Source organism: Musa acuminata, chromosome BXJ2-10, assembly GCF_036884655.1.
Source record: "Musa acuminata AAA Group cultivar baxijiao chromosome BXJ2-10, Cavendish_Baxijiao_AAA, whole genome shotgun sequence".
Classification (NCBI taxonomy): Eukaryota; Viridiplantae; Streptophyta; class Magnoliopsida; order Zingiberales; family Musaceae; genus Musa; species Musa acuminata.
Window position 1 is genome coordinate 24,072,602 of NC_088347.1, and position 69,142 is coordinate 24,141,743.

The 69,142-nt window shown below is 38.5% G+C and overlaps 9 protein-coding genes and 1 long non-coding RNA gene across 18 annotated transcripts in view; 3 read left to right on the forward strand and 7 right to left on the reverse strand.

The window, feature by feature from the left end:
• Window positions 1-8,453: 8,453 nt before the first annotated feature.
• Window positions 8,454-9,308, reverse strand: LOC135625656 (uncharacterized). The gene is made up of 2 exons (XR_010492157.1): window positions 9,135-9,308; window positions 8,454-8,870 (listed from the first exon to the last, which is right to left on the reverse strand). It is a non-coding gene; the product is annotated as an uncharacterized LOC135625656 (long non-coding RNA).
• Window positions 9,309-14,198: 4,890 nt separating this feature from the next.
• On the forward strand, window positions 14,199-17,188 carry LOC135624568 (glucosamine inositolphosphorylceramide transferase 1-like). The gene is made up of 4 exons (XM_065128314.1): window positions 14,199-14,680; window positions 14,783-14,905; window positions 15,156-15,323; window positions 15,425-17,188. The coding sequence occupies exons 1-4, from the start codon at window positions 14,459-14,461 to the stop codon at window positions 17,114-17,116; spliced, it is 2,205 nt and encodes a 734-aa protein (XP_064984386.1). The 5' UTR covers window positions 14,199-14,458; the 3' UTR covers window positions 17,117-17,188.
• A 1,149-nt stretch (window positions 17,189-18,337) lies between these two features.
• LOC135624569 (uncharacterized protein C6C3.02c-like) lies at window positions 18,338-21,150 on the reverse strand. 2 transcript variants are annotated; one of them, XM_065128315.1, is made up of 5 exons: window positions 20,969-21,150; window positions 19,676-19,743; window positions 19,144-19,218; window positions 18,865-19,040; window positions 18,338-18,654 (listed from the first exon to the last, which is right to left on the reverse strand). In XM_065128315.1, the coding sequence occupies exons 1-5, from the start codon at window positions 21,142-21,144 to the stop codon at window positions 18,556-18,558; spliced, it is 594 nt and encodes a 197-aa protein (XP_064984387.1). In that variant the 5' UTR covers window positions 21,145-21,150; the 3' UTR covers window positions 18,338-18,555. The 2 variants fall into 2 exon arrangements, with proteins under 2 accessions (XP_064984387.1, XP_064984388.1); XM_065128316.1 differs by having other exon boundaries at window positions 19,676-19,717; window positions 20,969-21,085.
• A 905-nt stretch (window positions 21,151-22,055) lies between these two features.
• LOC135624570 (pentatricopeptide repeat-containing protein At1g59720, chloroplastic/mitochondrial-like) lies at window positions 22,056-23,881 on the reverse strand. The gene has a single exon (XM_065128318.1). It carries the CDS (start codon window positions 23,802-23,804, stop codon window positions 22,161-22,163), a length of 1,644 nt encoding a protein of 547 aa, XP_064984390.1. The 5' UTR covers window positions 23,805-23,881; the 3' UTR covers window positions 22,056-22,160.
• Window positions 23,882-24,498: 617 nt separating this feature from the next.
• LOC135624571 (FAD synthetase, chloroplastic-like) lies at window positions 24,499-29,981 on the reverse strand. The gene is made up of 5 exons (XM_065128319.1): window positions 29,704-29,981; window positions 28,508-28,680; window positions 27,530-27,665; window positions 25,434-25,609; window positions 24,499-25,352 (listed from the first exon to the last, which is right to left on the reverse strand). The coding sequence occupies exons 1-5, from the start codon at window positions 29,871-29,873 to the stop codon at window positions 24,856-24,858; spliced, it is 1,152 nt and encodes a 383-aa protein (XP_064984391.1). The 5' UTR covers window positions 29,874-29,981; the 3' UTR covers window positions 24,499-24,855.
• An 835-nt stretch (window positions 29,982-30,816) lies between these two features.
• Window positions 30,817-47,375, reverse strand: LOC135582491 (phosphatidate cytidylyltransferase 1-like). Of its 5 annotated transcripts, none has more exons than XM_065128322.1 (13): window positions 45,825-47,375; window positions 45,433-45,474; window positions 40,593-40,693; window positions 39,910-40,163; window positions 39,613-39,764; window positions 38,338-38,479; window positions 37,497-37,653; window positions 34,326-34,373; window positions 34,152-34,238; window positions 33,410-33,538; window positions 33,275-33,331; window positions 31,504-31,587; window positions 30,817-31,427 (listed from the first exon to the last, which is right to left on the reverse strand). In XM_065128322.1, exons 3-13 carry the CDS (start codon window positions 40,662-40,664, stop codon window positions 31,338-31,340), a joined length of 1,272 nt encoding a protein of 423 aa, XP_064984394.1. In that variant the 5' UTR covers window positions 40,665-40,693; window positions 45,433-45,474; window positions 45,825-47,375; the 3' UTR covers window positions 30,817-31,337. The 5 variants fall into 5 exon arrangements, with proteins under 5 accessions (XP_064984394.1, XP_064984397.1, XP_064984395.1 ...); XM_065128325.1 differs by lacking the exons at window positions 45,433-45,474; window positions 45,825-47,375 and adding exons at window positions 43,851-43,945; window positions 44,045-44,485 and having other exon boundaries at window positions 39,910-40,177; XM_065128323.1 differs by lacking the exons at window positions 45,433-45,474; window positions 45,825-47,375 and adding exons at window positions 43,851-43,945; window positions 44,045-44,482 and having other exon boundaries at window positions 31,504-31,603.
• Window positions 47,376-47,526: 151 nt separating this feature from the next.
• LOC104000354 (uncharacterized) lies at window positions 47,527-49,859 on the reverse strand. Of its 2 annotated transcripts, none has more exons than XM_009422375.3 (3): window positions 49,728-49,859; window positions 48,169-49,429; window positions 47,527-47,815 (listed from the first exon to the last, which is right to left on the reverse strand). In XM_009422375.3, the coding sequence occupies exons 2-3, from the start codon at window positions 49,350-49,352 to the stop codon at window positions 47,701-47,703; spliced, it is 1,299 nt and encodes a 432-aa protein (XP_009420650.1). In that variant the 5' UTR covers window positions 49,353-49,429; window positions 49,728-49,859; the 3' UTR covers window positions 47,527-47,700. The 2 variants fall into 2 exon arrangements, with proteins under 2 accessions (XP_009420650.1, XP_009420651.1); XM_009422376.3 differs by having other exon boundaries at window positions 48,169-49,396; window positions 49,728-49,857.
• A 288-nt stretch (window positions 49,860-50,147) lies between these two features.
• Window positions 50,148-54,193, forward strand: LOC135625629 (5'-adenylylsulfate reductase-like 5). Its single transcript, XM_065130680.1, has 4 exons — window positions 50,148-50,455; window positions 52,650-52,825; window positions 52,931-53,055; window positions 53,455-54,193. The coding sequence occupies exons 1-4, from the start codon at window positions 50,282-50,284 to the stop codon at window positions 53,880-53,882; spliced, it is 903 nt and encodes a 300-aa protein (XP_064986752.1). The 5' UTR covers window positions 50,148-50,281; the 3' UTR covers window positions 53,883-54,193.
• Window positions 54,194-58,878: 4,685 nt separating this feature from the next.
• On the reverse strand, window positions 58,879-68,036 carry LOC135625128 (adenylyl-sulfate kinase 3-like). The gene is made up of 7 exons (XM_065129480.1): window positions 67,878-68,036; window positions 67,522-67,655; window positions 65,534-65,683; window positions 63,791-63,909; window positions 63,623-63,707; window positions 59,852-59,898; window positions 58,879-59,198 (listed from the first exon to the last, which is right to left on the reverse strand). Exons 2-7 carry the CDS (start codon window positions 67,643-67,645, stop codon window positions 59,100-59,102), a joined length of 624 nt encoding a protein of 207 aa, XP_064985552.1. The 5' UTR covers window positions 67,646-67,655; window positions 67,878-68,036; the 3' UTR covers window positions 58,879-59,099.
• Window positions 68,037-68,541: 505 nt separating this feature from the next.
• LOC104000351 (uncharacterized) overlaps window positions 68,542-69,142 on the forward strand; it is an 11,211-nt gene continuing 10,610 nt past the window's right edge. The window contains exon 1 of one of the 3 annotated variants that reach the window (XM_009422371.3): window positions 68,542-68,902. In XM_009422371.3, the coding sequence (XP_009420646.2) occupies window positions 68,760-68,902 (143 nt within the window). In that variant the 5' untranslated portion in view covers window positions 68,542-68,759. The remainder of the gene's footprint in view (window positions 68,903-69,142) is intronic. The other 2 variants (XM_065128326.1, XM_018818939.2) reach the window with 2 other exon arrangements.

Consider the following 69,142-nt stretch of genomic DNA (forward strand, 5'->3'; position numbering starts at 1 on the left):
ACATAAGCATTACATCCAACATCTTGTTTAGAAGTTTGTCCGTGACATTCTCCCCCACTTATCCCTTCGACGTCCTCGTCGAAGCCTATGTGAACACTGCAACTCTTCGCCTTTGTTGAGTCTTCAATCTTCCGCTCCAGCTGCAATGCGCCTCCTGGCTCCCAGCTGCTCTCCGCTGCTGTTTTTTGCGTAGTCGAATCTTTGATCCGTCATGCTGCTTCAACTCACCAATGACTCTGACTCTGGTGTGGGGTTGGCTGAGTTGTGTTGATCCTTGTCGATTCTTGCGGATCCACCAAATGAAGGAAAAGACCATCTTTACTGCGCCAGTCTCTCAAAATTTTCACATGCTGCTTGAACTGGGTGGATGCTTGTTGGAGCTTTAACGAGCATCGCCTCGCAAACTTCTAAAGTTTTTGGGTCCTTCCTCCAAAAAATATGCTCATTGACTCTTCTTTCAGTTAGTTGTCACATCCAAGTAGGTTCGCATCACTTCCGCTTTTGATTGGCATTTCATTGGGAAATGAAGCAGACAATCTACTCTCCGTAGCACTGATCACCGTTGGTGAGGATTTGACAACTATTGTCTTCCATTATCTTCGAAGGGTCTTTGAACTTGTGCAGAGCTCCTATGCTGGATAGATAAGAGAACTGGGGTACTCGGTTTCGCCCATTCTCTTAAGAGTTGAGAAGGCAAAGGTTACTTGACTTCGCCCGCCTCCTCGAGGTGGTACTTCATGCATCGAGCTGGTTACTGGTCTTCGCCTGCTCTTTGCTCACACTTCTGAAGCACTTGAAGTGTTTGCACTCCTTGCGTTGAGTTAGCTACTGTGATTCACCTTCTCAATGCCATCGAACTTATGGAATGCGGGAAGTTTTCACCCCAACTTGGAGTAATTCTCTGATAGATGAGGTCACCTCTGGGATTGTACCGTCTTCTCCATCAACCCTGTTGCCTACTCCACTGAGTAGCAAAGGTACAGCACCGCGTACTGCCTGCTTCGTTCCTTGGTCGTGCACTCTTGCATGACCCGAAGTCCTTCACTTACGGCTATCTTGACTTGTTCGGAAGTCCCGCCTCTGCGGTACCATGGCGCTGCCATGCCCATGGCCCTACTATCCATCGCCTCGCATCTGTATCCCTTTTCTGCATGATCAGTAGAAATGTCTCTGTGGCACTCCTCTGAGTCCACCTCCATTCTGACTGATACTTGATTTTGGGTAGCTAAGTCCCTCTGGACTCGTCGTTGCTTCCTCGCCCCTTTCGACCCCCTGCTTCAACACCACTGTGTTCTCCAAGCAGTCTGTTTGGTCAATGGAAAGACAGACTGCAACTCCCATGCATGGCCTCTGCCATCACGTTATAGAGTTTGCACCGATTCTGTTCTCCTTAGCTTCCTTGGTAGCAACGTTCGCTTACTCGACCTTGTCCTCTGACTTGTCGGGCTCCCTTAAGCGAATATGAGCTCTGGAGCAGTCCAACTCTCCAGCTGCTTCGATCATACCTCTGTATGATCAAGTCCCTCCCATGGAACTCACTGGTACTTGCATTCGAACTTTTCCCTTGGTGGAACATAGCCCCCATATGCTGATGACCAAGGCTTTCATCCGATGCAAAATTCGATGCACGCCCGAAAGACCCGCCTCTGCGGTACCATGGCCTTCACTCCTTGAATCCATAGCCCTTCTTACCGTCGTGTTGTTCACCGAAGTGGAGCTTCCAGTAGCTCCCGATCATACCTCCATATGATCTCATCCCTCACGGGACGCAGTCATGTGTATCGCATTGCCACGAACTGTTCCACCACGATCCGCTGCACCATGTCGCCTCCTGGTGACATCTCCAGTGCATTCTAATCCTTGTGGAATAAACTCGAATTGTGAACCCTCCATGTGTGACCTCTGCCAATACATCGTAGGGTCCCTTCCACCTTCGATTTTGTTCGCTCCTCTGGCAATCGACCTTCATCCACCCACTCCTGGGTCACACCTAGATGAAGCACCGCTCTAGGACAGTCCGTCGCCTAGTAGCTCTCGAAGTCCACCGACTTCACTGTAATATGTGCACCATTGTCTGGATCCTGGGCCTCTGCCCCTACCAGCACAATCTCCGCTGCGCACTGCTTCCTTCATAGCAACTCAAATGGCAACACTGTGGCATATTCTTCAAGAGTATCTGCCTCTGCGTCCTCTTGCCCCGTGCCAAGGCCCTTCTGAACCCAACTTCGCCTCCGCAAATTGAATCGCCTTAGTTCCTCCATCAAATGCTTCTCCGAGTTAAGGTGCATGTGCCGCGAAGCTCCCTTCGTCTTTGGCACCATGCAAGATGAGTCCGCTCCGTCAGAAAGAAGGACCCATGGAACAACATGATCCTACTCTTGCCTCTGCAAGAGTTCATGTCCTTGACCTCTGTCTAAGGAAAGCACTATGCCTCTGCTCCATGTTCTAACTTCTATGCTGGCTCCCTTCATGCGGCTTGGGTTCTTCGCCAAGTTACACCCAAGTTGCTCCACTCCTCGTTTTGCCATTGAATCGATGGTGGCCCTCGCGCCCACCATTCCACGGGTCAACCCTCCCTTGAGTTCGATCTCCACATCGACTCCAAGTGTGCCTTCATTTAAGTTGTTTTAGGTCGCTCCCCCACTTGATCTCGCAATGCATCCACCAATGCATTCTCTCGAGCGAGATCATGCGACGACTCCTCGCCACTTGCTCAATCCATCGAGCTTCGTGGAGTCGTTGTTTGTTGAGGTACTCCTCCTCAACATGTGAGGTCCATGTCACATGATTCTCCCTCTGGAGAGCCGAGACTTATCCCTCCTGGATAACTGTCCCGTTGGAGCAACATCTCTCTTCGTTTTGGAGACCACCATCCCCTTGGACTACTCCGAACTGTTGAACAAACTGTGCACTGTTCTGCCTCCTGCAAATGCACTTGCTAGATTGCGACTTCATGTCAATACAGCCCCCGCTGCACCCCTCAAGGCCTAGCAACATGCTGAACTCGTTGCACACTTCAGCCTCCGACGGACGTATCCTTCACATGCCGAAGAGAAAGTTTCAATGCTCCATGGCGCTGAGTTTCGGTCGCCTTGGGATGGCCACGAACATTCCATCGTCCGCATACAAGCCCATGCATGAGTACCAAATTCTTCGAGTTAGCAATTCCCCTCACCTCTGTGAGCTTTGCATAACTCTTTTGGTCGTTGAGCAACTCATTCCACCTTGCATGGTCTCATTCTTGCCAAGCGCCTCGCTTGCCTAGAGCACCATCAAGTATAGTTGTCAACGTTGAGCCGTAGCTCAAACTCAGCCATCCCAACCTTTGTGCGCTCCGCATTCTTCCAAGCTTGCCTGTTCTCGTGGTGCCTCTTGCGCGAAGGGTTGGCCATTCCTCTGAATGCCAATGTTAGATGCCCGCTCCTCTAAGCGACTCTTTTCCCTACATCTCCATGCCCGTTTTCCCTCAAACGGTCGCGCGTGTGCTGACTGCCCTCAACGCAGCCCCGCTAGGTCCCCCACGTTTGCATGTCAAGTGTTTCTATGAGTGCTTGTCCCGCTCTGATACCATATGACACGGACTTAGCTGGTTTTGCCTAAGTCGTGCGACACCCTTGCGCATCCGTCCGCAAAGGTCAGCCTCCCCGAAGCCTCCCATTGTCCCTTAGGACCAACAAAAGAGAGAACGGGTTAAAGAGAACGCCTCAATCGGGATCCACAAGCAAACATGTCCGAAAAACACTTCATAGACAATGCAAATTACAAAAAGACTTTACAAGCTCTGAACTGTGGCATAATAAAGGGTAAAATTGTCCATTACAGACCGAATAGCTCTCGCACGTGTCCACATGACACAACCTTTATTTACAAGCCTAAAGAGGCCACCAACCCAACTAAAATGAGACTTTGAAGCCTTCGGCCGCCCCTTTACATTTTGTACAAGGCATGAACATGCCAAAAGACACGGACACACATAAGCATTACATCCAACATCTTGTTTAGAAGTTTGTCCGTGACAATGTGGTGTCCTTTACAATGCAGCGACCAAGCAGCTTTCTATTTTCTGTTTTTTTAGACTTGTGATATAACAATTTAACGGTCGCTATTAAAGATGTAACCTATAAAAACATAGATAAATCCCTCAAGATATATATATAATTTATTAAAAAATAAAGATTAATATGGTACGTAACCAATAGCGAGTTGGGAAAAGCCTATGTGGTACTCGAGAGGAGTACAAATTCTTCTTCTCATTATTGACTCTTTCTCAACATGTTCATTTGAAACATCATCGTACATGATCATCTTATTCTTGTCCCGAAGAAGTATCGTCTATTATGGTGGGAAGAAATAAACCCAAATATATAGGGATTCGTAGAAGAGCTTTGCCCTTTGAATGTTCCAAAAGTAATACATGATTGATATTTGTGGTTAAATTTTTAAATCATATTTTTATAAAACATAAATTTTTAAGAAGATATTCACTGATTACAAGGTATAATTGATAAAAATGTTTAATCAACAACCAAAATTTGGCCCTAGGTATGGAGATATATATAAGAGAGAGAGAGAGAGAGAGAGAGAGAGAGAGAGAGAGAGAGAAGATAATTGATCAGGTGGTTTAGATTCCTATATCTACTAAATTTTATGTTGTATTACTTCACGGAGTTGATCTTAGAATATGTTAGGATACGTAGGTATTGATTGAATTAAGCTTTTGGCACAACGATACAGTATATATGTAAAAAAAAAAGGGGCATCAGAGTTGGTCTCCGATTTCAAGTTTGGATAGCGAATCATGCATATGCTTAACAGCAGATTTAGATTCAACATGGTTCCTCAAGGAATGCAACAACGTTTTGCAATGGTCCAAGAGTATCATGATCGATCACAAACTGAAGATGCTGGTTTATTAGCATTTCATCATCATATGCTGAGAAAGGTTAAGGAATACGTGGTTCGCTTCATCTCTTCGTTGTATTACTCATTTAGAAGCTTACTAATTATCCTAATTATTGCCGGATAAAAACCATGGATTTCATCATGAAAAGCACACCAAGTAATCGTAAGATATCAAAGTGGATTCGAAAACATTTCATTATTTATTCAAATCAACACCGGGAACACCGATTATGACAATCATGACAAGCGCCATATAGATATCGTTGCTTATTTATTACAACACCATTCGATAGGTAGGAACGCGAGCCAGTGCATACACTTAGGCAATGAGCAGCGGATTCCAATAGCTTCGATGGCTGCACCAGCTCGCCCAAAGAAGCCTAGAATCTTACTCCCCTTCTCAAAAGTAAGGGTGAAAGAACTGCAAATCTTGTTACCGACACTTATGGAGGCACCCTTGTTAGTATCAAGAGTAAGCAACATCAAAATTGCATGTCGCTGATAATTGGATAATGCACGAAAATATCCCGAGATAGAAGTGAAGCACCCGTCCTCCTTAAGGTTGATCTACAAAATCGATCAAGGATTTAATGAGAAACAAACAAGGGGAAAAAGAAAACTAATCGAAACACATCTAATATTGTCATATATTTTCAAGAGAAATTGGTTTGACTAACTAACGTATTGCTTCAAAACATTAATATGGTTGAACCACTTTATATGGTTGGACAAAGACCTGATGTTGATAAGCGTGTATATATACACGTAGATGTATAGATATACCTCCTCGGATGCGCCGGTGGTGGTTCCATGTTTGTCGGTGTGGGGATTACCGTTAAGAATGTAGGTAATCTCCAACCCCACAATGTTATATCCATAATAGATTTTTAAGTTTGGTAATGTGATAGAGATTGTTCCATATCCCACGCATCCCCTGCATTGCCAACCCGTGGCCACACCTTCACCATTCTCCCCTGGGTGCATCAGAATAAACACCACATGTCATCCATCCATCCATCCATCTATCCATCGTGTAGTATACGAGCAAGTGTCGTTGAAGAAGTCAGAAAAGGGATGGAATTTTGACGACTAACAACGCCACTCACCATATTAGCAGCAACTGATGGATACAGCAAGGAAGAATTGCACTCCCAACCACCACCGTCCTATAATCTCACGTAAACGAGAAACATGCATATTCCGTGCTCTTCCTTTTTTGTTATTGCATGCATGCATGCAGCGCAATTAACGGTTTGCTAGGAACGAGATGTGAGGACCACTATCTCCTTCCATTAGCTAGTAAATATAATAAACTTGAATACATTGGTCGGGTGATTCAGCCCAACAGCACCACTATCTCCATCCATTGGCCGAGACGACGAGCTTCATCTTCATCTTGTCCTTGTGGATAACGTCCAATTATAAGGAAACGTCGATTTGGTGGTCGGGCGCCTCGTCTCCATCCTTGGGATCAAAAGGACGAGCTCCAGTTTCCCCCAAGTCCTGTCTGCATACCGCTTACAGCCTCTAACTTTACTTCTTCCTCACTTCGCACCTGTCATGCCAAAGGCATGCCCATTATTATCACGAATGTGAGGTGTCATTACGAAAATTACCTTTCAAGAATAATCAATTAACTTCTATTATTTATTACTGACACCTGCGGTGTTATTTTGAACAGACAAACACTAATCGATAAAGAATTGTTTTTATACTCGAATTTCCAGGAATATGAATCTATTATTAAATGGCGAGGAGTCCGACCTCCTCGCTTAATGTTTTGGTTCGCTCAATTGTGAACCATATCATTTTATTTCTACCATCATTACTAAAGTTTATTTTTTTTATTTAAAAAAAAACATATTATGGACTCTAAAATAAAAAATCAATCCTAGCAGAAGCAAGTATTGAAATGGAGTATTAGATTACATATCTAGGTTACACGCTTATGTATATCAAATCTGACTTATTTTGAAGATGTTAGATGATGAAGCTATAAATATTTTGACTCTTTATAGCAAGATACTGAATCAAATCCCATCGTCGCCACTTCCATTTGCTAACAAAGAGAGGAAAAAAGAAACCATTGTGACAATGACCCTATAAATGAGAAAGTGTTCGCGCAAGAGTTATGGGTTCGAATATGAACGCGAGTTACATTAGCTTGTAGTGGCTCTAGAGAACTCAAAATGAGATCATATACGCTCACACTGCTCTGTTCCCTACTTTTCTTTCCCATAAAAATATGATGGCATGCATTTTTTATGGTTTTACCTCTAAGAATTTGAGAATTTCTTATTTGTATCCTCAATTATAAAATTGACCAATATGATTTTTTTTTAATTATGATTTAATTTGATCATGACTATATTTTGATTGTTTGATTAGATTTAGTTTAAATAAGATTGACGAGTCTAATTTAAGATTTTATATGGAATAAAAAACATAAATTATGAAATTCTTTGATGATGAAATCAATTGGTAAATTGTTTGATCTAATTTATATGTTGAGAAAAGTGGACAGTATTAACTACGATAGCAGTAAGACATAAAGCAAATGTTGTGTCGGAGTTAAATATCGAGATTTCGTTGGGAGTTCGAGAGTTCGTCGGAAGTCCGGACGTTCGTTGGAAGTTCTACCGAAATTGACCAAGAAGTCTAGGAGCTTGCCAAAGAAGCTCGTCAGAACTCGCCAAGAATATCATCGTAAAGTCTAGGAGCCTTTTGCGAGTTCGCTAGAACATTGCCGAGAAATCGTCGGAAGTTCACCGGAAGATCGTCTGAAGCTTGCCAGAAGAACAATTGATATATCGGACTAAGATTGCTTAGTTAATGTCTTAAATTATCGTAGTTAGACCTAAAGTTGAGTTAAGATTGGGAGATAATCCCACTAACTCAGTTAGGGACCAATTGGGCCCTTAACAGGGATGAACTGGGCCGGTTGAATAGCCCATTTATCACATTAAGTCACGATTAATGGTGGCACCGCTTGGGACTCGGTCTCCCAAGTGGTCTGGGCGGTGGTACCGTTGGCTGTTAATGATGTCAGGCGATGGTACCGCAAGAGCTCGGTCTTCGAACTATGTCAGGCTATCATACCACCCAGACTGAGCGGTGGTAACGTCTAGTGTCAGTCTGCAAGCGGTGGTACCGCCGGTACCCCGAAATCCGAGGATGAAAAACTTTTTGCTCCAATTTTGAAGTCATTTGGGCCTATAAATACCCCATCCTTTTTTGTTCGAAAGGACATGAAAGTGTGAACAAAATATTGAAGTCTTAGGGTTTGAAAATATTGTAAAAGTGCAAGAATCATGATCGATCAGAAACTAAAGATGCTATTTTGCTAGCGTTTCATCGTCAAATGCTGAGAAAGGTTAAGGAATACGTGGTTCACTTCCTCCCATCGTCATGTGCCAAGAGATCTTACGGAATACGTAGTTCACTTCATCTCTTCGTTGTATTACTCATTGAGAAGCTTACTAATTCTCCTAATTATTGCCAGATAAGAGCCACGGATTCCATCATGAAAAGCACGCCAAGTAATCGTAAGATATCAAAGTGGATTCGAAAACATTTCATTATTTATTCAAAGCAACACCGATTGAGAAGGATAACAACGATTATGACAATCATGGCAAGCACCATAAATTGTTATCGTTGCTTATTTATTACACCATTCGATAGATAGGAACACGAGCCAGTGCCAGTGCATACACTTAGTTTGGCAATGAGCAGTGAATTCCAATAGCGTCAATGGCTGTACCAGCTCGCCCAAAGAAGCCCAGAATCTTACCCCCATCCTCTAAGGTAAGGGCGAAAGAACTGCCAATCTTGTTGCCTGCACTTATGGGTGTACCCATGTTAGTCTCAAGAGTAAGCGACATCACAATTGCATGTCGCTGATAATTGGATAATGCATGAAAATATCCGGAGATAGAAGTGAAGTACTCGTCCTCCTTGAGGGTGATCTACAAAAAGGATCAAGGATTTGATGAGAAACAAACAACGGGAAAAACAAAACTAATTGAAACACATCTGATAGTGTAATATATTTTCAAGAGAAATTGGTTTGACTAACTAACGTGTTGCTTGAAAACATTGCTCTGGTTGAACCACTTTATATGGTTGGACAAAGACACGAAGTTGATAAGTGTGTGTATATATATATATATATATATATATATATATATATATATATATATATATATATATACATAGATGTATAGATATACCTCCTTGGAAGCGCCGGTGGTGATTCCACGTTTGTCGGTGTGGGAATTACCGTTAAGAATGTAGGTAGTTTCCAACCCCACAATGTTATCTCCATAATAGATTTTAAGTTTGGTAATGTGGTCGGCTTGTCCCATATCCCACACATCCCCTCCGTTGCCACCCCATGGCCCCACCTTCACCATTCTCCCCTGCGTGCATCAGAATAAACACCACATGTCATCCATCCATCTTTGTTGTCGTATATGAGCAAGTGTAGTTGAAGAAGTCAGAAAAGGGATGGAATTTTTAAGACTAACAACGCCACTCACCATATTAGCAGCAACTGAGAATAATGAATGGACGGACGCGCACACTCCCTTGGCGGCAGAAGATGCTATTGCAGGACTTGGTGCTGGGAGGAGCATTGGATGAGGGTTTTCATAGCCCACCATTCTAGTTTGGATAAGTATGAGCTAATGGATACAGCAGGGAAGAATTGCACTCCCAACCACCACCGTCCTAAAATCTCACGTAAACGAGAAACATGCATATTCCGTGCTCTTCCTTCTTTGTTATTGCATGCATGCATGCAGCGCAATTAACGGTTTGCTAGGAACGAGAAGTGAGGACCACGATCTCCTTCCATTAGCTAGTAAATATAATGAACATGAATACATTGGCCAGGTGGTTCAACCCCTCTATCTCCTTCCCTTGGCTGAGACGACGAGCTCCATCGTCATCTTGTCCTTGTGGATAACCTCCAATTACAAGGCAGGGTGGATTTGGTGGTCGGCCGCCCATCCTTGGGATCAGAAAGGACGAGCTGCTCCTGCCTGCCTAGTGTTTAGAGCCTCTAACTTCTTCATCTCGTACTTGTCATGACAAAGGCATGCCCATTATTATCGCGAATGTGAGGTGTGATTACGAAAATTATCTATCAATAATAATCAAATAACTTTGATTATGAACCAACAAACGTTAATCGATAAAGAATTGTTTTTATACTAGAATTTCCTAATACGAATCCTATTATTAAATGGTGAGCAGCCCCACCTCTTGACTTAATGTTGGTTTTTTTTTTTTGGAACTGCAGGGAAAAGGGGAAGAGAATAGCAGAGGAAACTAGGAGTATATTCAATCTGCAGTGCTTTTGATTGATCCATTTAATTTTAAAAAAATTGTACTAAAAGATAGAGTACAAAATTTTTAAAATAATGAAAAAAATTATCATATCCTAATAAATCTTTTCATCCTAATCTATCTATTTAAATATAATTTTTTATCTTTTATTTTATCTAATCCTAACTATTTGAATTAATCTTAACATAAATGTGAACCATATCATTTATTTCTATCATCATTACTGAAGTTTAATTTTTTCGGAAAAAATCATATTAGGACTCTAAAATAGAAATCAATCCTAGCAAAAGCAACTATCAAAATGGAGTATTAGATAATATATCTAGGTAACGAGAGTTACGCACTCATGCATTTCAAATCTAGCATTTTTTGAAGATGTTAGATGACGAACCTAGTAAATATTTTGACTCTTTATGGAAAATATACCGAATCAAATCTCATCGTTGCCACTTACATTTGTTTAGAAAAAGAAAACAAAAAAAAAAAACATTGTGACAATGATCATTCACAAAGTGTTCGCGCAAGAGTTCCAGGTTCGAACATGAACACGAGTTACAATAGCTTGTAGTGGCTCTAGAGAGCACAAAATGAGATCATCTATGCTCACACTACTCGTTCCCCTACTTTTCCTTTCCATAAAATTATGGCATCCATTTTGGCTAATGACAAGGTTCATAAACTTGATAGGTCTGTTCAACAGATAAGTTATATATAAATTCAATGGACAAAACCTTATTAAGAAAGGTTCAAACATAACCGTGATGGTTCCTTTATTGGAATATATGGTGGTTTAGGATATGTTTTGCATGATTTAGTCGCCATGTTACCTTTATTGGTGGTTGATAAATACATGATGAATAGGTTTGAAATGTTATATCAAAGTCTATGCACTATTTTCTCGGGTTAAAGGTGAAGGATAAGATGAAATTTTTATTTCATAAACAAAGTATATATACTCAAAAAATCCAACATGATTAATTGCAAAGCTATAGCTACTACATGTTTGGCAAATGCAAGATATTACAGAAGTTTAGTTGGAGGTTTGATCTATCTAACTCATACTGGACCATATATTACCTTCTATATTTGTATAGTATTTATGTTTATGCATAGCTCAAGCAAACATCATCTCGGAATTGTTAAAAGAATTTTGTGTTATATTGTTGGAACTATAAATTATGACATTTGGTATTATCATAATTTTAAATATAAATTATTTGGTTTCATAGTGATTGGACAAGAGCTTTGGATGATAAAAAGAGTACTTCAAGTAATATTTTTAGCCTCGGATCAAGAGTTATATTTTGGAGTTTAAAAAGGTAAACAACAACTATATTATCGATATCAGAAGTCGAATATGTAGCTGCAACATTAGCAGCTTGTTAAGCAATATGATTTAAAAGACTTCTTAAATATCTTCATTAAAAAAAAAAAAGCAACTAAAGTATTTTATAATAATAAAGTCACAATTATAATGATAAAGAATCAAACATTTCATGAAAGAAAGCATATAGAGATATGCTATCATTTCATATGAGATCTTATAGCAAGTGGAGACATAACAATGAAATTTTATAGCACAGATAAACAAGTTATAAATATTCTCTCCAAGTTACTGATAATTCAAAAACATATTTATTTTATGTCTCAGATCGTAGTATATAAATTTGAATCAAGGAAGAGTATTAAAAAATGATACATAGATATGGTTGTCATGTTCTATGTAATTATATCCATATTTTACCTAGATACCCATGATATAGAAGTTATGGGATAATTCTTACACCTCACTCAATATTGGGTAACATGATGGGATGAGATAGTTATCACTAGATCATTTAAATAAGATCATAGTTCATTAAGGAAAATAGTATACTTGAAAATATTTTATAGGTATTCTTAGTACCTCTTGTTTAATATGGATGACTAAGACACAAAACGTGTGTTCAATTAGGGATAGTGCAGTAAATACCAATTGCCTCGATGGCATCGATGGTTAAACTTTTACGTCCCAAAAAGCCTAGAATCTTACTCTCATTCTTTAGATTTAGGGAGAAATGACTACCAATTGCATTGCCGGTGCTCAAAAACCATATTGTTCGAGATAAGTAAGCCACCACAAATTGTGTCGAGGTGGAGCAAAGGCTTTTCAAATAGGATTGTCCCAAGAAGAAGACCGCTGCCATATAAGGGAGATATCGGACTGTGTCAAGTGAGATCCAACCACTCGAGTTATAATCCTCCCATGAACAAGGAAGAATTAATGCTCAAGAAAGAGCTAAAGATAAAAATATCAAATGAGAAGATCAAGTTTAAACATGTTTCCCAAGAGAAGATCGCACGCAGTTCCTATCACGATCGAACAGATAGCAACTCGATTTGAATGAATTAGTATACTTTGACTTGACTGCAGATGTGTCAAGAATTCGGGTTTGATTTACTTAAATTGTGATAGTATATTGTTTGACGATTTAGAGTGATAGTTCACTCATAACCATTTTGATGAACTATAAATCGATCAAAATTGTTTTGACGACTTGTGAAACTGTTTGTTTCGTTCCAATGCCATTTGGTGCAAACTTTTCAGTGCACTGAATAAACTTGAACCTAAAAATATATAGTCTTCCACATAATTCCAACATCTTAATTCCTGATCACTAAAGAAAGAAAACCCAACACACATTGAAGCGATTATTATTATTATTAGGAAAATATACTCACTGTGAAACTAGGAAATAGTGCATGATGCTCTTGTAGGGATACTTATATCGAATTACTTCTCTTGGATATTTATGTGAATTGTTATATTTTTATTAAATCTTGATACTTGTTTTCTTAACCTTTGGCATTTATTTTCTTTTTTAAATATGGTTAATTTGATCTGAATATATAGCATTGAGTAGGTAATATGGTGGTATTATGAAAAGAGACCTTAGTAGGTCCTCATATTAAAGCCCAAAAGGATGCAAAATATGGGCTGCAAGTGGGCCCAGTAAGCCTGCAAGTTTCAATCACTTAATTTATATTCTGCAAGTGTTTGGGAGGTAATCACATTATCACCTAATTTAGGAAGCTTCCATTTTCTTTTCTTTAATTTGTTTTGTCTTTCTTTAAAAGTGTTAGTTAATTTAACTAATAAAAACATTATTACAAAGCCTTGGGCACAAATAAATTATAAAATCATGTAATCATTATGGGCGAAGGTCATGATCGAAGCTAAGAAAAGTTATATACGTCATCTCATCATAAATAAAATTATGAAATCGTATATCAAAACTAGGGATATGGAATAATGGTTTATCAGCTTAGTCTTCTATCATTGCCACACTATCTGTTTCATTGTTTTGGCTCTAAGTGTCACATCGATCAAATGGAATTGAAGTATTAACTAATTAAGAACGACATGTTAGTTAAGCATTAATGATTTTTTATAGTCGTCAACATGTCAAACCAGCTTTTATCGATAATGATTTTGAGTAGTAGGAATTATGATTTCTACGAAGTTTACGGATCGTTGTGCTTAGAAAATGGCTGCATCATATCTTATGTGAGCTTCCTACTACATGTCTTTGTACCCCAACTATAATATGTGGCTTGCATACCGATCCCTCCACTATTTAATTGAGGGGGAAGTCAAAAGTAATCCAAGTGCTATTAGGATCCCTCTCTCATTATCCCCAAGAGAGTCTTCTTTTGATCTAACGATGCTGTTCTTAGCTTCTCTGATTTAAAATGCCGTGAAGTCGATGAATAATTCAAGTGCTTTCTTTGTAATGTTCATCGTCTTCAATTTTTTATTGATTTAATCCCGTATTAGAAGAATATATCTACTCATTCCCTTTTCGAAACATCGTCCGTGTGGTTGATCGGAAGCTTTGAGATTCGGGATGGCGGAATTTTTTTGGCCCCTGATGCTGTTCTAGAACACGGTGGTGGGCCCTTTTTTTTGTCCTCTTACGTTTCTTTTCCATCGCGGTCGCCGAGTCCACGAAGTACTGCGAAGAAATCACACGTCAAGAGAAGAAAAGTCAAACGAAGCAACTCTCCCGATGGTGGCGACTCCAACGACTCCACCACCACCACCACTCCATATGATGCGACTGGCTATGCGAAACTAGTCTACGAAGCAAATGACTCCGGCTTATCACTACTACCGGTAACGGCGACGGGGAGTAGAAAGGAGAAAACCACCAAGAAGAAGGAGATGAGTACGGGGCGGAGGTGGCGCTCCGACACCTTCCTCTTCGTCGCCTCCGCCGCCCTCCTCCTCGGCTCCACCGCCGCTCTCTTCGCCTGGCTCACCTTCTCCCCCTTCCCCAAACCCCTCCCCCCCTCCTCGCTCGGCTGCCTCCCCGACGGCGAGGGGTCCTGGTCCGTCGGCCTCTTCTACGGCCGCTCCCCCCTCTCCCTCGGACCCATCGAATCCGTAATTACATCATCTCTCTCCTTTGGGTTTGACTCTTCCGTTGGGTTGACTTTTCTGATTCTTGATTGTGGGATGTGTTTGGGGGCCGCCGGGATCGCGCAGTGGAACGTGTGGAGCAACGACACCGCGGCATGGCCGGTGGCGAATCCGGTGGTCACTTGCGCTTCGGCGTCGGATGCTGGCTTCCCTAGCAACTTCGTCGCTGATCCCTTTCTCTTCATCCAGGTCAGTGAATTAGGGAGAAAGTTGACCAAGAGGATAACCTTATCATGTAGTGTATGAGTCTGAGCAATAGAGAGAGTTCAATTTAGCAGTAGCTTACTCTTCTTCTTGAGGTATGGAAGTACTTATCACTTCTAACACAACTATTATGTTCGTTCTTGAGTGGCTGAATTCATTTCCAACATACACGCATGAGGACATTAGATCGTCTAATCGTTAAACCACATCTTTCTGCTCTGTTACTTCTGTTCAGGGTGATGTATTATATTTGTTCTTCGAAACCAAGAACCCTATCACATTGCAAGGAGACATTGGGGTCGCTATCAGCAATGACAAGGGTGCGACATGGCACCACTTGGGCATCGCCCTGGATGAGGAGTGGCACCTCTCTTATCCATATGTTTTCAGCTACCAGGATCAGGTCAGATCGTCCTCTGCCTTTGACTCTTAAAACAAGCAGAGAGCCATTTTATCCTTCGACCTGATGCTTAATCTCCCTAGTAACATGTCTTGGCTCCGCAGATCTACATGATGCCTGAAGGCAGTAAGAAAGGGGACCTCCGGCTCTACCGGGCAGTGGAATTTCCACTAAGGTGGCAATTGGAGAAGGTCATTCTTCAGAAGCCCCTCGTAGATTCATTCATCATCAATTACCGAAGTCATTTTTGGCTTTTCGGGTCAGATTTCAGTGCTCCTGGTGCCAAAAAGAATGGAGAGCTCGAAATCTGGCACAGCAGTTCTCCCTTAGGTCCTTGGTCACCGCACAAGCAGAATCCAGTTCACAACATGGACAAGAGCTTAGGTGCTAGAAATGCAGGACGGCCATTCACCTACGACGGCGAGCTGTATCGGCCGGGACAAGACTGCGGTGATACATACGGGCGGCGTGTACGTCTATTCAAAGTCAAGGTTCTCACCAAAGATGAGTACGAGGAAGTCGAAGTTCCACTTGGTATCGACGAGCCCCAAAAAGGCCGTAACGCTTGGAACGGAGCTCGCTACCATCACCTAGACGTGCAACAGCTTACGACGGATCGGTGGGTCGCGGTGATGGATGGCGATCGAGTGCCTTCGGGTGATGCTGTTCGCAGGCTTGTTATAGGCTACACATCGTTCGGAGCTGCTATTGCACTGGTTATGCTATCAGGGGTGCTGCTGAGCGCAATCAAGTGCAATCTGCGCTTGAGCCGCTGTCTTCCGTTATCAACAAGGCGAAGCGGTCTCACTGGGGCAGCACAAGAACGCCATCTTCAACTCTATTCTAAGCTTAGATGGTTGTTCAGCCATTTGAACAAAATGACATCTCGCTTCAGATCAGGAGGAATAAGACCCAACACCTGTATAGGCCGGTCAGTTCTAGCTCTCTTGTTTCTGGCAGTAGTTACACTAACTTGTGTTGGCACCTATTACGTATACGGAGGCAATGGTGCAGCGGAGGCTTACTCGCTAAAAGGGCACTACTCTCAATTCACACTTCTGACGATGACATATGATGCTCGCCTCTGGAATTTGAAGACGTACGTGAAGCATTACTCAAGATGCTCATCGGTGCGCGAGATCCTGGTGGTGTGGAACCGAGGCCAGTCGCCAAATGTCAGCGAGTTCGACTCCGCCGTGCCGGTCAGAATCCGAGTGGAGAAGAGGAACTCTTTGAACAACAGATTCAACGTCGATCCATCGATACAGACACCGGCAGTTCTCGAGCTTGATGATGATATCATCATGCCCTGCGACGACGTGGAGCGTGGATTCAAGGTCTGGCGAGACCACCCTGAGAGAATCGTAGGATTCTACCCGCGGCTCGCGGAAGGAAGGCCATTGAGGTACCGGGACGAGAAGTATGCCCGGAGACGAAGGGGGTACAACATGATACTAACCGGAGCTGCATTTATGGATCATAGGTTGGCATTCGGAAGGTATTGGAGCCAAGAGGCGAAAATAGGAAGGAATATAGTGGATGAGTACTTCAACTGCGAGGATGTGCTTATGAATTTCCTGTATGCAAATGTGAGTTCGTCGAGGAAGACGGTGGAGTATGTGAAGCCTTCGTGGGCGGTAGACACATCAAAGTTCTCAGGAGTAGCCATCAGTAGGAACACACAGGCACACTATGAGGTGAGGAGTGCCTGCCTTGCTAAGTTCACAGAGGTATATGGAGATTTGGCTGCCAATAAATGGAGATTCGGTAGCAGAAAAGATGGTTGGGATGCATAGCAGTAGCAGCTTGGCACCAACTATGTAATTTTGTTCATGTAACTTCTTACTTTGATTAAAAGTATTCTATCATATCCAACTAAAAAATTCATCAATGCATTTTACAACCCACAAAACAGAGATCAAAATGGCGTAGTAAGACCAATGCATTCACCAACATATTTATACATTATGTTCATGCCTCTAGATGTCTATGAACATAGAGATAAATTGACAAAACCCTACACATGATCAGGATAAATGCCAGCAATCCTAGATTCACCTAGTAATGTATTACCAGTTTATGAGGTTTAATATAAAAACTAAGAGAAAGAGACTGCAAGAAAATAAAAGAGATTATTGGGGAAAAATATTTTACATAAACTACTTCTGCATCACTCTAGATTGTTCAGAATCTTACAAACAAGAAGGAAAACAAACACAGATTAATAGATGACTCAAAACACATGAAAATAAATAAACCAATAGAGATAGATGGCTCGCCACAAATTCAGAAATCCATGTTGCTGGTTCGTATGCACATTATTTTAAAAAGAACAAGTACCGAAAGCAGGAAACATTAATTGTTAAAAACAACACAAAGTCACTAACCTTTTCCAACTTTGCAATTAAATTACGGTCTGCATAGCCCTGATCCAGGCAGAATTCATATAATTTCTTTGAGATCTCCTTCCTCTGATGATAAAGATCATATATATAACAGCTTTTTTGATGAGCAATACAAAAAATAGGCCACAGTGCTTCACACTCCCCATCATGAGGGTTATTTTCAGCTATAAATCAATGCAATTTTCTTATTGAGATAACGTTGTAGTTTGCATGATTATCCAGTATAAGTAAAACTGGGAGTATCTGAGACAATGAGAGCTAACCTTCTCTTACCTTTGCCTCAAGTTCTTGAAGAGTTGGCTCACCGTTCCGGATATCTAACACGGCTGGTCTTTATTTCAGGCATTTCTGTGAAAATAAGAACCTAATATCTTCAACAACCAGTGAGTTACAATGGAACACACAAAGGTGTTATAAGATATCAGCAAAAACACAAGTCATCTATTACAATTTATCAATGAATAAACCAATAGACAGTAGCAATACAGATTAATTAAAATGGCATATATATATATCACATTCGTAATATTTGATGTGTTTGAGTCATCAAATATCACAAACCAAATTGAATAAGGTAGGCCCCCAATTCATCAGCTCCTGCTGCATGAAAAATTCAAGTCCAAAACAGCAGAAATGTCATCCAAAACTATTGAAAAGAAACCATACAAAACAGTTCACATCTTTCATCATGTTTTGGTTTATCGAGATTTGTCAAAGAATAGCGGTCATGAACCACCTTATTCCATATAAATATTACACAATGTTCCACAGCAAAAGTATCAAAATCAATGAAGACTCCTGTCCCACTAAGCAGTGGTGTTTCTGCTCTATCAGATCCCCACAACACCACCAGAGCCTCGGCGACACTCGTTCAGCATATCCAAGTAGAACTGACATTTGCTGATATCACTCCCAAAGTTGTTGATGCACTGTTTCACAGCACATTCCATCAATTAGAACAAGGGATTTACCCTTGACACTCGGTGTAACAGACAATAAACAGCTCTACTATTACTATCCTACATAAAGTAAACATTTGAATTTAACTACTAGAGCCATGGCTCATAATAAGTCAAGCCATATTTCATAATATCAAACTTGGTATCCTCAGCGAACATGAAAGAGATTAATGCACTTACATCTTGGAAGGCTTTGGAATGTGTATTGCAAGCATCGGAACCAATAGAACTGCTCAACGGAGCTGCAGTAGCTGCTGGGGCTGGAGGGGCAACCATCTCATGTTGAATAGTACGAGGGCCAAGCACAGAATCAACCGCCCTGTGTGCAATAGCACTTCCAGTACCAAAAGCAATGCCTACAGACAGGAACAATAACTAAAACCTAAGAAGCAATAAAGTATGTTTCTTAAACATAAATGCATAAAAAATGATGAAAGGGATCAACCAAATGCCACTAACCATCTGCTATAGTGGCACCAATTCCTCCAAGAGCTGATCCTCCTTGAACAGGTGCTGGTGGTGGTGCAGAGCGAGCTGCAGCAAAAGAAAACATTATTGGCGATACGCAACAAATAGACTTAGGTGCACCACAAAAAACTCCACAAAGTGTGTGTGTGTGTGTGTGTGTGTGTGTGTGTGCAATTAAAAAAAAATGCTCGAACTTAATTTAACATAGGTAAGAAAAGGTTTCACATTCTAGTTTATAATAGCAAGCAAGGATCATTAAGGAGATTGTAAATGAGTAGCAGATACTTGGATATGATGAGCTCCCAAATATGACTAAATGCACTAAGATGGCATATATGTATGTAGTAACCTATGTAAACTAGTAGCCGTACAAGGTGATGATGTGAACACATTACTACTAATGTATCTAACTTTACCATCATCCAGCTGCATTCACAACTAAAAGCATAAACTCCAACAAAGATGTAAAGAACATATTCAAAATATTAGGTAGATCTCGAGAGGAGAGAGACAGATCAAGTACCTGGCTGCGGCGGGTTCCTTACTGGACGAGGGGCAGTGCGTCCTAAAATTGAGCAGAGAAAGTCAATACTGGAGAACAAATTAAACATTAAACATAGACACTTTGAATAACTAGAGATGCATCACAAATAATTCACAACTCATTAGACCAACAGATGTATTTCCACCAAAATGAATAAAGAAAAATATTCACAATATGAGCATCCAATCTCCCACATGATCTGCTTTGACAAAAGTCACAAGGCTTATCCAACAAAGACATCCAAGTTCATCTTTATTTTTAGGCATATCAAGCAAGAAAATATTCATTATATACAGATGACTTACTATTATTAATCACCAAGCAAGAAAATAAGCAGGTTTTTGCTTTTGAGAAGCAAAAACCTCAATGACAATCCACTCAGTCGAGTATTCTTATCACTTACTGCAACTACATCATACAAAATCATCAGCGGAGTAGTCAGCTATAGTGACTCAAGAACAATACTGTTAAAGCCAATTAGAATTGTCAGATGGCCCTGTTACGCTTGGCGAACCTTTTTCATGTGCACTTGTTTGATAGGCTTTCTGAATGTTATATTCAACAATTTAGACGCTAGATGTAGTAATTATGCTCAAGCAGATTGAAGAACTCAATGTAACTAAGGAACAACAAAAGTGTACATGAAGACGTGTATAAATAACAGAAGCATTTAACAACATATTATGTGTTTCACAAAGAGAAGTTACAAGCCAAAGCCATAGATTTTAAATTTTCACAAGAAATACTACATCAAATTGGCAATGCTTCCAATTAGAACTTACTCAAGTCTTTCATAACTAGAGTTAAATCTCTTGGATTTCGATCACATGGTGCGAGCCATGAGACAAATCCTAGTAACACTAATTGTCGAGCGATGTTTCTTCATGCTTGTCGTATGCAACCAAAATCAACACTATTAACTCCAATTACTGAGACATCTTTTCTATTGGTATAAAAGAAGAAGATGCCAGAACGAAAATCCAAAAAATCGTACCTTGAAACAAAAACTCAGTGATCCAAAAGAAAAAACGATAAAAAGCAAAATCGAGCGCAAACCTTGAGGAAAAGGTTTAAACGCATTTAAAAAAAAACTGTTGATCATTCTGCATGACAAGATCAATAACAGAACAACACAAAATGATCACAATGACAGCCAGTTACTTGATCGGATAGACATCCAGAACACCTATTCTCGATGATTTCAAAACCAGCGACAACAACAATCTGAGAACTTATTGGCAACGACCTGCTTGGCGGACCAAAGGGCGTTACCTCCAGAGCTTCGGCGAGGCATCGTCGATCAGGGGAAGAACAAGATTGGGATATCTACTTTCTCGATGAATGGAAGAAGAATGGGCGGTTATTATATCCACATACATATTATAGGGCGAACGGTATTCCAGAAAGAACAGGAAGTTTCCAGTGGGTCGGTTCTCCATGGAACGCATCCGTCCGTTTAATTTCGATCCGACGAAGGATAGAGAAAACGTCTGTTTCGTGCGCTCCAAGTTTGGTCCATTGCGTTGGCTTCCGGACCTTAATTGCCGAAAAGAATGACCAGGCAAATGTCGTACTGACGTGGCAGCAGCGAGAACCAGCTCCCATTCTGCGTGGATCCCACGCCATAATAAAATTATCAAAAGGTGAAATTGATCAAAAATATTTTTGAGTTACTTATAAGACGAATTATCGAAAAAAAATTAACTTTAATTATTTTTAAGATAGCACCTAACTTTAAAAAAATTAATTTTTATATAATAATTTTTTAAAATAATTATTCTATTCTTATCGGTTATTGCTCGTTTGCTCAATCCCTAACCATACCTCCACCTCCACGATAGTCTCTCCACCCGAATAAATTCCTTCAATTGTGACATAAATGAAGTCGCACTTGAAGGCAATGAATAGCGAATGTCTCCTCCTCATTTAAGCCTAACAATCGTCTCTCTTCTCCTCTACGTCATTAAAGTTATCTTTTCACGTTCTTGCACAACTCATTTATAATCCTAATGCAAGGAAAGAAACAACGGTGATCGTTATGACCCCTCCTTCATGCCAGGGTTGTGAGTGAGCGAAGACGAAGTTGATGGAGTTTGCAAAAGCAACGACGACTCTCACGCCCTCTCCTTTCTTGCATGAGGACTGTTGACAATATATCTGACGAGAAAAAAAGAAGGGGAGACGATTGTAGGGATCCAACGAGAGCGTAAAAGTTATAGTGGAGGTGATGCATGGCATAAAGGCATTGACGATAGTGGGTCGACGTAGATAGAGATAAAATGATCTTTTTCATCCGACCAAGATGTTTTTCAAGAAATTCTCAAAATTTTTTTTTTTTTCAAAAATTCATCCTAAACTATATATGAATAATATTTTTTATTTATGAAAAGCCGGTATTTTTATCCACGACGAATTCAGATGCAGTCCGCTAAATTTACATGAAGGGTATATCCTCCTCCAAATCTCACCAGTAATCCTGGCAAGAACAAGAACCATCTTTAAACTCATGAAATCTGATCCTATCTCTCACCACGATCTCCACATCGTACACCCTCGAGATCAGCTTGATCATGGTGTGGCAATCTCTGCAGACCCTCAAGTTCTTCAGCACCCGAATCGGCTCCCCGGGCTTCGCATCGAGCAGGCCGAAGGCGATGGCCAGCCGCTCGCTGTGCAAGCGAAGTGAGTCCCACTTCACACTGTCGAGTTCAGCCACCAAAGGTGCTTGTGATGAGTCCGGCTGGTAGCCGACCATCGAAAGCCTGTGCTCCACTTCATTTAGCTTCTCGTAGATCCTGTTCGATTGCGGATGGCTTGTGTCGCCGGCGACGAACTGATGCACCGCGCCGTCCGTCTCGATCGAGCTGCAGCCGGGCTCCTTCTTCACTCCCTCGTTGCTCATCAGCCGACGAACCGAACCCACGTCGTTCCATCTGTTCGCCGAGGCGTAAACCCTGGAGAGGAGCACGTAGACCCCGCTGGAATCGACGTTGTCGGATTCCAGAGCTTGCCTCGCCACTGATTCACTGACTTCTACTCCTGCATTCTGCTTGCAGCAGGCGTCGAGAAGACTCCTCCAAATCACTGCGTCGGGCTTGCAAGTCATGCTCGAGACGAGGTCCAGAGCCTCGCCTACGCGTCCTGCCCGAGCGAGAAGATCAACCATGCAGCCGTAGTGTTCGATCCGAGGCTCGATCCCGAACTCGCGGACCATCGAGTCGAAATACCTCCGCCCATCGTTGACCAGCCCGCCGTAATTGCACGCGCTCAAGACGCCGACGAACGTGATCGAGTTCGGCCTAAATTTCTTCTCGCTGGCCAACCTAGCAAAGGTATCGAAGCACTCGTCGACGCGTCCATGCATCGCGAAGCCCAAGATCATTGCGTTCCAGGAGGCCAGGTCCCGGGCAGGCATTCGCTCGAACACTTGTCTAGCCATCGCAATCGAGCCGCATTTCGCGTACAAATCGATCAGCGAATTGTTAATCAAGACGTCATCGGCGATCATTCTGTCAAACTTCCTCAGCACCAACGCGTGAGCCCACATCCCCAGCGACAGAGCCGCGACGGCCCCGCAGGCTCCGATCACGCTCTGGATCGTATACTCGTCGGGCGAGAACTCGTGCTGCATGGCCCTGAACAGCGCGAGCGCCGCGTCGTACTCCCCATTTCCGACATGCCCGTCGATGGCCACGTTCCAGGAGACCCGCGACCGAGATGACATCCCGTCGAACAGCTTGCGGGCGAGGGGCATGTGGCCACAGGAGGCGTAAAAGTGGATAAGGCTATTGAGGGCGTAGAGGTTGCCGCCGAAGCCGAGCTTGAGGAGCTGTGCGTGGATCTGGAAACCCTCGGGGAGGGCGGAGAGGAAGGCGCAGGCGGTAAGGACGGCGGGGAATGTGAAGTTGTCCGGGCGAGCGGTGGGGAGCATGCGGCGGTAGAGCACGAGGGCGAGGTGCTTGCGGTCGGGGGATCGGGCGCAGGCGCGAATGAGGGCGTTCCATGAGACGGAGGAGGCGGTGGCGTTAGCGGCAGGAGGGCGGAGGTCGGAGAGGGGAGGCAGCGGTAACGGCGGTGGTGGAAGGGCGGAAGAGAGGGAGGAAGGCATGGTCGGGAGGAAGAGCGTGAAGACATAGTGACATAGAGATGCTTGTTTCTGGATTTGGGGATCGAGTCTGTGTGGCCAAGAAGAAGGGTGAGTGAGTTGGGCCGCCAAAACAAAATCACTTTTAGATATTTTTTGGGCGGTTTACGTGTGCATGGATCCGAAGCATATTTAATATTAGATATTTTAATATAACATATATATACTCCTATTTTTCAGTAACATAGTCATCAGTTTCTCCTGCTTTTGTCTATGAATGATTTTATGATTTAGCATAAATATGAGGAGACATATAGACACTTGCCTTTTATTACTATGTTGAATGTAATGATTTGATTGGTACAGGGATTCATGTTGAATATAAATTTGTCTAAGGTTTTCCTTCTTATTTATGCTTTATGTGAGTTATTCAAGGAAAGCTTTAAAGATATTGGGATCAAAAGAGACTGTGAGCTTATCATCTTTTAGCTTAATAACTCAACTTCTTTGTTCATTCATCACAGTTCAAAATATTTTGATCAATATAATATATTTAACTAAAAGTGTCAACATAATCTCTTAATCCTATATTACTTGTATACTTAATTAATTTTTGTTTTAGAAAAACACATATAATATCCTCATCAATAATCTTCGCTTGACAACAAATGTTGTTAGACTCGACTCAAAAAGTCCTTTAGCTGCATATGGATACATATGGAAGACAACAGAGCAGTATCACATCTACTTAGCTAGCTAAAGCAAGATACGAATGAGGATTACAATCTAGCATTATGTTGGCTCAATTTTTCTCGTCCTAGAGAAAATTTTTTGACACTTCCATTGCTTAAAAGAGAAATAAAAATATGAAGCATCCACCGCTACATTCATTTTTTTCTCCTGGACCATGAACACATCAAACTAGAACTTGTTTGTTCACTCGATGAATCACCATCTAGAACGATGGTGCTGATTGTAGGAGGAGCTGTATAGGGTCCACATTTGTTGGTCAAATGAAAAGAACACAATGTCTTGGAGATCTACAAGGATCATTCAAGTCCCACAGGAGCATCAGCTATCCGAATTCTATACCAATGAACTGATGATCCAGGGTGATATCTTGTGCTTCCAAGCTCTCATCATCCAACTCTATATTGATGTTGTCAGTATCAATGACCACACTCGCAGGTCCAATGAGCTTATCATCCACAAGAATGGTGCAATTGTAGTATGCACCATCCTTTGGTGGCTGGTTCAACATGCATGACCTGGGAACCAAAATCTGTTTCTGTGAGCAAAACTGTTTATCCAAAGACAGCACGAGCCGGTGCTTTCTACCAAGAAGCTCCGCTACATAATCCACATCGCCCATAGCAAGAGCATGCCGAACACGTGTAGATGATACCTGACCTTTGTCACTGGAATTGATGCTTCCATAAGCACCGTTATAGGATCTTTGGTTCTTGTCCATAACGGGGCTTACAATAAATGCAGCCAAACCATATTCTTTGCAGAGTCTCACCAACTCTGATGCATCACCAGATGCCTTGTATCCAAATCTGTAATTCTGACCTGCAACGATGTACAAAATTATCACTATATCATTCTGTAATTGTGGACAAGCCTTAAATCCAAAAAGTGGTTATGCTATACCTGCAACTACTCCACTTACTTTTAGCTCCTTAGATAACTTTTCAACAAATTGCCGTGGGGTAAGATGCCTGACAATTGAAAATTGAACCTGGTATTCCAAGGGAACTTCATTACCACAGTACGGAGCCCAGGAAGCGAGTACACGCTTCCTGTCACATTGTGCAACTATAGGAGGCCTGTGCAGAAAGTTGAGACAGCTTATAATTCCTAAAGCCAAGACAAAGTAGCTTCAAGCATGCAAGTAACTTATCAATAGAATGCAAAAAACTAGCAAGTTCAGATAAAATATCATTCAGAAGCAAATGAATGAAAGTGGCATCATTTAGAAACAAATGAATGAAACCCAGTGACAGGAGGCTGGAGAGAAGACATCGGAATACCTCACGAGCTGCACGATTGTGACTATTATAAGGCTATTCTACACTTCATTTTTCTGCCTACTTTCCACTTTTAACAGCGCAGTTATTATTGGGTTCAATTTACTTGTCACACACTTGGATTTTGGGCACACGGAGCATTTAAGATATTATGAGCAAATACATGGTAAGCTTTACACACCAAGAAATGCAGCATAAAGTGGCCAACTGGGATATTCACGAACCACAACAGTCATTTATGAATGTGTGAACATGACAAGTCATCATCCATCTTAAGCTTAATGTGGACAATAGGTAATAGGTACCTCATCTCAAAGGAAGAGGGAGTGAATGAAAAATCAAGCCAGACACAGAGGCACGGAAAAAGCAGATGCAAGAAAACTTCAAAACATGTTGCAGACATCTAAAATTAACAGATTTCCGATTAGACTCATTTTTTTCTTTTTACTACTTTTGTATACATACATCTATGTGTGTGCGTGTTACAAAACACTCATAGGAGAAATATGCAGATAATGTGTTTTACTAAGGGATCAGATCCCTGATCTATAGGAAAACACCTTTGGATACAGACCATCCAGCTACTTTGATGGTGGTCAAGTTCATTCTTGTGTTGTTTGCCTTACAAGTAACTGCAATTCGACAAATCCTGTTGTGCATCAGCTATGATGCAGATCCCAATACCAAGGAAAGACAGAGAACTAAAGTTTAAGCACCAAGTAAATTGGGAACTGAAAATAATACTCATAGCCAAGGGCAAAAGCTAAAAGCTCAGTCCAACAAAGGACCAGACCATGCTAACTTTTGGATATCTGAGAACACTGATAATAAAAGAGATGAAGGAACGAACATGAGATGCTATCCAATCCCAAGAATAGTTGCTTAACTCATGGTTTTAGTCAATATAGATTTACAACTCAAGCAAATCCTAAAGGTGATGGTATGAACTCCAGCCTTTTTATTAAAAATTAAGATGTCTAGAAGCTCCAGCTCCAACATACCAAACTAGATTAAAAACAAAAGGTGTAATTCTAGTGTAGTTTTGAGTCAAACATGCATAAAAGGAATGGCATCTCACAGAAAAAAAAATTCATGGACCTAATCCTTGAGGCCCTGAAGTTTGAATTACTGCTAATCATTGACCAGATCACACATGCTACAAAAAGCATTATACGTATTTATAGATCAGAGTATGTACCCAGGTTTCTAACAATTCTAGGATATATAAGATTGCAACAACTTGTGCTATGAATTATATTTCAGCAAAGCCTCAAACACCAGTCGAATAGGAACATACTGACTGGTATATAGTGGTTTGACCAAGATACAGGTCAGTACAAGTAGGTATTTATTTTTTTGCCATATCAGGCAATAAAAGTCGAATTTTAACCGGTGTACCATCTAACCAGTTCCTGAAATTGGTAACAGATACAGATATAGATATAAATCATTGGATTCAATTACCAGGATGCACCAAACTGATAGTTGGTTTTATTATTAGAGTAAAATTTGTTGCAATGCTTTCTTAAAATTATTAAGAATATAATCTTCTAGAAAATAAAAATATTAAGAATACAAGTCATTCTGCAGAACAACTTAGGAAATGAAAAGAACACTTTCCAGAGTTCACACTCATCAAAGAGGACGACAAGTACATAAGCCAAGAGAAGAAAAGCAATGTAATAAACATTTCAAATATTAGCATGCAATGCTGTGCACCTTGATTCCCAACCAAGTACTTCGGCAATTCCAACAAAAGAAAGGAGGAAAGGACTCCCAGCTTTTGATGCTTGTATGACAAGTTCGCGGTGACCAGTATGAAGAGCGTCAAACTTTCCTAAGGCCACTATACCTCCTACAAAACAATACAAATAAACTAAAAGAAATGTCCAATATATGCTGACTGCACTTCTTGAAGGCAAATAAAAAATATACATCGGCAAGAAAATGGCTAATTTAAAGAATAAAGAAGGAAGAAATTGCACTATTCAGATGCTACAGAATTGAGACTGAATGTTAAACATGGATTTTCAAATATCAGGGTACCGAAGCCCACATAAAGTGCAAATGATGAATGCCATTTGTTGAACAGATACTAATTAAAAAGAATATATCAAAGTTAGATCTAGGATTGCATATAGTGGAGAGCCCAAGAAAGTCACCTAGTGAAGCATATCAGTGGAAAGTTGAAGCCCTTAAAAGAGATTTAAGAATTTCTTAGCAAGTCAAGAAATTCTTAGAGAATCAAGACAAATCTAAATGATATTATGTTTAAAGAAAATTCTTATCTGCACCATAGTAAAGCACCCTGCCTTGCTATGCAAGTCATATGATCCTAGGATATTTTGCTATATCCTGGAATAATTTATTGAAAAAGGCATGTCTCATATGGCAACTGACCGGGCGATGGATTATGAAGTTTACATACCTTGTTACTTAACAATTCATCACATATTCAAGCTCAGATAATAGAAGCTAAATACCATAATATACATAAATAAATAAGTATAACAGATGTGAAAAATATTACTTCATCATATCATGTAAAGTGAAACATAACATAAGTCTCCAATTAAATAAGGATCACAAAAGAACAGATACAATACTGTGAAGTCTCATATCCTCTCATATATGCACAGATGATAAATTTGTCTAAAATAGTAGACATAAGAAATACGAATGTCGGAATTTACCTACCAAGCACACATTCTTGATCTGATCCACAATCAATAAGAAACTTATCTTTCTTCATTTCTTCACTACCTAAATTTGTTTCCTGTGGTCCACCTGAGCTAAAAACTCTTGCCATAGAATGTTGTACAACCTTATGCATCAGCAAGTACCTCTTTTTATTCAAACAACAACAATACCTGCAAAACAAGGTCATAGAGATTTAAAATTCAAATGCAGAAATTCTTAATTTTTTTTGTTTTTGTCGGCATAACTAGAGGCATTAGACCCCACATCGAGAAGATACACTACCACAGAGGACAAGGAGCTGGGTAGACAAGGCACCACAGCGAGGATTCAAAACCCTGAAGTAAGGTAACGAACCTGGGTACACTACCACCACGCTAGCCAGTTGAGTGTATTCTAGTCCACATTTCGTTAACATGTACCAGGCTCTTATTGACATTGAACATCTATAATTTGTTTATTCAGTATTAAGAGCAAGCAAGAGAGAGTAGAACCCAATAATAACTGTTTAAATCAACTAGATTCTTTCAACTCAATCTGTACAATGGACCATCTCTGTATCTATTCTAGCCCAGAATAGAAAGGCATGCTCTTGAGAATCTATAACAGGTTGTTTAAGTTTCGTATATTACCAAAAACCACGCAACAGAATGCCATTTCTTGACATATGAGGAAGATACTTTGCATCGTTTCTCTTGTTTCATTACCAACAGTAAATCAAAACCACCTAAAGTGCTTCTAATGATCGTGCTTTATCATCATATCTCATTGGGTCTCATCATCAACAAAAAAAGGTCCAGGGAAGCAGAACCTACCAAAAAGAAATGGCCTTTGGCCAAATCATGAATCTGCGACCACAAAAACAACACTCAAGCCAACTGAAAATAACGAAGAGCGAGCAATTAAATCAAAAGGGACGTCGGAAAATAAGGACCTGGACCGAACGGAGGGATAACCAAGAAGGTATAAATGTGAGTTTTCTCCTCCACCACTTCAATTATGCACGGTAAATGGCAAACCATTCGAACGCTTCTACTTGATCTATGTTTCTTTTATCCTCAACAAAAATAGCCCATGAAAACAGAAGCAACCAAAAGAAACAAACTTTGGGCAAACCACGAATCCGGAAACAAAATCAACTAAAACTCTAGCCAATCGTAAACAAAGAAGAGCAGGAATTCTTCTTCGAAACGAACCTCAACTGTTCGGCGACCCATGGAGTACACCTCCCATGTCGAAGCCTTGCGACGCCGCAACCAGTCGATCGAGGGGGGTTGTGGGAGCGAGGGAAGAGGGGCCAACAGGGGATGGAAGGAGGGCGAGCGGTCTGGGGAGCGGACTGGAGGACGGTGCCGCCCCGTTCCATTGCCGGCGGCCCCCCTCCTCTCTCTCTCTCCGCCCAGTTCCGGAGGCGATTGGTTGAGGGTTCAGCTTCCGAGCGACCGACTCGTTAAGTGCACTTCTCGAGTACCCTCAATCGTGCCTTCTTTCTACCCTAAATCTAATCCATTGACGGGTTTTGACCGTTGAATCTAAGTTGAACTCAATGGAAAAGGCCAAACACGCGTGAAATCAAAATAAATATATTTATATTATATTGAATAGAAACAAAACGTAAATTATTAATGGAAGTACAATCAATTAATTAATTAGTTTTTTTATTAATTAATAATTTAATTATTAGCAAACTTATTAATCAATATAATAATCAAATCAGAATTATTTAAAGTCAACTATATTTCATCAAATCCATAAAAATTATATATTTAGTTAAAATTTAATATTTTGAATTTTATTTATAATTTATATTAAAAAAATAAAAATGCTCTTTCTCTCTCCTCAGATACCACTGTTCACTATTAGTATATGATATAAATTAAATCAAGTGAGTTTGTCAGACAAAAGAAATCATTTTGACTTTCATGTTAAGGTTTATTTTCTTTTTTTTTTTGGTAGATTAAAGAAACTTGAACCCAAAAAAAAAAAAACTGGAACAAAAAAAAAGTTAAAACAACAAGAAAGGTCTTAAAAGAAAGATGTTAGCCATCAAGCAAATCAAACAACATTCGACCATCTGATTGAAGGAGGACAAAGAAACACTCATTTCATAAACATGACATTTTAATGATTCAAATTGTACACTTGAGCACAGGGAAAGTTATTTCAGGGCAAAAGCAGACTAAAGCCACACATTACATGCCACCCCATTAATTGCCTTGGGTGTTCACATCCTTGACAAGAGAGAAAAAAGAAGACAGGATTGTGTACATCCAAATGTAATCTGCAGGAAAGAAAAGATGATAGGCACATCACTGAAATTTTAGCATTCATTCTTTATCCTCCTTGAAGCCATATCAAAGGTTTCAGACTAATGACCTTCTGTACTTGGACTTTCCCTAACTTAAAATCAAACGAACAACATGACCTTTCTGTAATATGGAAGCATATATGCAAGATAAAATGTTGTTACATGGGCAAATGAACCACACTGGGCAAGGTTTCCAGTATGCTGGACTAGGGCAAGCTAAATGAGATAATACCATTTCAAAGCAGTTTGAAAGCCTTCAGCCTGAGAAATATGCCAAGTATATGAAATCTTTTGAAATCCTAGGAGTGTAGATCAGCTACTAAATGATGTGGTACTTAGACAAAAGGAAGAGAACGAACACTTTGCAGAGGTGTGTGGGAAGTTCAACACTACATAGAGCTTCCAAGCAGAAAGAATATTGAGATGCAGTTTAAAGGGCTATGCTTGACTCCAAGACCCATCTGAAGAGTGAACAATGAAAACGATAATGTACATAAAGCCGGTTGCTAATTAGAGAAGGAACTAGGCTTGCAACAATTGCCTTGCTTGAAAAAAATTCCCGAGTTGCTCGTATAGAAGCTGCTGCTCCTCAATGGTAAGGTTCCTTAATATCTGCACAATGTTCAAAAAGTTCTCAATAGAACACCAGGAAGCAAAACAAGTAAAGGAATGTATGGAACCACGATACCTGGTCCAAGAACATCTCAACTGAGAAACTCGGAGGCATGACAAATGATTGATGGTATATGTATGCAAACACAGCCATAACCATCTGCAACACAATGCATCTAGGAAACAAGTTTACAACCAGATATACAAACTGAAATAACAAATCAGTTCTCTACAAGAAAGAACTATCAGAACCTATGGTAATTACAAAGATGGGCAACAACTTGATGTGAAAAATCAACCATGATGCCCTTGAAGAACCATCGCTTCTAGACCATGGTTGTCATTTTGTTTCAACTTTCAAAAGGAGACCAAGTAGAAGGCAACATAAAACAAGGCAAGTTCAAAAGAGGTGAGTTTCTTAAGTATATTTACCTCTTTAATTGCAATTCGGATTTAACAAGATCTTTTCATCATATCATAATACATCTTTTGAATTTACAAACCAAACAAGATATTAGAAAGATTAAACATCTGTTTCCGCAAAATGTTAGTTCTCTCAAATAACTATTAAGAAAAGGATCAGCAAAATCCCATAAGGGCTTTGCCATATCCGAAGCATACCTTCTCCACACTATATGAAAGCCTCAAGATTGGAGGCAGGACATGCTAAACAGGAAGTATAGCATGAGCTTTTTAAGTGTAGCATTTTAAGCATAGCATGAGCTTTTTTAATAGGTCATGCTAACGGTTCAAGCCACAGGTTGTGGCTTCTTACTACATGAGCTTTTTAAGTATATCATTCTTCTTTTTTGCAGCACTTAAAGCATGAAATGAAACTATATGTCATAAAATCCCTGTTCACTCCTGCAATTCTCAACTGGCTCAATATTTCATGTTTACTTCCTATAGCAGCAATCAAAAGAATCTTGAGGTTAGAGCATACAGGAGACCTACAACTAATAAAAGCCACTAATACCATCTTAGATGACCAATAAAAAACTAAAAAAATATTACAGATGAACAACATTACAAGTTGTTTAAGATTAACACAATTAATACCTCTCCAAGACACTATTGCTGGTCAGGGGGTGGGACATTAAGATGGCGGAAAAGCAAGGATCTCAGATCCTGAAGTCATTTACTTCACATAAACAGAACTAACCCTTATAGCTTGTCTAAATATTTAAATAAAACAAGTAACCAAAAATGTCAGACTAATGGTTCTCAATGTTAAAAAGAATAAACTGGTTTTAGTGATAATGTTGAACAGACCACTTGGATGTTTAGTGTGAAATAAATTGAGTAAAATTACCAGGTGAACCCAGTAGATTACTTAAAAGCTTTAACTATAATATACTCTAATGACTAGATGATGATCATGAAGCAAATGTGCAGAACAATGACAAGTATGACGCATCGGTGGAACCTCAAACAAAATGAAAATTTACTTCAATATTAACAAATAACTTCCACAAAAATCGCTTCTCGCATATTAAGTACTCAGAATTGGGTAAGCTTAGTTGATTCATGCAGTTGGGGGCTAGATTATGCCTCATGATGTAAGAATTCAGAAGTTTGTATCTGGTGACGGGTATCCTCAAATCAGACTTTCGCAATGCATTATTTGAAAAAAAAAATTGCAATACCACAGTTGTATAAAAACATGACCATCTAAGCTGATTGGTCAACCTATAAATTAGTTAGACTGGCTTGGATGTAAATATAACACAAATGATATGTCTGAGAGGGGGATGTAGTTCTCTTGCAATGCAGCTACCCAACCACTGGTTTACTTGTCGGGGTAAGGCAGAAGAGTTCAATAAATATTTCAAAGACCAGCAACTTACTTGGCAGTCCATTCTGTCAGTAATACCACCATGTCCAGGAATGCTGTCGCCGAAGTCCTAGAAATGTTTGGAAAACATTTATATTGCCTAATGAGTCTGCCAGTTTTTCAACACTTGCTCTAAACTGTGTATCACCTTAAGTTTGAAGGCCCTTTTAAAGCCACTTGCGAAGAATCCTCCAAATGGTGCTATTATCGATGCAAATAGACCAAAAGCTAAAGCATGACATTGTACAGGCAAAATTGCCACTTCTTTCCAAGGAAACTACAGGAAGGAAAGAAAAGTTGAATGTAAATTGAGAAATCTCAACAGAAAGTATATATTACTTATAAGAGGAAGAAAGTCATATGAAGATAGAAACCAACAGAGTGCTATCAATTAGGTTGAAATTTGGAACGCATACTGTATCACAACAGTGATTAAACCATGGCATTATGATTCTCTTAGATACTGAAAAGGAATTTCAAAGATGATTAAAAATCATATGTAATTCCTAAACTTGCTGATTAATTCTTCTTAGCTAGTAAATCAACCAAGTAGTTTAGTTTGGAGAGAACATATAAATCATGCAATTGAATAGTCATCATGAAAGATGTAACTGGGCATATTTTGTTTACAATAATAAGTGAACTTGTTCTTTGTTAGATTTTCATCATCTCATTGAAAAATTTATACCAACATTCATGAACTGTTGAACAAATATGAGTAACTTTAACTTAATACAAGGCAGAGAACTTGCATGGGCCAACAGCAAAGAAAGCAGCAAGATACAAATAGATACGACCATAAAAAGATGATTCTTTTTTTTACATTGAAAACTAAATGAAATGAAATTTGCTAGTTCGTAGAAAGACACATATTCTAGTTTGAGTTTTACCCATTGATGCATCAATGCAGGTAGTGAAAAATATTCTGGCTTAAACAATGGGCCAGGATCACAGTGCAGCCATCCGGTTGACAAGTCCTAAAGTTATCCACCATTAGAAAGGAAAGAAAAAGCATCATCCATCTTGTAGCAAACCGAAAATTATTTAGAGCATCAGTAAGTTACCTTTCTAGGACATGTAAGCCACTGAAAATGACCCATAATATTTGCTAACTGCAAAAGAAAATCAAAATATAGTAAAATGACCAAAATTCGATAGTAGCTTACTGCAAAGTCTATCTCCATTGATATATCCTCCATATACCCAGTACCCACATACCATTTGTGCCTTGCATACGAAAATTTAAATTTGCAACATTGCAGCAAACAACGAAAAATACAAAAAAGACAAATCCCAAGAAGTGGTCAATCCATGGAACGAAAACTGGACACATGCTTCATTTTCAATTATTTTCTTTCATGTTGTTAATCACATCAATGATCAAAGTACCATTATGAAAAAGAATATGAAGATATCATTTCTTACACTGAAAGGGTGTATCTACAAGTACAACAAGCCCTCAGATTACTAAGTAGTTAGTTGTCCAAGATGTCATTAAGCTATTATAAAATTAGCTGATGTTTCCATTAAATTTATGTGACCCTCAAATATTTTAGCATTCAATTAATCTCCAATAACCGGTGGTACAGAATACAAACAAAATACAGTTTCACCTGTCAATGACCAAGCTGTTTGTGTTTTATAATGATCAGATAATGAAAACCATATGATAGCAGATTAATAATTTCTGGCTTCTGTACTAATGGCCGTGTTGTAGTGAAATAATTCATATAATCTTAAAGCTTGCAAAGATTTGCTTGAATCCATGTAAGTTGCAAATGAGCTCTGGATGAATAACAGTGAGCAATGATGGCCCATTCCTTGATATTTTCTAATCAAGCAATGAAACTTCATAACCAAAGGAGTAAAACTTCAATCCTCCATTCATCATACTCAAATTAATGTTACAGAAATACTGCTGAGAGTTCATCCTCTATTTCAACAGGATTGGTGACACTTCCTCATAAACAATTAATGACATCTTGCTCGGATCGGTGCCTACCGGTTCGGACATGAAGCAATATGCAGACCCACCCCCATTTCAGGTAGTCAGGTCCGCCCATATAAATGGGAGACAATGGAGTGATAACACTTATTGCTTCTTGTGCATGTCACAACCTCTTCCCACACAACCATGGTACATCTCTTCTCCTCTTCCTCTTCCTCCTCTTCCTCCACCATCTCTTCTCCTTCCTTCTTCCTTCCTCCGCCCTCCTCTTCCTCTACCACCCCTTCCTCTTCTCTTTCTTCCTCTCCAAAACATCAATAATACATATCAGCATACTGATACATGCTACACCTACACTAATCGATATGTACTAGACCGGCCAGATCACCATATTTGCATAAAGGTAATACTTTTCAACCCTGATAAGAGCCTAAAATAGGTTTTGTGGGCACTGTAAGCAAGTTTAGCATCACAGTGTGACAAGTCGTCCACATGATTGGCAAGAATAGTATTAACGTAGCTTACTTAGGACAATAGAAACTTTAGGCAATTAACCTATCATGTAGCCTAGATGATAGCCTAGACACCATGGCTGTCGACCAAGTCCATCTTAATGAAATAGCTTATCATTTTAAACTTAGTTATTATAAACATGCCATCCGTGTCTTACTATTATTTTAAAAGTTGGCATTTTAATGCATTTAACATTTACGGTAGTATAACTGTATAACACTGGTTCTCAAATTTTAAAGTACTTGAAAGGGTGAGTTTCAAACAGCAACTAGACTATCAAGACAAAATCATGCACACCATTAGTATCTCAAGTCAAGCTTATAATAATATACATTTAAGTAATGGACATATTCAATCTTTTCATATAAGAACAAAAACTGATTGTATAACTCTACATATGGTGGTCAAAGAAAACATAACATAGGTGTCTCAAGAATCGCTTGTCACCCAATTGACAAGTAGTACGAGAATGAGTTCTACATCTTAAAATGGTATACTGAATTCTATTTTAAGGTGCTCCTAAAGAAGATCTAGTTGAATGTTGCATAAAACCAATTTGAAGGTCTAGGATATAAAGATCCTAACTAATAAACTCAGCCTAACTCAGAATGTCTACTTCCAAGTCACAATAGATAGTTTCATTTTCAAGTAATGCTACTGGTTCCTTTTATAAGAGTGAGGGAAAGTAGGGGAGACTAAAGTTACTTGGAAAAGCAAGGACTATCTCAGTAGCTAATCCTATTCCAAGGACCGAGCTATTAAAATAGTAGGATCTGAGTGTGTCTGATCAAGGAAAGAGCGAGCCTCTTCCTTATAATCTGCCTTCTGGGGCATCTCTTACTCCGGGTCCCCATCCTACTCATTTTAGCTTCTAGGTGGCAACAAAATCACCCAATTTACTCCGCAAGTTCCAACAGTTCAGCAGCAGCAGCCGCAAACATCATCTTTACCTATTCCTCCAAACTTGCCTCGGTTGCAGCCTCTATCTCACTTCTTCCACATCAACATGGTTGCCATCTGCAATCATTTTCTGCTGGCATTAACCTAATGTTTCAAAAAGGACCACATAGATCTCCATTTAGTTCTGAAAAAAATGGAAACAGATTACTGCATCTTGTATCCGGTTCATTTCTTCACTTAAAAATTTCTTAACGGAATCATTAGTGTATCTTCCAGTTAAACTAAGTGCTAAATTTTCTTGTTATTTGTTTAGTGTGTTAAAAGACCTTTAATCAATCTGAGGAGAACACAAAACTAATCAGCTATTATTTAGGAGCATATAAGCCAACGTTACCCTAATTTGTGAATTTCCCTAGTAAAAGAAAAAGTGCACTAATAAATGTCTGAAGCTTCTCTCTCATGTCCCTCTTTCTTCTCCTCTCATATTTCCACTTTCCCCTTCTTATTGAGGCCAATCCTCTCCCTTTCTTTACTTCTTCTAGAATTATCTTGCAGTCTTCTCTCTTTCGTTTTATTTTCTTCCATCTTTAGTTCTAACATCCTTAAATTTTTATTTTGCATCAGCCAAATGAGAAGTGGAGAAAAAGAAAAAAGATCTGGTAAAGAACAGAATCCAGGAAGTTTATGACAAAAAAACCCAAGATGCTGCATATCAAATATTGTAATGCTGTTCTCAACAGTAGCTTAGAAGACATATATGTCCTAAAGTACTAAATGGACTAAAACATGCTTATGCAACAAAAAGAAAAAGAAAGAGAATGCAGATGAGATTAGAGAATAATGTGTAATCAACAAACAAGTGTATGATGCTCACCACAAAGGCGGAGAGCAACGTTGTGACTGATGCCCCAATAAATCCCTCCCAAGTTTTCTTTGGAGATAATTTGATCAATGGTGTTCTTCCAAAGAAGAACCCAAAAAAATATGCAGCAATGTCATTGATAATAATAAGTGATGCTGGTAAGAGAAACCTGTAAAAGGGCCACAATCATCTCTCTTAAGATAGTTACAAACATCAAAACTTCAAATCAGAAGAAAATTAAAAGCATGCTGACCATAAAAACATTTGTGTATATTATAGTTCAAATAACAGAGTAACTATTCCCATCCTAAAGCAGTTAAAAGATGGTCATCAAGATCTAAACAGAAAATTATGTAGCAAATATTGATCTTTCGCATCAAAGTATCAAGGAGATAATTCCCATGGAGGAAAGTCCAAAGCAGTTACAGAAAAGATATAAAAATTGACACCTATTAGTGAGACATCCTAAGAAACAAGTCTTGTTACTCACGATGAGGAACACAATTTCTCGAGCTTTGCAAGATTCCCAAATGAAGAAAAGGAAGGAGAATACAATATTGATGTCTCAAGTTGCACTGAATGGACAACTCTGAGTACATCCAAGTACAATGAAGTATGAAGTATGAACTACAACCACGTAGTCCTCATTCCCCAGGCACTCGAGTTAACAGATAATTATTTATCATGTAGCATGACAAGAGCTTTAACTACAGCCAAAAAAATTGATAATAATGACAAACGATTTCCTAAATAAGAAAAATGCCATAGCCTTTAAAGTAGTGTACTTAGAAGAGGCTGATAAGACTCAACTTCTAGTAAATGGAAAAATATTAACAGATACATAAAAGTTTACCAAAAGATACCCTCGAATATGTTTGCCACAGTGAAAGCTGACTGTACGAAAACCATTAGAAGAATCATGTGTGTCCATGCAAACTGGCTGAACTGATACCTATACATCTTCTTCTTCAGTGTGAGAATAAACCATACAAAGCCTAAGCCACCATGTAAAAATGTTGATCATCCTTCTATCAACAGTTATGATTTTCAAAACACTTGCATTATAAGAAATAAAATGCAGGAGATTCATGGAAGAGAGTTCAGTTAGGTTGCAGATGTGAGCTATTAATTGAAGGTACCACATAGTCTCAGTACCAAAGATTCATAACAACAGAAGAAGAGTCAATGTAAAATCAATTGTCCAACAACAGAGAGCTCCTATCATATGGGAGTTAAAACAGCCTTCATAATTGAGACCCAGTAACAAAAAAATCCACAGTTCCACTTATCCCTATGGCTTCCAATTGCAGACAAAATTTAACCATATCGAACTCACTACTGTAGAAGTTTCAATTATCTTCTCAATTTTGATTAAAGATCAGTTCTCTATGCCTTGAAAAGGTGCTTTGTCTTCTATATAGTCACCTTGCAAATTGGAAACAAAACAAACAAAACATTTTACTGTACTGATTTTGCAAGAGGATTGAATATACAAATTTAACACTCTTTAAGACATACATAATGTTCTTTTTCTGAAGCGTCAAACAAACTTAAGCTTGAAAGATCTGGAATTATCTTCAAAATTGATTTATTGAAAAAGAGAAAAGGGAGAAATTTGAATTGCTGCATCTGCCACATCATCTTGTTTATATTTTCCCCTATTATTGGGTGATCCTGCACGCTTCAAAATAATTCTTGAACAATACTATATTTCTCATGAAATTGTATATTCTGTATGTGGAACAATTTTAATTGTCTGCTTCGTCACAAATTAAGACCTTCTAATGTTTGGTATGAAAAAATCATTAGTAATAGACCGAAAGGTGCAAACAAGTTTTAATATGTTTTGGATAATGGTTCTGATACCAAATTTGACAAGCCATCATACTCTATATGTTACTAAGATATCAAGTGGTATACCAACTTGTACTATCCAACATCACTGAAAATAATAAAAATAAATAAATGGTATACCAATCAGTAATGAGCACATATCAGTCTGATCAGTATCATAAACCATAAGTCTTGACAATAAAGCACATAAAATGGCAAATGAATGTTGTTATCTAAACAAGCGGTTGTTAACATGATATCATACACACTAAAGAATTTAAAATAAAAGTATAACCTGCAATATATAGGAAGTAACAAATAAACATCTGATATTTGATAAGCCCACTGACGAGCTGGCACAGCAATTTATCTGAAGTCACAGTGTTAACGAGCTGCTGGGTAAGAAAATGTCCATAAGTAAACAACATTGCAGTGAAGAAAAAATGCCTGTAAGGTGAAGCACAAAAGATAACATACAGTTAGTCCCAAACTCAAGGTATCAGATTACTCTTGCAGAAAAAATGTTCAGGCAACTAGCGATCTTTTTTAACCAATGAAATTGCAAGAGAAGTGAAAAAGATGCAAGCTATACCAATTCAAAAGTCTAAATCCTGGAAGCTGTCTTTCTTCATTGGATCTTCTGAGAAGGCTAAACAGCTCTCTTGCCATAAAAATTTGGATGACCACTATTAGGGCCCATATATAAAGATGACCCATATAGATTATAAAAGAGAAACCCCCTATCATCCACACTGATGAGTAAGCACGAATAAGCATTGATTTGTATTTATTGCGGTCATTAACAAGCAAATTTGATCTATTTGCTTTATCTGCATCTGGAGAAACCTGAAAAAAGTCATCTAATGTTCCATTAAGAACCGCAGTAATACAACACTAGGTTATGCCTCCATTGAACAAAGAACAATTTGATTGAGAAAGATACATATTATCAACAATTGTGTCCAATGGTAATTGGCTACGTTTGCATTTCTTCCCAGAAAATAGTTGTCATGGCAAGATGCATATCATTCTACGCACAGTGGACACCATGATCACTCTCTGTTCACAGCATCCCAGAACATAAAACAAATGACAGGTTGACTATCTAAGTGCATAAATAAGATCAATCCATCAAAATGATCATCAGTGATATAAATTACCAGACATTTTTCAGAAGTGAAACCTAAAACTTCTTAAATTGTACAACTATAAATATTACAGAATATTATGGAATCCAGAGTGGTTAGACAGAATATAGACAATGTAGCAACCAACCTCACTAGGGTGTTTACGATGCCGAACCCCTCCCAAATAATTTGAAGTGTCACTGTAGCTGCTATCCTTCATGGCAATCAGATGTTTTGTAATCAACCAAGCTGACCAAATTTGACAAAATAGAGGCTATTAAGTAATGAAGAGATATAATCCTATGAAGGTTTTAAATGTGTCATCAGGACTGCTATGGTACCAAGATATCAAGTGGTATGCTGATCTGTACAGCTCAGTATACCAATGTTACAGAGCTGTATGGTTTGACCGATTCTCAGTCAAATCAATAAATAATACATACCGGTCCAACAAATATTTTAAACCATGAATCCTACAGCAATATATTATAAAAGAAACTTAATATGGTGAATCTATCCAAATTCTTAATACTCACAGTTTAATTCAAAACTCACATATAGCAGTAGAACCAGATAAGGACAATATAGTGACAAGAAATATATTTCAAAAGCACATTTGGATAACTCTTGTAGATGATTTTTCATTAAGACAGGCCTCATAACTTACAGTCATATGATTTATGTAACAGCAAACATAGTATGCATCTAACAAATAATTACTACATGCCACCAGAGTCCAAAGACCCTAGTATAAACAAAATTTGCTATCAACATGTGATGAAGTAATAATAGCTAACAATTCCTGTGCCTGTCCATGCCAGTCAAATTTTACAATTCTTTCACACACATTCAGCTGTCATAAGTCATGGACATATGCCTACACATGATACAAATACAGGGTAGCATGTCAAGCGGTAAGTAATCCATGCATAACAGACACTGTTAATGGTCGTAAAGGCAAAGCTATAAATAATATGAAATTCTGCACATGCAAAGCAACATATCTTATAAGGACCACTACTACCTGTATTGCCATTCCACAAGCCAACCCAAACTGGACCATCCACTCTACCCCCACATGTATGTTACACAAACATATTCCCTAAAATATACCATTTGTGGAGAAATGGATACTATATGCTTGTTGTTGTCACCTCATCACTTCCATAAAAGCAGCCAAATAAACCACATATAATCCATTAGTTATAACTTCAACATTACTCTATTTGGTCGTTTGTTTCATCGTCCAATTTTAGGCGAATACAGCCATGACCACATATATAGAAATGTTCAAGGAAGTATAAATGAATAAAGCCAAACTTGCAAGGAAATTATGCTACTTGGACGCTTAGACCGAGTTCTAAATAAGAATAGTTTTTGTTTCTCTCTTCCTAGCTGACTAAATGGGATGTGCAGGGGCGAACTTCAATTTACATGATTGTTTCTCTACATCATCCATCCAAAACTAGTAGGATTCATATTGTGGTTTTGCACCATCAAATTTATTCAAACATATAAATGCAAATAGTCCAAAAAACAAGAAAACTACCGGATCAAGACTCATTGGTGTAATGACCTGCTAACAATTGTATACACATCTTTAACCATAACAGCTTAAGCAATCCAACTATGCAGTATTCAGTGTTTTTTCAAAGGTGCCCAAGCGCTCGGGCAAGGTGAGGCAAGGCCTTAGTGCCTCATGCAACGTTTGAGTGACGTGCTTCACTGAAGCACCACATAGGCACTTGCCTGAGCCCAGGCGTCGGGCACCTCGGGCGATCACCCGATTGAATCCAACGAGTCAAACTAGATTTTGGACTCTAGTTTGATTCAACAGTGACTTAATTGGTTCGATTGAACTAACTAAGTCCAATGGTAAACATTGAAACTCACCCCCCTCCCCTCCCCTCCCCTCCCCTCCCCCAATTCACTCGGTAAACCCTAGGATCTGTCGTTGCATCCTCTATAGCTGACGGAAAGGTCTAAGCTTCCTCTTCTGCCGCTGATGTAAATGTCCGAATCTTCCTCCTTCGTCGTTACTTTTTTTGTGCGGAGCTCCCTTTACCGCCTAATCTTTCGTGTGCAGCGCCTTCGGTCGTCAAGGGACAGGTCCGCAACTTCCTCCACTGCTACTACCACCGTCTAAAGGTTCCTTCGTCACAGTCGCCTTCTCCTTCCCCATCTCCCATCGTTGGTGACTCCTCTTCTCCCTTCCCTATTACGCACTATTATAACTACTGTTACCATATTATATATTTTATATATTTTTATTTTTTATATATTTTAAATATATATTATATATTTTAATATTTTATAACACCTCGCTTCGCTCAACTTGTCTAAGCGCCTCAAGCATTTTGAGACCTTGACACCTTTTGTCATATAGCATTTTTAAAAATACTATACAGTAAATAAAAATAAAAATAAAATCTTTAGACACAGTTGCATAGGAGCCTTATGCACTAGTTGATCTTGCAGGTTTTTTAACTGACACTTGTATGGATATAAAAAACCCAAGAAAGAAAGCTTACTTTCCAAGGTGTATTAGCCAATTTAACAAAGCACGGTGCAGATGAGACTCATCAGAAGAATAATTAAACAATTAATTGCATTCATATCACATGTTGACAGGTAAAGGTACAACTCTGCCTCTACTTTCGGACGTTTAGGACCTTTCACCTCCCAAATTATCAGTCCTAAATTGCTCTTATTCTTCCTTTCTTGATAGCACTTAGCAAGCGCGTAATCGTTTCTGATCTCCAATGAACACAATTTTATCTTCCAGTTATTCCACAGTTAGGCTTGAACTTCTATACCATGCTCAAATTATAACTCCCAAGTTTCACACACTTATTCCAAGTCTTTCTCTTGTTACATATGAGCTTCCCATCTTACGTTCATGGGACTCGATCCTCACTTTGCTCTTTATAGATGTCAAAAGATGCTTATCCATTACAGCTAAAATTTTCTCCTTAAACAGCATATTCCAACTGTCTCAATTTTGAAACAAGTTAAATTAACCCAAAAAGCGTTACTTTCTATTTCTTCTATCTTACACAGTATGAAATAAAAAACATCCAGATTCCCGCCAGACTCGTGACCCACCAGAGAATTTACAGCAAAGACCGCAACAGCAGCACAAAGAAAAATTTTAAAAGAACGTTTCAAATCTAATCCTCCTCAGAAGAGCTCGTTCTTCGCTGCCCAAGGAGAAAAATCCTAAGAGCAAAAAGAAACCACAACCATCGATGCAGGCAAATGGAGATTGGCCTTTACGGGGAGAACTAGTCAGATGCAACGCACCGTCAACTCTTTCAAAGCGAAAAAAGAATGATTGCACCGGGGATTCTCCGGAACCAATCTTCCCAAAACATAGAAATAAACCGTACAGGGATTCGATGTTTACCACAGAAGAAGCAGGAAGAAACCTTGTCGTGAGCGGAAGACGAACTCTTCCCAACGGGATAGGAGAAGAATCGATTTTTACCACAGCGGGATTATCTTCACAAAGATGGTGAGTCATGGATGAATGATGGAAAGTCTGGGGGATTATCTTCACAAAAGAAATCTAAGCAAACAGTCGAAAGAATCGATTTTTACCTCAGCGGGAGCAGGTTGAGTCTTCTAGGGAGCGGAAGAAACGATAATTTTGAGGGGACGAGACGGAGAGCGCGATTTATGTGGGGGGATGTGAAGGGCAGTACAACTGTAGGAGGACTTAATGTGGCAGCCGCAAGGGGGCTCGACTGCATAATATATAGATTTATATTCGGCATAATATCTCCGTTTTCTTTTTTTTCCCCAATAATATGTCAATTTTTCTTGAGGGTGGGTGTAGGAATAAGGAATATGGATATATTTGCTTGAAGAAACAATAAAAGTGAGGGAGCAAGGAACTTGTTCTTTCACATTGGATGACAGATCATAATGTTTCAGATTCTTTGAACTCGTTTATATGTATCTTTTTTAAATCGTTGAACAGAATATTTTCTAATTAGAACAAGAATTATTTTTTTATTTTTTTTAATTATACATATTTTGATTGACTCACAGTATCAGACCATGACATCAACAAACCCTTTTCAAATACGTAAATGGTTATTTAGAATTTGGTGTATACGGAAAAAATGTTTCAGATGCTATTTTTCTTTCAAGCATGTGGGGGTATAAATTTAAAAGATATTGTTCCACGTGCTTTTCCCTAAGATTTGTCACATGATTTGATGCCCAAAGATGGTCGAGTCCGTTGTACCGGAGATAAAGCCTTATTGTGTACTTAAATCAATTTCCTAAGATTTCGTAAATAAAAAGAGTAAATAGTTGCATTATTGTTTATTGACTATAAGCAATGACAATGTGTGGTGGTTGAACTGTAACTTCTTATTTCGGTTAAATTGTATTGTTGTATCTAGCAAATGTAATTATATCATGTAACTTGTAAGTAGAGTATTTAGCATAAGTGCAACAGATTCACACAATTGCAAGGTCATATAATTATATATAATAATCATTCTCTTTTTAGTCGACATTAATTACCTCAGGTTAAAGAGAATGAATCTTTAACCATTATACAATAGCCTGATGGTGTATCCAAATTGATATTGCACCATTATATGAATCCTTGATAGTTATAGGCGAACAACAAACAGTGGAAAAGATTATTTATAGAACAAGAAGCACCAAAGTGATAAATGAACTGGAAGGGCCTATTACTGTATTACCCCTGGCCATATCAAGACTAGTAGAAAGTGAGACAAGAAAATGCTAAAGCAAGGCACATATATGAAGTTGAAAATAAGGCACACATATGGGGTGTATAATGTGTAGCAATATATTTCAATTTCTGTTTTCTTTTTTCCTTTTCTTTTGGTGGGGAAGGGATGACTTATCTACCATATATAATTCACATTTAGAAAGATAATCATGACTAAAATGGAAAGATGATTCGCAAGCAAACCCATAGGTAAGCCAGAGTTCAGTAGTCATACCTTATCTTTATAGAGGTAGATGGGGTTATTTTGCTACTCCACCTGCGAATGGGAGACTACTATTAAAACCAACAAATATTAGATAACTCATAATAGACTATCTCAAGTGAGTGTGAAACAGAATCAAGTTTTGGCCATCATGCTTGAGTAGAGAGATTAATTTATGCCACTACAATCTCTCCCAATGACCATGACTAGGATGCAACATGGAGAAAGCACAAGCTCAGCAACTCATGCTGCATTTGTGTCAATAATTTACCCAAGAATATTGATTCATGCAGTGAGAAATTGACTATGTCTGTTGAATTAACATCAGTTAAGCTACAAGACAGGCATCATGCCACTGCCATAGAAGACACTTTTGCTTCAAATATGCAGAGCAGGAATATTACCACAAGCAACAATCCTGATATGACAACCTGTTTCTGAACTTGGCTGCCTCACAGGAAGCTAAAATGCCGAGTAATTTCTGCAAAAGAAGTGCGAGTACATAAATGATTTAGGTACACCCCCATTGCATGATCAGCCTCTTATGAATATCATATGTGACATCCTGAATAATAAAAGTTTAAACAGATGTAAATGGGTCTGAAATTTGAAAAAAGGTCCAGCCACTTCACTTTTGATTGGTTGTTTTACAAACAATTACTGGTATGCAACAATACTATCTGCAAATAGAACTGTGAACTTGAATGGCTCATGGGCACCTGGAACAGACAAATCCGAATAGATTTATGGTAAAACAAGTCAAAAGTGCTTATATACAATGGAATACATATGCCACCCCAAAAAGTCTCTTATTATCATAAATCAGTAAATAAAAAAAATGCAGCTTTCCACGAATACTGATCCAAATTCAGATAGTGCATCTGTACCTGACAGTTGTTATCTACCAATAACTATGAAAAGATGAGTGGCAAGTTCTATAGGTCGAACCATTGTCTCTCGTGTCGCAAAAGAACAATCTAACCGTTGTACCAAAGCCCATCTTGAAAAAAGTAAATATAGTAACAAATTTCATGGTCCTCAATAATCATATTATGATCCAGAAGAACTGAGACAATAAAAAAAATAAGATGCACGTTTCAAAGAAAAACAACTTACTAGATATGAAATCATCAATTGGTCCACCAGTTAGCATATAAGAAAGTTCTATTACCATTACACTAAGATCATATAAAGTGGGAAAAAACTACATGATAGATAAGATATCCTCCAAGAAAAACTACTTACAAAAAGTACCGAGAGAGAAAATGTATTTCAAGCAGACCTAACACCTTTTAAGTCCATGTCAGATCTCCAAATGGTTTTATTTAATAAAAATGATGAATTTCGTCGCAACATATAGTATGAGTATAAGAAACAAAAGGAAAAATAAATAAATAAAGATGATATAATTATTACTTAATTATTGATACCAGAAGATAAATCATCAGAGTGATGGCAAATGTTCTCATTTCATGAAAATCTTATTAACTCAAGTTAAAATGACAGACAAAAAGACCAGTAAAGAAAAACTAAGCCCATCTAAGCATAATATAATAACCAACAATGACTTCCATAAATAGAACAATAATAAGTGAGGGAAGCATAGCCCAGACCAAGAACAAAGGCAAGAGAAACTTGCTACTGATTCAATCAAAATCTGGGTCAAGATACAAACATCAGACCTGCCTTAAAATAGTGATATATTTAAAAAAAACCCAGAGAACTGAAAATAGCAAAAATCAATCAAACAGAGTAAAGATAACAATTTGAACTGGCTGGGTCAAACTGCCTGAAGATGAGTTGGACTTAGTAAACGTCGACATCTTAACTTTAAAGATCATTTAAAAGGAAAAAAAATACAAACTTATGGCATATCACTCTGTAGCACAAAAGCGATATATTTGGTGGCTAAAGGAATCCTGTTTACTGAATCAGTCTGGATCCTTTATTTGCCACATCCGTATCAATCAACTGTTGATCCTTTCTTGATGCTGACTTGTCCAAAAGCAATCAAAGTTCATCTTGTAAAGATCCATAAAGTCAACAGTCAGTAGAATATGACAAACAATATTCATTCCAAGGAATGACAAAGAGAAACATGCGAAATTCAGAAATCAATAAGTATATCTTAACATATTCTGCAGTTGATACTACAAAATCTAATATATGAAGGTTTTCTTCATGTTAAAACTTGCATCGTAAAGACCATTACAAGACAAAGCATGGGTGAAATCCCTTCTTTGCATCAACCAGACAAATACTATAACCAAGAAGAATAAGCTACTTAATCTCCCAATCCTTCAACTTCTTGCTTCCTTTTGGTTTTTCAATTGGTGCATTCATACCTGCCATTTTTGCATTATACTTTGATCGAAGAGGGCCATTCATACTCCACCTGTAATATCACAAAAGATATTAAATCCAAGTACATCTCAAGGGCATGGATATCTATGTTCGACCAAAAGTTCTAAGTTCTAACTTCCTAAAATCATGACTAGATAATTCACAGAATGTCACAAAGCAGTAAAAAATGATTTTGTTCTTGGTTTCACCAGCAACTCTTGCGATAAAAAAGAACACGGGTTGTGGCCTAAATTTTCTCAGTTTACATTTTAATTTGACAAGGTCATTTCTTCTTTATGATAACAAACATGAAAACTAGCATTAGCTGCTATCACCACAATATATGGGTGTGTGTGTGGTGTGTGCCTACAAATTGCTGATTTACGAGGCTAAAGGTATACTCACGGAGCATTCCAGTCAGTTGTATCCTCATTGACAAGATGAGTCCATTTGGTCCTTCCACTACGTCCAAAGTGCTTGACTTGCATGACCTTAGGCAATATGGTCTTATCCATCCTATCTTCTCCAGTTGGTGCAGAGAAATCACGCCTAAATATATCATCTGTACCCGCTGTCGCTGCATGGTCATCAGAACTAGACTGGAAGAAAGCACCCTTGTGATAGTACTTTTGCATAAACCTCCACTTCTGCTTCGGTGCAGAGAGTGGCTTTGGATTCTTCCGCTCCCATTCCCTCCTTTCCTCCTCTGTCATATTCCTAACCTTTTCAATCTCTTCCTTTTCCTTCAACCTTGCATCCCTGTCGTCTCTTTCTCTCTTAATCCTTGCAATCTCCCTAGTCTTCCAAGCTTCATATTCCTCAGCCTCATTCATATCATCATCTGTGTCCACATCTGATATGTTCGCCTCAGCCTCCAAATTCTTCTGGATCTCCTCATCCTTCCTTATCTCCTCTACCACGATTTGCCTAGTCTCAACTTTTCTCTCATCTAATCTCTTCTTCACTAGCTCCTCAAGGCGCCGTTCCTCCTCCTCAAGCCTCTCACGCTCTGCAATAGTATCTCGCTGTGACTTTGGTATAAAAACTGGCTTCACCATGGCAATACCCATTTGTTCCTCCTCTGAGTCTGTCTCATACTCAGATTCCTCCTCCTCCTCTTCTGCTTCTTCTTCCTCTTCTACAGGGAGAAGAGCAGCCTCCTCCTGTTCTCTCTGAAGCAATTTCTCTTTTATCCTGCGCCTCCTCTCCTCAATCGCGTCCTCATCTTCCTCTTCCAACTCCAAGCCCTCCAACCTATTATTTTCTTCCTCGGTGGTCAATACTATCTCAGCTTGCCGGATACGGCGGTGATCGGCCCTCACCTCTTCCTTGTTCTCAGTTCGGCTCTCAGCCAGACGCCTCAGCCTGCGATCATCTTTCTGAGGTACATCAGCATCATCCCGTGTAGGGAAGGCCTTCTCGAGGGCGGCCAGCTTGGAGGCCCTGATGTCTTCATCATCCTCCACCTCGTCTGCCCATTCCGGGGCTTTGCCGGGCCAGTACCTCTTGACCTTGGTCTGGCCGATCTTTCCCCGGAGCTTGTCGCGGATGGTGATCACCGTGTCGCTAACACCGGCCGTGACCGACATGGCTGCGAACAACTGACCGCTGACAGATCTTATCGCCTCTTGGACTTCAAAACACACCAAATTTCATGAGAAAATCCCTGACGTGTATCAAAAAAAGAGGGGATTACTCGCTGATATCAGAAATTTCTCGTGTCAATTAAGCTACTGGATTCCACACACCAAATCTAAAAAGAAGCAACTTAAAGATCAGCATACAAGGGAGGAAAAGCACCAGTACTACCCGAGATTGAGGCAGGTCATCATCAAATTTAGCAGGAAAAAGACTGACCAAAGAGGCCAACACCGATCAGACCGTTCTCCTTTCTCGACAGCGTTAACAAATCGCGGATGCAAGCTATATTCAGAAAGAAGAGAAGAAGAAGAAGAAGATCTTACCGTCGTCGTCGTCTCTCCGGCGTTCGCCTCCGCAAGTGGGTGGAAGGGAACGACGCTTGGGAAGGAGCGGCAAATTTAGGGCACGAGACGTAGAAGCCGAAGGAGACTATTTTACCTTTTGTTACCTTGCACCCAAAATATGTTTATTTTTCGCGTATATATATACATATACATATATATACATACATATATATATATGTATATATGTATATGTATGTATATTTATATATATATATATATTTATATATATATATGTATGTATATATATATGTATGTATATATATATATATTTATGTATATATATATATATGTATATATATACATACATATACATACATACATATATATATACATATACATATATATACATATATATATATATATATAACAGAAAACAGAACGAGCCGACACATTACGGCAGCGAAGACAAACGCACATCCTAATCAAAATAAGAGAAAGCAAATAAATCAAAAAACAAGAGCTGAAAGGGTAAAACTTATCATCGCTAGTCTTCCTCCCGATTGGTGCTTTCGACTGCTTCCTCCCTCCTTTCCATGGCCGGATCCCCTCTTCCCGTCGTCGCCGCCCTTCTCTTCTTCGTTTCCTCCCTGGTCTTTCGCGTATCCCTCGCGACGATGCAGCCTCTCTGCCCTCGCTTGAGCGTCCCCTTCCTCGACGACCTCGGATCTCAATGCCCTCGATGGATTGAGCTTCCCTTGCGCCAGGAGGTACCCTTCTTTCTCAATCAATCGCGTAACCGTGCGTCCTAGTTTATCAAAGGCGAGAATTTTCTCTTGGTGTTTTGCGAATTCTTTTGGGGCTTTGCGATTAATTGTGATGTTTTTTTTTTTCTGGCATTATTATGACTGTTTAGGAATCCTAATGCCTCATGATCATTTATCTTATTTAAAGTTTTGACATTTTTGGTGTCTGGGGGTGTGGTGTCATGGATATTTGCTAGTCGGCGCAAATTGTTTTTTGGTTTTGATCGACGGGTGGGTATCTTTATTAACATCTCTCGCTTTATAATTATAATATTGGTATTTCTGGTCGTTTTAGCTTCTTCTGCAATTTCTCCTTTTAAGAAATATATCAAATGTGAACTATTGAAAAGGAAAATTTTTATTATTTATGGTTGGTTAGTAAAAATTGGAGTGTATCCCTTAGTATATACGTGGAAGCAGCCTTTGTATTATCTCTTCATCTATTTTCTTGTGTACTTTATAAACAGAGGCGTTCATTCAGTGTTTCTTGGTAGCTGACAACTTCGTTTGTGGATATCCATGGACCACGTTGATTTATTCGCCAGTTTTATCAATTTCTTCAGTTGATATTAGCTACAGGTCATTCTTCTAGTTTTTCTCTGGAAAACGGATGAATGATTCGTATTGTTAAATAGGACAAATTTTCCCCCTTTTCAACGTTCAATTGATTGTGGGATTTTTCTTTAGAATTTTGAAGTTCGGGAGAGTATTGGGCTTGTGGTTCTTCTTCTTTCTAGAAAGCAATTTGAGATCCACTGTTAATTAAATTTTATAGCCTTTAGTTGGGCATTACAATTTTTTGTCTTTAGCCTGATCTGATGTCTAGATTCAAGTATGAATAATTTGTTATAGTCATCATATAGTTAAGTTTCAATATGTCATGATTTAGTAGATTGTTAGTACTGTAGAACATTTAAACATTGTGATTTAATTTATTTAATTATTAATGCATGAATGTTTATATGAAGATCCTATTTGCTTTAGAGAGTGAAAAGGTGGTAAATTATGCCATATTTAACCCAAAAATAAACAACAAACATTCTGGATTGTAAACTATGGCTGTAGCCTTAACCAAACACTTGGGTGTGTTTGGTAGCAGCTAGTTGTTTATGGAACCAACCAGTTAGGAGTTTTTTAGTTTTTTGGTGGATGTTACTTGTTGCAATTTATATACATATGTTATGAAAGGAAACTTCAATAGTATATGAAATTATGGACAGTGGCAGAGTTTAGAAAACTATTCATAGTGCATATGGCGTATAAGATCCATTTATGGTGGGGGTTGTTTCCCTTCATATTGGACATGGACTTCATTCATATAAAATTTTATACCATCCCCTGAATGAAGAATTGTCTGCAGGGAGCATTTGTGGAGGATGATTTATGTAGGACTCCTATCTTAGCCCCATATCAGAAGTGGAAAGAGACTTGAATTGGTTTAAAAGTTTGATGGATGTACTATGATTAACTTGGGGATAACCATTATGGATACATGGTTCTAGAACTATAAAATTAATTGGTCAGTTATTCCCATTAAATCGGATCATGACATTTTGTGTACTAGAAAATGGAACCAACTAATAAAGAGTTCTTACTTTTTCAGTGGATATACATATAATACAAAAGGAAACATCAAGAGTATCTTAAAATATTGGCAATGCACAGGGTTTAGAAAACTATTCATAGCGCATATGACATAAGATCCATTAGTGGTGGGGATTGTTTCCCTTCATATTGTGCATGGACTTCCTTCATTTAAAATTCTCTATCATCTTGTAAAGAGTTGTACTAGTAGAGTATGCATGGAGCATTTGCTGAGGATGCTTTATGTACTAGAAGATGGGAGTCAAAGTGATGGTAATGATTTGATGAATGCTGATAATACAAGCACTCGATTCTAATTCAAACAAACTTTTATCCAGCCACAGACCCAAAGGCAAAGGGCCTAAAAATAGATGATTATCTTCATTCAGCAGCTAGAGTTGACAATTAATTCATATTACTCACATACGGAATGGAGTACTTAAACAAGGTAGTCTGTCGGTGTTACTTTAACCATTGTGATAGACTGTTAAGTTTTTTATTTAAGATTCCCTACTCAACTTGATTGTGGATTACAGATTGCAGATATATCTGACTTTGTCTATACATTTTGAAGGTGACTGGAGAGACACTCGAGAGATACCTGAATTGTGGTGATCAATATTGTTCTGTTCTTTTTGGTGTGTCATGGTGTCCATTCTCACGGAACATTCAACCTATTTTCGATGCTCTTAGTTCCATGTTTCCTCAAATAAAGCACTTACTAGTTGAAGAATCTTCTATCATACCAAGGTATGTAGTTCGCAAGTCATACATGCTCTTTTTCTTCATCAATATATTGGTCGATCTTGTATGGATCATGCTATTTAATGCAATAATTTTTCACTTGCTATGCAGTGTCCTATCGAGAAATGGTATTCACAGCTTTCCAGCTATAATGCTGATCAATCAGACATCAAGAATTCGATACCATGGCCCAAAGGATCTCAATTCTCTGGTCCATTTCTACAAGAAAAGTACAGGTTAATTTCTCAAGTTGCATTTTATTTCTTATGACAGTTCTTATTGCTTCTGGGTATTTGCCATCTGATGCTTGTTGTCCTAGTTTTATCAGAAGCATTGTGATTTTTTTTTTCCCCACCCTTTTCCTGCTTTCTAGGGGATGGGGGTGGGGTAGGTCTAAGTTTTTCGTATTGCAAACATAGTGCTGTAGCAGATATGGCACCTGCTTCTCCTCTTAAAATTGAGTTATTCATTGAGGTCTCTGTCGCCTGCAAGATATTTGGTATTGCATGACCAAGACATTATAAACTGTGAGATGGACAAAGCCATCATAAAAAAAATTAACTATACTTCTAAGTTCTAACTCTTCCCAGAGTATTAAGTTTGCAGCAAACTTATTCTCAGTTATTCTTATACAGGTCTGAATCCTATCATGTATCTGGCTATTGATCAATCTGGTTCAGGAAATGTGAAGTCCCCTGTACTGGAAGTTGAGTCTGCAAGCGAGTTAATAACCAAGGAACCTTACTTAACCTTTGGCATAATCTACATCGGTCTGAAGATAATTATATGTTCTTTTTCTGCCATCTACTCCTGCTTCAAAGCTTTCTGGGTCTCACATGCTTGTCATCTGAACTCGAGTTTTCTTCGTGAATCAAGTCAGCTGTTGGAGCAAATGCTCCATGTGGTTGAGGTTAATGGGTTGTGGAGCAACCTTAGATTCTGCAACAAGACAAGTAACTTTCAGAAAGGGGCAAATAATGCCCGGGCCTGGGCGTCTTCCTTTACTTCAGTCTCCCTGGGCGAGTCATCTTCCTCGAGACTAGCCTCTAGTGACTCATCATAATCTTCTCTTTTGATCATTGTGGTTATAACAAGTATTTGGTGGATCAAATCTTCCCCATACTTTTGTAGGGCAACGTAGTATGTTCGCTAGTTATTTTCTTTTTGTTGTGTATATCTCTCTCTCTCTCTCTCAAGATTAGGCATATAGGAATTAGATTACATGTAAAATTTTTAGTACGAGTCTTTCTGTATATTATTTACTACAGCTACATTTTTGGCAAAATTCAGTTTTGATATCTTTGTATCATAATTGGGTTTCATGTTGAACTAGTGCTTTCTATTAATGAGCTACTGGTAGTGTCATAGTCTTCACTCCAAGCCTATATATATAATCCTCATGACTTTGTGAAATACCTCTCGTAGATGTTGGGAGTCTATCACGAGAGAAATCTTATGTAAGATGACAGACACTGGTTGCGATTTATACATTGTAGATTCCAGTTGTAGAAATTTTATGTAAGATGACAGACACCACTAATCCCCTAGGCTTTCTTTTGGGGTTACAGTATCTATGCCTGAGTTAGTGGATATGGGTTTTGATTCTTATGTTTGGTAATTAGTGTTTTGTGGATAACAGTTCGAACAAGTTGGTTGAATCAGGTCAAGATGGGTCATTCATTGCCTTGTAGGGTTGTCACTTGATTTTTTTTCTTGTATTTGTTTTCATATCTTTATATCCATCATCATGAGTCTACCAACTGTGCTTGTTTTGTTTTGGAGGGTTTTCTGATAATTGACCTATTAATTGGATGAGATCGAATCATGAATCCTAAATATTTAAATTCAGGTTAACAATAATAAGTCCATCTAACATGCTCAATTTTGATATGTGGGGTTTAGCATCCTCACCAGGACTTCATGGCTTTGATGTGCCTTCAGTCCCATCTGCAAACTATATAAATCATTAACATAGCAAACATGATTGTGAGTAATCTCATGCACGTACCGAGGATAATCTACGTGCAACATTCTTAACTCAAGTTAGCTAATGTTAGTTCAAATTACTTGGATGAGTTTGATGAACTAAGGTAACCACATGAAGGGGACCAAAACTTAGTCCCATTCCTAAGAGATTAAAAAACTAAATGATATGCTTAGTTTGACCGAGAGAGAGAGAGAGAGAGAGAGAGAGAGAGAGTATGTTCCATACTTGCGAGAAAGCCAAGGAGATCGAGCGGGACAAGGCGTACGTGCGTGCGTGAGGTCGAAGCCATGGCGATGGCGGGAGATCAGACGCTTCTCCTGCATAATACACTGCCGTCGGCTGCCATGATGGCGCGGGGGCGACTACTACGTGTCTCTGGGTCATCAAGGGCGTGTTCTTGGATGCCGATCTGCGAGCACTGAAGGAGCCGGAGTTGGAGTGGGTGATATATGCCGGTGTAGCCATTATGGACGTTCTAGGCGTCCTGGATAAGATCCTGGACTGGCAGCCGGGAGAAGCAGCGGCGGCATCGAACCTCTTGTCGCGCTGCTTCCTCGGCAACCGAGTGGTCTCTCGCCAAGCAATTCTAGTGGAAGCTGAAGGAGACGGCGTGCAAGCTGAAGGAGACGGCGTCTGCGTTGGGCCTCTGGAAGGATAAGGCGAATTCCATGGATCCACGAGAAGAATAGTTTTCCACCGTCCCAAGTGACGAGGTGGTGGGAAAAGACGAGGATGTAGAAACATGATTCAGCGGCAACAATCTGAAGATGACGATGGCGGAAAAAGACGAGGCTGCTCTCCTCGGTGATCATAAGCAAAAGCACCATTTATATGGAGTTCATCCTTGCTCATACGATTTATCACGACCCTTGGGTGCGCCAGGAGTTCCGAACAACATCGAACCATGATATGTTTCTTCAAATGTACTCCTTTTGACTCCATGTGGATCCTAAAAGAACTTGCGAGCTCGATAACCGTGCAGGTGTGTGAAGACATTTGACAGTTTCATGTGAAGAATTGTCGTGTATTTAAATTATTCAATCAAATCAATCACTCAAATATATAATTAATTTTTAAATTATAATTTAATTGAGGATATAAGGAATACAAAAATATCATTTTATATTTATTTTTATCATGATCTTTTATTAGATGTCCTTGCTTCTATTATTCTATGTTTATTTTTATCATGATCTTTTATTAGATGTCATTCCTTACTTCTATTATTCTATGTTTATTTTTATCGTGATCTTTTATCATATGTCATTTCATGTTCAGTGAGCTTTTGTCAAGAATATCAATCTTGAAATAATATAATTAAAATATCTTATGAGCGAATGGCTTGTGAGGGAGTCTAGTAGTTGATTTGAGATATGAACGTAAAAAATATGTAATTGATGTTTGATTATTTGATCTATAATAAAGTAAAAGTCGATGGTAATATGTTTCATACATGAGTAAAATACTGGATTAACACATAAGTAGATGACACTAGCATTATTACAATATATTGTAGGAGTAGATTGGGAGGTGATGTGAAGTTTATATAACAGATTGGTGACCTAATTGAATTATATAGCGATACCCAATTGAGTTATATAGCGGTGGTGGCGATGGCTCAACATTCAATTTAGTCATGAATCTTGAGAATATATTTTATTTTTTAGAACTCTAACTAATTAGATTTATTCCAAGAAAAATAATATAGGTTGACATTGATGTTCTTTCATCATTATTTACCCAATCAACATTAATGAAGGCATGGAGATGAAGTATTGAGTATTTATAAAGAAAAAGTCTATGATTAAGAATTCCTTTGAGATATCATAGGACAAGTTTTAGTGTAGACCAATATATAGTGGAGGGCCGATACATAAATTATAATAATTTATTGACTATAAATGAGATATCTGGACGTATAAGAGATGAATACTATAAGGAACCAAATATTTATCAGTAATGTGTGAGTTTCGTAGGTTTGTCATAATATAATTTGAGTGATTCAATAATGGAGAGTGAGTGACAACTTCTATGATAATAAATTTTGAATGTACTCCCAAAAAATAGCTTAAGGTTTCTAGATGTTTGATGAAAAATTGATCTACTAATTACTTAAGGAATTATTTAATCTTCATATGTTTATTGTTTGTGATGATAATATTATCCACAAAAACTAGTAGATATATAGTACTTCCATTTTGTTATTATAGAAATAAAGATGTGTCAAACTTAGAGTTGACAAAGTCAACTGACATTAGAAATAAGTCAAAGTTCATTAAGCTTCATAAATAGGTTTTCGTAGTTTACAAACATAACTTGGATATTGAGTGTGGATGAAGTCATGAGGTTGCTGCATAAAAATATCTTTAGTTAAGGTCTTATGTAAGAATGTATTATTAACATCTAATTAGCATATATATATCAGCCTTAAGTGATAGTTAACTTAGGATGACTAGATTATCATTGGTTTACAATTGGACTAAATATTTTTATGAAATCAACATATGATCGTTGGTGAAATCCTTTGGCCACTAAACGTACTTTGTATCTAGTAATAAATTCATCTAGATTTCGTTTAATTCGAAAAATCCACTTGATATTTTATGTGCGATAAAATGGTATAAGGGTCTATTTGGCATTATGGGTAGGGCATCGTATTTTTCACCCATGGCATCATATTATAAGAGTGCCAATGAGTTTCTTGGTTTTTAAAATGGAGATCAAAAGTCTCAACTTTTTCTCATGAATAGATTTAGAAATATATTGATTCTTAAAATTTCGATAAATCATTGTTTCGTCTTGTGTCTAAAATATAAATACAAATTTTCTACTAGATTAAATTTTTTTATGTTTTCTAAATCAATTATACGAGTGGAGTTCTTGTGTGCTAGCGAGTTCGACTCGTGCCTTACGAGCTGAGTTCGCTTCGATATAACGAGATAGTCAAAAGGTTTTTTGAATAAAGATTTTTTGAATATCATCAAAAGGTACATAATCATAATCTTAATCTATTTTGATTATGATATTAAACTTTTAATAATAATAATAATAATAATAATATAATTATAAAATTTATATTACATCTGTGACACACTTATTTGATTCCCTGTCGGATGACAGTTTCTGAGGACCTACATATGGCTTTCGTTTTTCTCCACTGTTGGTGGCCTACATTGTCACGAGCGTCCATCCACCGCTGTTTGTTTCCACAAGATCACAAGTTCACATATGGAGACTTGTCCGACGTGTTAGCTGCTGAAAGCATTCTACCGTATTCAACCAGTGTAGGCGTGGTCAACAGAAATCTGAGAACTTTCCTCTCATCGAAACAATGCCATGTCTTGAGGGGGATTAGTCCAGATTCAGCTTAGTTGTGGATTGCAATACAACCACTCTCCCCACGGCTTTGTCGACAGGTGTAAAGGAGTCGTCAGTCTTGGAGGAGATGGAGATTGGATCTCCAACCCATACATATCTCAGAAGCAATGTTTGCCACTTACGTACCTTATATAATTTATGAGCCATTAGAATCCAACAACTACCCGACACAGTTGGCCGGTTATCATTCTCGGCATACCTTAAATCTTTCTGAGACCGAGATCTGAGTACTTCCTAAATTCTTCTTCTGTAAATTTAGGAATTTACGAATTTTAAATCTAGCTCACCTTAAAAAACTTCCTACAGATGAATCCGCAATCTCGAAAACTAGTTTACTGCACAAAGCTTCAGATGCTATCAAGTCAGTCACCAGCCTTGTAAATTTGTTAGATTTAAATCTTGAAAGTTGTCACTAACTTGTGAGGTTACCTCAAGACTGACAGACCTGAATGTGTATGAATGTTCATTGGACCAAATGCCCCGTGAAGTTGAGCAGATGAGTAACCTTCGGAAGTTGTTTGGATACATTGCAGTTGATAATCTTTGGGCACCAAACCTTGTAAAAAAACAAGTGACGTATAACAACCAGAGATGTGAGAAACGGATCAAGTAGGGGACTTACTAAACAAATCTAAATTATCTCCTCAAAACTTTAAGTTTCGGATGAACTATAACCAAAAGAACATCAGAGCAATAAGCTAATTCCATATGCTAGATTTAATATACCATGCATATGCATCTCAATTTCATGTTATGGAACTCCGAGAAACAACTGTTTTGCAAATATATCAATGGATAGACTCATTTGAGCCCGTAAATTTTAAATTAAGTACAAAAGGAAAAATGTTTGAAGTATCACAACTGGAGATGTAGCAAAAGATGGATTTCACTAGCAGCAGAATTTTTGATGGTTTGCTACTCATGTAGAAAGCCTTTCTCTTCCAGGTAACCTACGACTTGCCCAGCCATGGCATTAGGAGAGGGGCAAACTCCATTCTCTTGTTTTATCTCTATCTACAGAAAGAAAAGGAGTGGTTTAATTCAACATAAAGTCTGCATAAAATGTGTATAAGAACACCACTTCAACGAGCATATTAATGATTTCCTCAGCCGTCTCAAACAAAAGGATGACTGTAGCCACAGGCAGGGTGCTCCTCCCATGTTACACTCAAGCAAAAGAGTACAAGAGCCCACAACAAGCACCAAAAGGATATCAAAGGAACATACTGCTGGTCTAGATAGTTTTCAGGGTATGGCAGAATATATAATGTATTTTGATACATGGATTCTTGGGTGAGGATGTAATGCTTTCAACAAAACTAAAATTTATCTAGTCCTAATTGCTCTGCAGGTATTATTACATTCTTGTAGTAGTCATCAAAGGATGAAATCATCCACCGAGGGACAGGTTTCAGAACAAAATATGCTTGAAAAACTGTGTATCGTCAATCAAAATAATGTTGTTAGTAGCCACTTGCTAATGGCTTCAAGTTTTATCTTTGCAACAACCTCCACAAGTTGTTATGATCATACATGGTATTGGGCAAATAGCATACCAACATGAGCTCCATTTAGAAACTATATGATCGCTCTGATTGGGACTTTGTATGTAAATGCTCAGCAGTGGGGAATAACAATAATATTAAGCAGTTGAAACTTGAAAATACCTCACAGTTTAGAGGTGGTTCGTATGGATCATCTATCCCAGTAAAACCTGCATGAATAACAAAATTCAAACAGCAAGGATGCAAAAGTGTCAAGTGTGCAGCAAACGATATGGAACTACCAATGACTGAGGGAAAATAAACAATCCTAACAACATCCATTCCCTACAAAATTTGTGAAACAATATTAGCAATATCTATTCTCTACAATACAGCATGACCTGATACAGCCAGGAAAAAGTGAAGCCATTATCAATTTTGGTCACTTGCAGAGATCTGTTCCGCACAACCAATTTATAGCACTTTGGTTCATAAACATTCATATCACAATCTTCTTTGAGAAGATAACTAATACAGAAAACAAGTACTATATTCTAATTCTACTAAGTAGGCCTCATCACAAGGCACAGAAAATGGAAAAAGGGACCTACAACAGAATGTGTTGGAAGAAAATTTAGAAATGCTTTATTCAATTAAGGTGCCAAACCCAAAAAGAAGGCTGGAAGAAGAAATAGTCAAATTTGATCCAATATATACCATCTTCTTAAGAGTTAATTTATCACACCAAAAAGTAATCTTACATTTAGCATAAATATTGCCAAAAGAAGGAAAAATATCGTTTCCCGTGCTCCCAAATTCAGTGACAATGTATTTGTAGGAACATGAGAAAACACATGTTTCACTAGTAATTTTTTGGTACATGAGATTAACTACTATAGATTGTTGAGTAAAGAAGAGACAAAATTGTGCATATACCCTTCTGGAGGCTCTAAAAGAGGAAGAAGGAAAAACATAAGCAAGATGCAGACATGTAGAAGAGCATAAGGCCAAAATGGTTAGTGTCACAATTACATGACTTCTAATTATCGTACAACAGTCTCTATGAGTCATCTAAATAATAAAAAAATAGCATCTATGTTCTTCAAGAATGTTTCTAGCACCTTATCATCTCCTTTTAATAAAGGTGCTTGTTATGTCTACTGAATCTTTACTTGCCGAGTATACCTATTACACTGATGTAATTTATGTCATTTTTAAGTTTGGTAGTGATAAAGCTCCTAAGCTCTTGAGTTCTCCTTTATGTTTCAGAGGAGCTTCTAATCTTCCACCAATGATGACTTTAATGACTTTTACCAGATTTTCCTTGATGGTTGATAACTAGTATCTTTGCAGATTAGATTAGTGTTTCATTTTCTCATAAAGGTTCTCCAAACCAGTATGAATGGACATCATTTTCTAGTTATGAATCTTAGGCTTAATTTTATATATACCATCTAGATTCTAGTCTTAGCTTCCTTAACTTATTTTAGTGCATCAGGAGCAAATATTATAATCCTTTCAAGAATGTCATCAGGAATCTGTTGTCAGGGTATATCTATTTAGATGGTGCAATGTATTCATAGAACTAATAAGTTATTAGTGAGAACAAAATGGACATTAAAATTGTATTTTCTTTTCCTATTCAGATGTATTTGGATAAGCACAAAATTTTTCAAGGTTGTCATAAGCTCAAACAATTATGATGACATGACTAACTTGATTTACAAGGGTCACATTACTGAGCATTAAACTTGAACTCAATGAACAAGGTTGTTGAACAAATTGGGTACCAGTGCCTGAGGATGAGACAACATTGATAGATTCAGAAAAGAAATGTGACTTGTGAAAAATAGATGCCCTGAAACATTATCAGTCATTAAAAAGCAATTCAATTTAAAATTTTCTAGATCATTATCAGTGAACATTAGGTTTCACTAAGAAAATAGCAGTGCCAAGGCCAATAGGCTGTTTGATTGCCTTAAGGAGTTGAATAGCTCAGCCAACAATGTAATAGGAGAATGTCTGTATCCTAAGTTAACACTGATCCAATAAACTTGACTGGGAGAATTTACCTAATAAGAGCTTCTGAATCTTGTCCTAGAAACACTCTCAAAACAGTGATAGGGAAAGGTAACTAACAACTTCTCTCCATTAGTTACGATGTGGTACATTTGAATTCCCAACAGTGATTTAAAAAGCGCTAGGCGCCAAGGTCCAAAAACGCCCGAGGCGCTAAGCGCTCGCCCGAGCGAAGCGAGGCGCTAAAATATAAAAATATATAATATAATTAATAAATATAATTATTTAATATTTTAAATAAAAATATAAAAAAATATAATATAATTAATAAATATAATCACATTAACAGTATAAAGCCTGCTAACGGAGAAACGAGGAAGCAGCGGCGAGCGGCGACAGCGGCAGCGGCAGCGGGAAAGGGAGCGGGAGCGGCAAGCAGTGGGAGGCGCTAGCAGCGGGAGGCGCGAGCAGCGACAGCGGCGAGCAGCGGCAGCGGGAGCAGGAGCGACGAGCAGCGGGAGGCGCGAGCGGCGACAGAGGCAGCGTTTGCGAGCAGCGACAGCGGCAAGATCGGGATCGGGAGCGGCAGCGGGTTAGGGTAAGGGTTATATCGGTTTAGTTGGTTCGATTGAACCAACTAATAACCGAACCAGGACCGAACCAAACCTAAAATCCTGGTTCGGTCACCTTGGTTTACCCAGGCGCTCGCCCGAAGCGCCCAGGCGGCGCCTATTTGAAGCGCACCGCCTGGGAGATTAGCGAGGCGCTCGGGCCTCACCTCGCCTCGCCCGAGCGCCTAGGCGAGCGCCCGAGCGCCTTTTTCAATCACTGTCCCAACAATGACAAATCACAAGGTAAGCTTGCTTATTTTAACAAGTAGTTGATACTTTAGATTAAACCACTGAGCAGGAGATTCGAGGCATTTCCTTATGGCTACACTCGATAAAAAATGAAAAACCTGTTTCATCAGAGATTATAGAATTGTATGAAAATGCTAATGGTATGAAAAACTTCATATTTAGAACTACTGTTAATCATTTTTTTGCTAATAAATCCACATGAAATCAGTAAGATATATATTCTATACATGAATGCAGTGTAGAACATGTGCAGTGTACTAGAACACAAAAATTCAAATGAAACAAAAAACAAATGAAGCAAATAGAAAACTACAATATCATCTGCAATGTAGAACATTATCTTAGCCATACGAAGCGATTTCTCAAACAAATAACCTTAGTTCGCCTTACCAGTCCGTACTAGTGTACCGACCGGCCATCAGTATGGTATGTACCGAATCATACCGACACACAGTATGGTGGGCTCTACTGACAAATCGATATGTACCACCCACATTAGTCCCCTGTTAGACTAGTACGTACTGCCCATACCAGACATTATGTCATGGTATGGCTAACTTTGCAAATAACCATAAAATAAACAAGCTAAATCACATATTAACACAGTTCAATCTTTCCCCATTATGATTGTGATCCTAGATCACTTCAATTTACAATAAGCATGATTCTCTAGAACAAGGGATAAAGCTGAGTACAGTTAACTGTACATAGATGGTAAACAAAAATTTGTTCCTTCTTGTATAACCATGTTCTTGTGAGAATAATTGTAAATTTAAATGCATGATATCAACTTTCTGAAACTTTAAGGAATGATCACTTTAGGGTTTGGCATGTTGTACTGTTCAGAGACTTGCGAAGAAACAAGATAAGTTGAAAACTAAAAAGAGAAGACAACAAAGGAAAGTCCTCCTCCTAGCTTATGTTTAGGTGATCAAGCAACTATAGTACAAGGAGGAATATGACACTATTTTAAGACCATAATGCAATTATGCAAAGACAACAAAAATATCCATTATGTTTAATTAGTTCTGAGCATGAATGTATCTTTCCAGGTCCAGCAGACGTGAAAGCTCACCTTTTATCTTTCCTGCTCGAGCAAGTTTGTAAAGGCCTTTTGGATCCCTTGCTTCACACAGCTCTAAAGGCATATTCATGAATACCTACGACACATTAACAATGAACCAAGTCCATAGTTGGAACAAATTTAGTGGCAGATAAACACAATTTAAGGAGAAGGGCTGACTTCAATGAAACTAGATTCTGGAAGAATTCCACGACATGAGTCCCTGTCTTTCCTATATGGAGAGATCAAACTAGCGATACAGATCAAACCCGCATCTGCAAAGAGCTTTGCCACTTCACCTGAAATAATACATGTTTACAATTATTAAGAAAAGGGTGGTAAGTGTGTGCGACTCCCGCCAATGGAGCTCTGGGGAGAATTAGTATATATCAAGGTGTAAAATTACAGTTCATTACTGTAGTTGCTGGTCAGACCAGAACCGCACATTACTTCTGCCGTACGAAACCATGTGTTGGAATGGTCCAAGACTAGTCAGTACTAATTAGATTAATTCTGCACCACTAAAAGTCTAAAACCCCTATGAAACCTTGCATGTTTTTTTTTGCCTCAATAATAAATCAAGATATGTTTTTGAGATCTTTACATACTAAATATGCATGAAGTTAGCACATGATACATGATAGATGTCTAATAAAAACTTCAATAAGTTATTATACATGATGAAAACAAGGATACAGGTTACCTTGTTAATATCAAAATGTAGTGCTTCCAAAGGTGGTTGTATTGGATGTTCAGGTTGAAATTTAATAGAATAAGAAATTTGTTATCAACACATTGTGTCAATTGTATATCAATTGTGGCATAGTCATGCGATTCTACTCATCAAATGCTATACTGGAGCCTACAACTATGTGTACAATTGGCACTCCAAGACTTGAGTGCTGCTGCTATGAACATGAGCCATATGAAGCCTTGACCTAGGAAACTGGAATAAAGTATCAACATCATTTTGTCGGCCATCAAATTCATGCTAGTAGAAATGCCATGGCCACGAGCAATTCCTATCTGAACTCATTTTCAATTAAGTTCTCTCTATCTCCTCAAAGTCATCATTTGCCTTTTCTATCATCATCAATAACCTTTCCTTTTGTCATGCTATGGGATGAATGAAATTGACTCATTATGCCAGAATCCATGGAGGATCAACTACCTATATTCTAGGGGAGTTCAGTCACATCTTAACATCTTATCCTGATCCTCACATGTCGAGAAGTATCATGGTATTCAGCATCCTCAATTTGTTTCAAAATAATTGTGACAAACTGTTGGATTTCCTACCTCATCAAGGACTAAATCAATATATTGTGTATATTCAGTTTATCAATATATTTGACTTTATCTATTCCCCTTTCTCTGTCCAAATATAGGCAGTGCAATCTCTGAAAAAAAAATTAAATCTAGATCCAGTATAGGTTTCGACAACTGATTGGACCAGTACAGTACCAGAACACTGAGTTATTTTGGACATCAAAGTGAAGGACATACATACATACATATACAGAAAATATATTTTTTCTTTATTGGTCTTATGAAGATTTTTTGAGCATTCGAGTCTCATCCATGATTAACTCCAGTGGCAACTTGAAAATCTGTTGATCAAAGATGAACCAACATCACTGGAATTGTCATTGCCACTGTCATGTTCGAACTCGGATGGACCAAGCAGAAGTTTGTCTCATGCTTTCCTCATGTTTGTGATGGTGAGTGCTGATAACAAACTCAAGATCCTCATTAGCATCATTCCTCAACCCTCATACTCATAGATGGGCTACTCAGATGCCCATATATCAAGTTTCTGCCATTGTTGCACAATAAATAAAAAAATGTTTGCTTGAATAACTTGATTTCCATAGATCAATTGATTGCATGTTACTCAAAATTAAACATCATAAAACAACTTACCAACCCTGCGTATATTTTCTGTGCGATCTTCTGTTGAAAATCCAAGATCTTTGTTCAATCCATGCCTAAGGTTGTCACCATCAAGTACATAAGCAAGCTTACTTCTTGAATATAGCTCTCGATCCAATGTACATGCTAAAGTGCTTTTCCCTGGATTAAAATTTACAAATTTTAAAAGAAAATAAAAGAAACAATGATAGGTTATTTTCTACATGAACCCTTATTTGAAGATTTCAGTGCTTAAAAAGAAGCAATTAACTATAAAGTTCAAACCAATCCTAACTAAAATCATTGGCTTTATGAAATTGCAAAAGACAGTTTTGGTTACATTGCCAAGTTGATCAAATAAATAGTAGATGTGAAACTAAGATCCCTACCTAGAGAGTTTTTCTGAATTAGGGGCAGTTAGTGAATGAGGTTCAGGCCAATCTGAGTCTATACAGGGTCTATTTGTCTTTATATAATTTTTAAGAATTTATGTTTTAAATAGGGAAAAACCATAACATGAAAATTACAATAATAATAGGAAAAAGTGCAAATAAAAGATCATGATTCCACAAATAACATATCTTCTGGAGATGAAAAACATATAATATCATAGGAGCATTTTTCAAGAATACCTATGTAACATTTGGAAGTGTGGTAATCATTCGAAGAAAAAAAAAACATCAAGGTCTCTACACAACAATCTTGCTGCAATATAAAAAATAAATAATCTCAACTTTTACTATATTATAGTATGCCTTACTGATTCCAAATCAGAGTGTAACATTAAGTGATAGCAATGTCAGTCTAGTTCAGATATACTATTAAAAAACTAGTTAACAACAAACCCTAGGTCTTTAAAACAACCTTGGATGAAAAAAAAAAATTATCTAAGGCGAGCATAACCAAAAAAGAATTCAAGTCCAAGATTCCTTAATATAATTGGCGAGCTCAGTCACTTTAGCTTAAATTTTCAATAACAAACAATTGCACGAATATTGTTGCAGAATTAAGAGAAAACAAATGGGTTAACCTGTATTACTCAGGAAATAACTTCCTAGTTTGGACATGGAATCTGTTGTAGAGGAAGATAGTGAAAATTTTCACTTTAGCTTAGATTTTCGATGTCAAACAATTGCGCTGATATTGTTGCACAATTAAGATAAAACAAATGGGATAGCCTGTATTACCCAGGAACTAACTTCCTAATTTGGACATGGAATCTGTTGTAGAGGAAGATAGCTAGTAACCACTGAGCTAAAGCTTAACTTGTTATTCTCAGAAGTCTCTCAAAAATTGTGAATCTAAAATGTGGTTTCATCACAGAATCATAAGAATTGCTATGAGTAACAGTATAAAGATGCGTTATGTACACAACCATTCTACTCATAAGAGTAAGAACACTGCATACATTGACCCTTCTCAGAATCTCTAACAGAAGACTTGCGCATCGAGTTCACCTATATTTTGGTAAAAAGATGTGATGGTTCATGTCAATTCATCCTTTTTGAACTGCAAACAAGGTGCATAAAATGCAATAGGGAAATTATAAACTTAATGACATCTGGACATGGTGACTAATGTACCAAAGATAACTTCCACTAGAAGAAGAAAAGGCATGCAATAATCTTGATTAAAATCAGTATATCTATAGCCCACCGTTCAACAAATGATGCAAATTTGAAATTTTCACAGGGAAGAGTTGAGGTTGCGAATTTAATTATCAGATTGGTTCCTAGACATCCTAGACAATTCCTAATAACCTAATCTTCAGCACAAAGTTATACCAAAAGGGCATGGATTTGCAACAACACTAAAATAAGTTTTTATGTCACTCAAGGACTCATCGTTTTTTCGATATTTATTACTGAAAATACAACTTTCCGTTGGATAGCTGACTTCCGTTTCGAGGTGTTTTGGATCATGTCCAGCGCTGCACTGATCGTTGAAGAAAAAAAATGACAAAAGAAAAAAATACATAAAAATCGCAACAAATACGAAACCTGAGCCGCTAAGACCGGTGATCCAAACGACGCAGCCCTTCTGTTTCAGCAGCTTCTGCCGATCGAGCTTCCCCACCGAACATTCTTGCCAGAAAATGTTCGTCGACTTGCCGACAGCGGACATCGAGGTAACTCTGCAATCGCGAAGAATGCCGACGCAAAAAAAATATCAGCGATAACAGAGCCCAACACTCCCTCCCCCCGAACCCCCCAAACCCCGAACAAAAAGGCAACTGCCCCACGAGAAATCTCCACCAAGAATCGATCGTAATCCTTCCCCTCAAGAAATATCCCCTCAATCCTCGATACCACCTCCAAGGATCGATCGAAACAGGAGGAAAGGGGAGATCATCTACCTAATAGTCTTGGGATGGGAAGTGATCCGTGCTTCTCCCTCGTTTGATGACTATTATTCGTTCAAACGTACAGCTATATATATATATAGAAAAGAAGGGCAAGCAGAAGATCCGATGAATCTGCCGGTGAATCCGTACGACTCGGAATCGGTCGCAAAGCGCCAACGAACTGCTCCCGTTGATTTAACGGGTCTGCACATATCCGCCGTTACAATCTCAGTATACACACTCTTCTTCCGCAGTTGCTATTTGCTATAATCTTCCAAATATTAACAACAGTTATATTCCCCATCAGGCCACATCACCAGCCAATTTTCACTGTAATATTCTTAATGTATTTAGCTATTACAAATGTATTTTTCAGTGTATATTTGGTGTATTTAAGTGTCACTTAGAAGACAAGTAATAAAAGTATAGAAAGAAATTCTTCGAAATTACGATTTTGATTATTCTGTGATTTTAAGTACTAACAATTATTTATTATTTTTTAATATTTTTCTTATTTATCTGATTTGAAATTATCTTTCTCCCATTTTAATTTTTAGAAATCGAAATCGAACCGATTATTCGGTTCCGGTTCAATTTAAAATTATCGACCTATTGATGTGGTTCGATTTGATTTGAATCGACCCACGATGATCCTATTACAAAGCCCTCCTGTTGCGTCCCCGTTTCACAGAACCAAGAATCGATGCGCGTGTTGGTCGAATCGATTCTATTCCTCCCCCAGAAACCGAATCAATTTGGGCTACAAAAGTATTCCAATCACGAACGAACGAACCAACAAACAAACAAACCGATCCTTGCCTGCTTCGAGTCCCGAATCGCGAGCTCCGTCCCCAACAGTTCGTCGCACCCATCCCACGAATTTGAGGGCGAGAGATGGACGACGCGGCGATTGCCGGTTCCCGCCCTGCTCTGTTGATCACCAACGACGACGGAATCGACGCCCCGGGGCTCCGTTTCCTCGTTGACCTCCTCGTCGCTGCCGATCGGTACCGCGTCCTCGTCTGCGCTCCGGATTCGTGGGTCCAACTCCTTGTCTTCTGTGGCTGGTCTTATAATTTTCGTGTTTGTTGCTCTTTCCAACGTTCTTTGTAGTATCCGTCAGAAGGATTCAATGGATGTGTGCCTGTCTCTAGTTAGATATGGTCGCGAAATTGTGCAAATCGATATCTTTTTTGCTAGTTATTTTCCTTTTGTCTGCGTTTAAATCGTTGATGCTTTTGATGAGAAGTTAGTGGTGATTGAAAGGGTGACATCGT

What these genes read in the sequence shown, in the direction of transcription:
- LOC135624568 (XM_065128314.1), top strand. Translation starts at nt 14,459, where the DNA reads ATGAGTACGGGGCGGAGGTGGCGCTCCGACACCTTCCTCTTCGTCGCC. An exon ending in ATCCCTTTCTCTTCATCCAG is followed by an intron (nt 14,906 to 15,155) that starts GTCAGTGAATTA and finishes ACTTCTGTTCAG; the next exon opens with GGTGATGTATTATATTTGTT. An exon ending in TTTTCAGCTACCAGGATCAG is followed by an intron (nt 15,324 to 15,424) that starts GTCAGATCGTCC and finishes TTGGCTCCGCAG; the next exon opens with ATCTACATGATGCCTGAAGG.
- LOC135624569 (XM_065128315.1), bottom strand. Translation starts at nt 21,144, where the DNA reads ATGCGTTCCATGGAGAACCGACCCACTGGAAACTTCCTGTTCTTTCTG. An exon ending in GCCTCGCCGAAGCTCTGGAG is followed by an intron (nt 19,744 to 20,968) that starts GTAACGCCCTTT and finishes TTTGTTCTCCAG; the next exon opens with TATTGACTTTCTCTGCTCAA. An exon ending in ATTCCAAAGCCTTCCAAGAT is followed by an intron (nt 18,655 to 18,864) that starts GTAAGTGCATTA and finishes GCTGTGAAACAG; the next exon opens with TGCATCAACAACTTTGGGAG.
- LOC135624570 (XM_065128318.1), bottom strand. Translation starts at nt 23,804, where the DNA reads ATGCCTTCCTCCCTCTCTTCCGCCCTTCCACCACCGCCGTTACCGCTG.
- LOC135624571 (XM_065128319.1), bottom strand. Translation starts at nt 29,873, where the DNA reads ATGGAACGGGGCGGCACCGTCCTCCAGTCCGCTCCCCAGACCGCTCGC. An exon ending in TGGGTCGCCGAACAGTTGAG is followed by an intron (nt 28,681 to 29,703) that starts GTTCGTTTCGAA and finishes CTTGTTTTGCAG; the next exon opens with GTATTGTTGTTGTTTGAATA. An exon ending in AGTAAGTGGAGTAGTTGCAG is followed by an intron (nt 25,353 to 25,433) that starts GTATAGCATAAC and finishes ACATCGTTGCAG; the next exon opens with GTCAGAATTACAGATTTGGA.
- LOC135582491 (XM_065128322.1), bottom strand. Translation starts at nt 40,664, where the DNA reads ATGAAGGATAGCAGCTACAGTGACACTTCAAATTATTTGGGAGGGGTT. An exon ending in CTGCATTGATGCATCAATGG is followed by an intron (nt 33,539 to 34,151) that starts GTAAAACTCAAA and finishes TCCTTCCTGTAG; the next exon opens with TTTCCTTGGAAAGAAGTGGC. An exon ending in CTGACAGAATGGACTGCCAA is followed by an intron (nt 31,588 to 33,274) that starts GTAAGTTGCTGG and finishes ATTGTGTTGCAG; the next exon opens with ATGGTTATGGCTGTGTTTGC.
- LOC104000354 (XM_009422375.3), bottom strand. Translation starts at nt 49,352, where the DNA reads ATGTCGGTCACGGCCGGTGTTAGCGACACGGTGATCACCATCCGCGAC. An exon ending in ACAACTGACTGGAATGCTCC is followed by an intron (nt 47,816 to 48,168) that starts GTGAGTATACCT and finishes GTGATATTACAG; the next exon opens with GTGGAGTATGAATGGCCCTC.
- LOC135625629 (XM_065130680.1), top strand. Translation starts at nt 50,282, where the DNA reads ATGGCCGGATCCCCTCTTCCCGTCGTCGCCGCCCTTCTCTTCTTCGTT. An exon ending in AGCTTCCCTTGCGCCAGGAG is followed by an intron (nt 50,456 to 52,649) that starts GTACCCTTCTTT and finishes TACATTTTGAAG; the next exon opens with GTGACTGGAGAGACACTCGA. An exon ending in GAATCTTCTATCATACCAAG is followed by an intron (nt 52,826 to 52,930) that starts GTATGTAGTTCG and finishes CTTGCTATGCAG; the next exon opens with TGTCCTATCGAGAAATGGTA.
- LOC135625128 (XM_065129480.1), bottom strand. Translation starts at nt 67,645, where the DNA reads ATGTCCGCTGTCGGCAAGTCGACGAACATTTTCTGGCAAGAATGTTCG. An exon ending in AGAAAATATACGCAGGGTTG is followed by an intron (nt 63,910 to 65,533) that starts GTAAGTTGTTTT and finishes GTATTATTTCAG; the next exon opens with GTGAAGTGGCAAAGCTCTTT. An exon ending in TCGAGCAGGAAAGATAAAAG is followed by an intron (nt 59,899 to 63,622) that starts GTGAGCTTTCAC and finishes TTATTCATGCAG; the next exon opens with GTTTTACTGGGATAGATGAT.